Here is a 72,089-nt window from a genome sequence, read left to right as displayed (position 1 = left end):
TTTTCAACTGATTTTTATAGTTCGTTCTTATGTTGTACTGTTATACCACTGTCCCAAGTTAGGGGAGGGTTGGGATCCCACTAACATGTTTAACCCCGCCACATTATTTATGTATGTGCCTGTCCCAAGTCAGGAGCCTGTAATTCAGTGGTGGTCGTTTGTTTATGTGTTATATATTTGTTTTTCGTTCATTGTTTTACATAAATAAGGCCGTTAGTTTTCTCGTTGGAATTGTTTTACATTGTCTTCTTGGGGCCTTTTATAGCCGACTATGCGGTAGGGGCTTTGCTCATTGTTGAAGGCCGTACGGTGACCTATGGTTAATGTCTGTGTCATTTTGGTCTTTTGTTGATAGTTGTCTCATTGGCAATCATTCCACATCTTCTTTTTTATATTAAACGAACTTTATCAATCTTCAGAGCCCCAAAACGACCAACGAGCAATAACCATTGAAACGACACCGGAATGTTAACCTGAATGAAGATGTATTAAGTCTTATAATCATGGTTAGGATAGAATACAACGAACTCACAGATAAGAAAAAAAATAATTTCTAACGAAACTAAATGTTTAAAGAAAAAAAACATGTCAAAAAAAAATTCCACCATTACATAAAAGCATTTAATTCTTCTAGGTCGCCAATATATCGTTTAAGGTGGTATGGGTGTCTTCCTCCATCTTGGATTGTAAAAAACAGAGAATCAAAGGTACAGATTTTCCATCAAGTTAGTAAAATTTTGATGCAGGAATGCAGATATTTAATGTGAATTGTCATTTATAAGAACCAAATTATAAGAATATAACTTATTTTGCAAATGTTAATTAGTTTTGGTTGTTTTTAATTTTTTTTTTAAATTGGCATTTTAAGGGGAGGTAACTTTAAAACAGTGCATTTTCTGAAGGATTCTACATGGAATTTTCCTATTTTGTATTTTAGCCGAAAAAAACGTACGGTGACCCTATCTTTTCTTTTGATATTCTCAAAGCAGTGTCTGAAAGCTATCTTTTCTTGAAGTATTTAACAATTCTATCATTTTGTTTAGTATCTAATCACAAAATGGTGTTTTTTCCTGTATAATCCATACAAAATGTGTCTTTTTGTCCCGTCCTGTAGCTTGAGAAAATGCGCGGTGACCTATCATTTTTATTATATTTTTCAACATGTATCAATAGATACTACGCTTTGGCAAAGTATGAACAAATTCTATCATTTTTATTTTAGACTCCCATACCACCTTAAGTTAGGCGAAATTTAATTTGTTGAATAAAACGACATGCTTAATCAAAATTCTGTTAACACTCGTATCTGCTTTTGTGAACACATGGTGCATTTTATCAAAATAGGATATTTGTAAAATACGTTAAGTGATTATATTATTAATCCCAATACGTGTTCCGTAAACTAATTATGTAACCTTTGTTGTTAAGATAAAGTCATCTGCCGGGTTTTTCAAATAGATTTGATTGATGTTCCTCTCACCATGATTTTGTAATTAACTCAGTAGTCAATAAGAACTTGATAACCCTCTATCGGAGAAGAATGCCGAAAAACATTGACATTGTAGCCGAGACGCTGTCAGTTTGGTGTCTACTTGTGAGTTTAAAAAGTAAAAACAAAAAATACTGAACTCCAAGGAAAATTCAAAAAGGAAAGTCCCAAATCAAATGGCAAAATCAAAATTTCTAACACATCAAACGAAAATGTCTCTGTGGAATTATTCGCATCTCTTTTAACCATGCGATATTTGTTGTAAAGTAAGTATTGATATTTAATCCTGTAAAACGTGTGAAATGAGATTGTTCAATGTGTTCATCTTTTTTATAAGGATTTAATGCGTAATATCAGAAGTCCGACCTTAAATGTTAATCAAAAAAAGTTGTACAGTAGTTGTCATTTTCTACACGAAATTACTTTTTCATTTTACAGAGCTATCTGTTTTACCTTTCAAAAATAACTGTTAAAGAGAATGTGTGTACAAATAAAAGTAATATTAAATACATTTATCACTGATAAGGATGTTTCTTAATCAGATATATGTACTTTTTACCCGCCATATTTGAAGGTAATGTGTGCATTTATAAATGGATATAAGAGGTGTTCTATCATGCCAGATTACGTTTGTGTATTGCTGTTGACGAGTGTTGTATGCACCTCTGTGACCTCAGAATGTATATTGTATTTGCTTTATAACGACGTTAACTTAATAGACCTTGTGGGAATTATATATTTATTTACGATCATTTACGTTTATATTTTTTTTCAAGCATTTCTTTATGAAAATATGAAAATTATAATATAATTGTTCGTTATTGTGAGTTTTCTATTTTAATCTATTTATTTGCCGCCTCATGTCTGTATGATGTTGTTTCAAGGTAATTTTGGTACATTTAGTTTGTTGACAGAATTATCTATGAGGACTTAAGCGAGTGCATCCTTAAAATTCTCTATGGAGATTTGGTTTGATATATCAGGTAGCAGTTTATTCCTATCTTTAATTGTTCGCCTGAAGAATGAAATTTGAAACTGTTTTTTATACATCAGAACATTGAAGTTATATATATGTTTTTTGACGGGTATATCTTGTTTCAGACAGGCTTTTTATAAGTAGATATTGTGATGGTATTGCAAGATCATTGTTTATGACTTTGTGGAATAATTGGAGTCTGGTTTTTAACTGCGTTCTTGTAAGGTTAACCAGTTTTGATTTTCTAGCATTTCATTTATTTTGCTGGTATTGTGATATATGTTGAAAGTATATCGTGCAGCTCTTCTTTGAACTTGTGCCAACATTTTTCTAATATGTCTTTATATTCTGTTTTGTATTGGTACCAAATTCTGCAGCAATAGTCCAATTGTGGTCTTACTATAGTTAAATACTATTCAATTTAGTAATTTTGAGTAAATTTATATATTTCGTCTTATCAATGATACATATCCCTGATGATTTGTGTAATTAAGTAAGAAACTTGAAGAAAGTGTGTTACATTTGTTCCTTGATCATGTAGAAAATTTGCTGATTGTACTTGTTCTAAGATATGACCATAAGTTTTGTTATATAAATGTATTTGTTTGACACAAGGTTGCTGCAGTTGTCCGGATTGGATGACATGAGTCGGTCATTCGCCCATTTCATAACTGCTTCGATATCTTCTCGAAGCTTAATTCAATCGTATAAGCAGGTTATAGGCCATTATAATTATGTCGTCTTCAGAGAGTCTTTACGGCATGTGTGTAAGATAGTCATGTTAGTCGTTAATAAGTTTGAGAAGGAGTATTGGTCCTATTACAATATTCTGATGAAAGCTTTTAAAATTATTGTTGATGTTGTGTTTTTGTGAAGGACTGTTGGGTTATGTTGGAGAAGAACGATTCGATTTAATGATTTGTCTAATCTGTCATGCCTTTGTGGTTTCATTTGTAAAGTAGCGTGTGTGTGGCACTTTATCAAGTATTTTGACAAAATCTACGAATATTTGTTCAGTTTATATGTTTTTATCGTAGTTCTGAGCTGGTTTGCATACAAAAGAAAATACTTGAGACTCATCAGTTCTTTTAGCTCTGTATACGTGTTACGGTTCTTATGATATTTGATTTATTTCAAGATGTTTCATCATGTTTCAAGCTAGTATATCTTCAAATACTTTATATGAAATGCAGTTGAGTGATACTGGTTTGTAATTTCCAGGAAGTTTATTTGTCTCCTTTTTGTAAATACTGGTGTGACGTTAGCTTGGTTCCAGTCTGAAGTTAATCTGCATGTTTCTACAGATTTACCGAAGATGAATGTAAGAATAGCTGAGGTTATTTCGACGTGTTTCGTCAGTTTATTTACAAGTAATAAAATCTGGTCATGTAGCTTTGTTGGTGTTTATGCTTTTGTTACAATTGTATGCTCCTTATTGAATTATGTTCTTGTTGTGAACGTGGTTCTTTCGTTGGTATTTCATCTGTTTTCTGAGTTGAACGTATACATGTATTTCAATTACTTATTGGTGATCTTTGAAGTTCCAGATAAGTTTGTATATCAGGTACTTTCGATTATAAAAATACCAAACCGGTGTTTTCATTATTTTGTATACATGAGATTAGCATTTTGGGATGCTTGTATGTTTTTTTAGCAATTATTTATACAACAATTGCAGTCAAAATAATTTAAAAAAAAACCGCATACACACTAGTTATCACGGTACAAAACTTCTTAAAACATCAACTCACTGAGTTCTCTATTCTATTCGTAGGCATGGAGTGATTTACATAACGTAAATGCTACTTTCGGTTGCATGACAAAATAAAACACAGCTTTTTCAAAATAATGTGTTTCAGACAATTAATAATATATGAACTGCGGGATAGAGCACTTACTTCACTGTTTAACCTATTTTCTTATGAAATATATCATATTTCTTTTAATAATCCAAATGTTAAAGGAGAGTTTGTTTAACTACAATGCTATATGCCATTCGCAGATATATTCGTGCCCCAACTATCTGAACAATGAATTCAAAGATCAATCCAGATTTGAGTTATGATATTTCTTTTGAAAATCGTATAAACCGTACTTCATGGCGAAACAGAACATCAGAATATGTTTCTATCAGCAAAACATAAAAGATGTAAAAGCAACATATATATTTCCTTGTTTAAGTACACACAATTATAGATCACAAGTCAAAGAGATATATTCTTGTTGACGAAATAACGAGACGTTCAACTCATTAAGATTATTTCATATAAAGTAAACTATACGGTTTTATCAGATTATTACATAACATTTTTCATATCGCATTTCTTATCAGCCCGGGTTTTAATACAAGCCCAAGAGCCGCACAACGTTACGGAAAGGCATGTGATAATAATCGAAGCATGTGATAAATTTTTCATGTAAGCACAAATTCCAAATATTAATGATTTGACCTATCAATGCTAATATCCATGGCTTGGGAACAGTTGTGGATATATACATCGTTGGCAATCATACAACGTCTCCCTTTTTTCGATAAAGTATTGCTGTTGATTAAGAGTTTACATTGACTCAATATGTTTTTATTTTACCATTCAAAAATACCATTACAAAATTATAACTGCGACAAAATTACAACGTTGCAAAACGAATCAGTAAAGATGCACTAACGAAGACCAATTACGATGAGTAATTAAGGTATGATTGAATGACATTTGCAAAAGCAATTTAAAAGACATATACGGTTATAAATATCGTTTTTTTTTTATTAAACATGTGGAATGTTTGAAAAAAATGATTTAAAAAAATGAGGATTTGTATTTGCATTTCAATTTAAAAAAATGTGTCAACGATTTAATAGGGGATTGAAAGAAAAAACACCAACAAGTTGAGGGTTAGTGATTGCATTTTAATTTAGAAGAAGATAATGTCTAAACGGAACAAAAGGAGATGAAAAACCTTTGTATTAATTAAAAAACCTTTCATGGATGATAACTCGATATCTATGTAGGAACCTACCTGCAATGATTTTCCATTACCCACACCAAATATCATTTATAGAGAGTGAGACAAAAAAAAATACAAAATAACATGTATATTCAGTATACAAAAACGTAAGATAATTAACAATTTCAAACTGTGTTTGTAATAACATGACCAACACGGCGGGTGATCCGGCACATCTTAGTATACTATGTTACGACTTGAACACGCTAAATTACTTTAACCGTTAATATTTGAAAACAAGTTATTGTATGTTACAAATTGCGATAAGGTTTGATTTGGACAACAATACAGCAACGATTACTTCATAGAGGATTATTGGTCTTTTGTAGATAAAACGTTTGGCTAGCGTACACGAGTAATTGCCAGAATTCGCATCTTTGATAGGATTGGTACCGACTTATGACAGAAATCATGTTTTCCTGAGATTTGCTTTGTAAATTTCTTTAAGGATCCAGCAGTCAATCATTTGAATTTTTAAAAACGAAAGTACCTACAGTGTATACACATACTTGACAGAAGCAATAAAAGAGACAATCAACACACATACCGACAATATTCATGTTACGAGAAAAGATTTTTTATACTGTTCGGTAGTACAATTTACTAAGTAACTCGTTGAACTGCTCGTACATACAACGAGAACTTGAAACATAATTAGTCAATTAAATGAAATAATACACTACTTTTGTCAAGATTATCCTTGATGTTATTTGCAATCAAAAGTAGAGTAGTTTGAAAAAAATCATTTTAAGAGAATGTTTCTTGTCAGTTTTCATGTCGTCAATTTAACTTTGCATGAACCTTCTGTTTTTATTCAGTAAAAATAATAGTTTAAATTACTGTTATTTTCCTGCTTACACTTAAATAAAGTAGAAATGATACCAAACCTTTCCAGGACTCAGACAAATAGGTTTTAGCAAGTTGTTTACCTTCGGAATGAAATATATCGATGATTTATTTATAGTTTATTGTCACTTCATAACTAACATATAAGTGTGGACCAACAGCAGCTAAGTGAAATTGAATATAAGGTTGCTACAGACAGAAATATCTCTTTCATGTTCTGTCTGTGATTGTGACAAATGCAGACGACAAGCGACACATAATGCATACATACTTAGCATGACTCTGTTTGGATAAGAATATGAAGTAGAATTAATGATATCGACAAACCTTTTTGTCTCGGTCCTTGGAAGGTTTCGTATCATTTTTACTTTTTTTAAGAGTAAATAGAAAAAGTAAATTGATCAAGAAACAGTTTCTTGGTATGAAAATTTATTTCAAAATACTCTACGTTTGAGTGAAATTTTAGTCTTTTTACAAAGTTTAAGTAAAACACGAAGGTGATGAATAATTCACAAGAGACCAAATGACACAGAAATTAACAACTATAGGTCACTACACGGTCATTTAACTGTGAGCAAAGCCCCTACCGCATAGTCAGTTATAAAAAGGCCCCTTAATGACAAATGTAAAAAATTCAAACGATAAAATAAACGGCATAATTCATTTATAAGTAATTAAGGTGTAACATATTATATAAAGAGGTGCCAGATAAAACAATGAATAATTAATATGTATAGTTCATGCTTTGTTTTTAAAATTTACATGATATATCACCAGATGTCAATTTTATACCTTTATTGTAGTACATTGCACAATTTCCTCTTAAATCAGGAAAATCCCATCTTTGTAGGCATGTACACGGCTCCTTGCTCATGTTAATTTTTGAAATGTTTTCAAATAACTAATTATCAAATATTTGTGCTTTGCTGAAACATGTAATTTTCCATCAGCCGTTGTGTTAATGAATACATTAATAGATTTATTAAGCAGATGGGTTTTGTTGAATTTACTTCTTCAACCCAGTTTTTGTCTCACTTGCGATACATGATATATGGTGTAGGCAATGGAAATCATTGCATTTGGATTCCTTCATAAAAGAGGGACGAAAGATTTTCCAAAGGGACAGTCAAACTCATACATCAAAAATAAACTGACAACGCCATGGCTAAAAATGAAAAAAAGAAAGACAAACAGACAAAAAATAGTACACATGCCACAACATAGAAAACTAAGGAATAAACAACACGAACCCCACCAAAAACTAGGGGTGATCTCAGAAGCTCCGGAAGGGTAAGCAGATCCTGCTCCACATGTGGCACCCGTCGTATCGCTTACGTGATAACAAATCCGGTAAATAGTATAATTCGGTAGGTCACATTCATGAAAGAAAAGACCGGGATTATAATTACGACGTAAGGAAGATATCCGATATCATTTGTGAAAAGGTTATTTCATAACGGTTAACCAACTCGTTATGGCGTCCGTAAAATTTACGAAGGGATGATTTCCACTTCACCTTTGGAACTTATAATTACCGAGTTATCATTCCTTAAATGTTTCCTAATTGATAGAAAGGTTTTTCATCTTCTGTTATTCCTTTAAGATATTCTCTTCCTTTTATAAAATTGAAATGCAATTACTAACCCTCCTTTTGTAGGTTTTGTTTCAACTTTCTATTAAACCGTTCAAACAATTTCTCTTTTAAATTGAAATGCAAATACAAATCCTCATTTTGTTAGATATTTTCTCTCAAACATCCCACATGTTTAATGAAAACAAGATATTTATAATCGTATTGGTCTTATATAATGCTTTTGCAAATGTCATTCAATCATACCTTAATTACTCATCGTAGTTTGTCTTCGTTAGTGCATCTTTACTGATTCGTTTTGCAACGTTGCTATTTTGTAGCAATTACATTTTTGTAAAGCTATTTTGAATGGTAAAAAAACAACATATTAAGTCAATGTAAACTCATATGCAATACTTTATCGAAATATAGATACGGTGTATGATTGCCAGCGATGTATATATCCATCAATGTTAACAAGACAAAAATATACGCTATTATAGGTCAAATCATTACGGTAGCGTACGGCATATAACAATGGTAAAGACCCATGCCGTATAGTTGACATTGTATGAATTGATTTTAATGAGTTTAAAGTCTCGAATAAAAATGTATCAATTCGTGTTATTTCGTTGATAAAAATATGTCTCTTTGACTTCTGCCTTAATTTTTCCTAATCGATTAATGAGATTTAAATATCGATAAACTGTTGCTGATATTTAAAAAAAAAAGAATCTTCATCAACAAAAGACTTTTATCTTATTCGGATTCCAATAGTTTGCAAAACAATTCAACAACACACCTGTTAAGAACGATATCAAACCTCGTTATTCTCTATTTTATCACAAGCGATACTGATGAATTCAGCAAAATTTGTTTATATATTTATAGGCGTTAATTGTATGCTATTCATGTCAGTTTTTCGACCCTGACTATACAAAGAATGTTTAACCCCGCCACGTTTTTGCGCCTGTCCGAAGTCAGGATCGTCTGGCCTTTGTTAGTCTTGAATGATTTTTAGTTTTAGTTTTTGTGTATATTTCAGAGTTTAGTATGACTTATTATCACTGTACTAGTTTTCATTTTGTTTAGAGACCAGCAACGCCTCCGTGGGCGGGAGTTTCTCGCTGCATTGAGGACAAATTGGTGGCCTTCGGCTGTTGTCTTCCCTTTTGGTCGAATTATTGTCTCTTTGACACATTCCCCATTTCCATTCTCAATTTTGTTCTTTGTTGCTTTTAGAAAACCTTGCCTATCGAAAATCAAGAGCCTGTAACTCGGTGGTTTTGTTGGGTTATTGCAATCATTTTTGTTTTTTGTTCATTGTTTTGTTAAAAACAAGACCTTTACTTTAACTTTTTATTATTTATTATGTCGTAGTCTTTAATAACCGACTATACGGCATAGGGTTTTCCCATTCATGACGGCCGTACTGTTGCCTGTTATTGCTTGAATCCATAGGCAATTTGCTGTGACATCAGTTGACTATTAATAAAGTTGAAATTCGTATAACGATTCCGCATGTGAATCAGTATTTTCACAACGTGCTTTGTGGCTACACAAAGTTTTGGTGTTTGCAAATTTGGACAACAACACTAATGGCTCACCATGTGATTTTGGTTCGAAAATTGTGCAAAATGACAAGCTGGAGGCAGTTTTCTTTGAAGGACATATGGCATCAGGCATCCTACAAGATATTATTTGTTCGTATAAGAACAACAATCATGCTAGGAAGCATGTGTTTGCAAAGAACAGGGTCTCCTTTGTACTGAATTATGCTTTTGTCAAAATGTATGAGTTTCAACAATGGCCATGCCGTATCAGCCGACAAAGTTGATGACAGAGATAAATTATCATGAACATTGTTTTTAACTTTATTGTGATTTTTTCAACGTTTTATTTTGTACGGAAACGGTCATGTCTCACTTTTTATAGTTGTTATATATAACACGCTTTCACACATTGCAGTAAAGTCGACCAACCATTAAACTCGCATCATTGGATAAGTCATCATTTTTTTGAGACAGTTGACATTCATTTTCAGAAAACTCAGTGACATGACGAATCCTGGAAAACATAAACGAAAATAAACATGACTGCACATTTTGTCTGATATATCAACAAACCATTTCGATATTCTTTCAAACACTTATATTCTTAAGTTTTCCAAAAAATGCTATTTGTCGAGTTCAAATATCAAGGTATTATGTAAAAGTTTTGACGTCATTTGCAAATATCGACACATATCTAGTATGAACTGATGTTTTAATACATTATACTACTTATACATTTTTTTCATTTGTTATCAATGTTGTAAAATATCAATGTTTTTTTCCGCAAATGATAATAGGAGATTTTTAAATGATGACTTTTGACCTTGATTTTCAGCAAGATTGTTCCGGTTTTTATATTTACAACACATATTTTAAAAAAGGGCACAATTGCAGCTTTCAAATGAGCGATTAAAATGCCATGAGGTAGTTAGGTAATTTTGAGATCAAGTGTTTCGTTCACCATGACAAATGGTATGATATATCTGTGTATCAACTCTACACCGACACATTATCTTAGTCTTGGTATAGATATTAATAAACAAGAAGAGTCCTCATATTTGTGTATTTACTGATTTTGTCCTGCTTTCGTATTGTGACATTGGATGAAAAGAAAGAGAAAAAAAAACGTTATATAAAGTTTGTTTGTTTGTTTGAAGTACTTTTTGAATTTTGCCTTCACCATGAAAACTCAAATCGCCCTTTTTAAAATCAAGTACGTATAAAAACGATAAAAACGTGCGAGGAATGTAAATCCAGTCAAGGTCGTTAAATCCTTCCTTTATCAGCATCATACGATAAATGAATATGGATTCGCAAGGATAATGAAGCATATACTATGTAAGAAGCATCTGTGATCGATCTCCTTTGCATCCCAAAAGAAAAAGTCGGTTAAGTTAAATATAAGTGTGTGATATGAGCGTGATATATGTATTAATGAAAAAAAATACTAATTTCAATGAATGTTATCTATGTAATACTGGTAAATGTTTAATCAGTTTTTTTCGATGCCATAACAAGTCTTTACTTCATCATTTATAAGATTCCTGAGATTTCGTTTGCAAGTTAAGTTGTACATATAGGAAACTTATCTCATACGGAATAGCATATCCAATTGTCTCATGAATGATTTTTTCTCTACGGAAAAGTTCCATGTAAACCCATCAATCGTTGCAAGAGACTTATTCTACGAGGTCCTCAATTCGAAACTGTAATTAAATCCTTTTTTTCTGTTATACACATATGCAATACATGGACTTACAATATTTCGACACCTACTTTTTGGCACGTTCTTCTCTGACTGTTAATGACGTCTTAAAACTATATTCATTGGATGTTGAATATATACTGATTCATGTGACAGTCTTAGATACATGCTATTTTAAAGTAAGTTGTTCTTATCTTTGAACCAGCTATCAGTAACTAGAAGAATTGTAAGATCTGCAATAAGTGTAGTTTTGCTGAGGTATGGATGTATACGTTGCTACGTCCAATTTGCTAGATGTTCTGCTTTGTTTCTGCTGAATCCACTTTATTTAAAATTTGATAGTTATCCTTACAAACATCTTTAGATTCATATATTCTATTCGATGAGAAATTAGTCTGTACGACTCATTAGACCGGTTTGAAGTCTGGAGCTTTTAGTATAATGATATTTAGAATTAATTCAGAAGGTTTGACATAAAAATAATCAGTCGAATTGAAAATGGAAATGGGGAAAGTGTCAAGAAGACAACCTGACCAAAGAGCAGAAAACAGCGAGAGGATATATTTTGTTTTTTAATATTAAAATTGAGAATGGGAATTGGCAATGTGACAAAGAGATTGCAATCAAAGAGCACATACCAGATATCAAGCCACCTAAATGTTTCGAACGCAGCTAGAAAATCCCAAAAGCCCGGCGGCTTGCTTCAGCTGGCCCCTTAACACAAATGTGTAGTAGTTCAGTGAAAATGGACGTCATAATAAACATGATAAACTCAAAAACATATAAATGAACAACAATTAAACAGCACACACAGCTATGAAACGCCAATGGCTCCTGATTTGGGACAGACGCACAAGAATACGTACAGTTAAAATATATCCGAGTCCGATGTCAGAAAAGATCACAATTATCCACGTAAATTATATAATTTTATCGCTATTTTACGAAGTTTTCCTTTGATCTTGTTAACTGATAATTTCTTTTCTGAGCGAAGTCCCGTGATATGAAAAATTATCGCTAGAAGCTAAGGCGGCACGTGGCGTTGCTAATGTAATTGACCGTACCGGCTCCAGCGAAAAAATCCATCTTGTTTAGATAATCAACGATAATCTATAATTAACGCATGCAATCTCTTGATACTAAACAATTATACCACCACGAATTTAGATACCACAAACTTAAAAAAGCATTTACTAAATTCGGTAATAGGACATCTTTCGGAAATATTAACGTGCATCAACGTGCATCAACATCTTATACGTTCAGGTACTTCGCATCCGATCTTTTACCATTTGATAAGGGACTTTCCGTTTTGGATTTTCCTCGGAGCTCAGTATTTTTGTGATTTTACTTTTTATCATGCTGATGGAAATATTTTCAACAAATCATGAACATGCATTGTTGTAACGGTACCGTTATCAAGTCATTAAGGTAGATTACATTAATTAACTCAAAAGATCATTGCATATATGTAGACTTATTTGTAAATATTTGCTTGCTTCGTCGTTTTTAATCTCGACGATTCTTCATATATATCCAAGTGAGTCTCTGTTAATGGCAGACATTCCTTTTTTTAATATTTCAACCACTATAATTGTTATATCTTAAATAATGAAACAAATGGAATCTTTTATTCATCTGTTTTATTTGAGGACCTTGTCTTGCTGATTATTTACCTTGTTAATCGTGTATGCTATTACAAATTATCTCTATCTATAACATGTATAAATGCTATAATAATTTCAAAATTAGGTTAAAAGAAAAAAAAGAAAATACGTTTTTCCAATGCAATATGCAATATAATGCAAAAAGTGGTCTGAGATGTAAAGTGAAAATAAACAATAGGTGGATATAAGCATCGAAATTATTACGTTTTTTTTTTCTCAGTCAAACTGTATGTAACCCTTATTTTTTTTATCTTTAGCCATATCGGTCACATTGTTCGGCAGGCGAGATAATCCAAATTGCCAAGTCTAGTTTGACATCGTAGGTTTTTGAAAAAGTTGGCAGACGCAGACGGAAGCTTAATGACGGAAATAAGTCACTTAACTTTAAGCTTTGTCAGTTTGTTATCTCATAAGCAACACGACGGGTGCCACATGTGGAGCAGGATCTGCTAGCCCTTCCGGAGCACCAGAGATCACCCCTATTTTTTGGTGGGGTTCGTGTTGTTTATTCTTTAGTTTTCTATGTTGTGTTATGTGTATTATTGTTTGTCTGATTGTCCTTTTCAGTTTTAGTCAAGACGTTGTCAGTTTATTGTCAATTTATGAGTTTGACTGTCCCTTTCGTCCCTCTTTTTGAATTAGAATGAAAGAGTCACATATAAAGAAAATGCACAATTAGTCTTTTATAATTCTGTAAACAATAATCAGAGCCGGAGTATCTTTTCGATAGTTCTGTGTTTCTGTAATTTCTTCTTTCTTCAGCTGTTTCTTTTTTTCCAATGTTTCTAATAATGGCAATAATAATTCAAATGCTACTGTTCTTCCAACAAAACAAACAATACAACCTGAAATAGATTTCATCATGCATAAATCTACAAAATACATAAAAACGATATAACAATGTATAAAACCTTTGTAGATGTCATTCAACCTGAGGATGTTAATAATAAATTTGATGAGTCTTAACACTTGCATAGCATAAGGATTTGTTATAACATAAGCAACACAGGTGCCACATGTGGAGCAGGATCTGCTTACCCTTCCGGAGCACCTGATATCACCACTAGTTTTGGTGGGGTTTGTGTTGCTTATTCCTTATTTTTCTATGTTGTGTCATGTGTTCTATTGCTTGTCTGTTTGTCTTCTTTAATTGTTAGCCACGCGTTGTCGGTCTTTTTACGATTTAGGAGTTTGACTGTCCCTCTGGTATCCTTCGTCCCTTATTTGCATTAAGGATGTACACCATTGAGGAGCCAAAAATTTCTAGAATTAAACTTTTTTTCCTAACCTGATTTTTGGGTTTATAAGACTGTAACAAAATAATTGGTGAAGGAAAAACATATGGTGGTGCACTTCTTTTTTTGCTACAGTCCTTTGAAAATGCCCAATTTTGATGATTTTCCCATTTTTCATCGATTTTTACCTATTTTTGAGCTATTATCGTGAAAAAAATCACAGTTCCACAATTAAACTTTTTTTCATAATTTCTATAAAGATGAAGTGGACCAATCTGAATATATTTTACCTAAGAAAACTAAAGGTAGGTGTTAATATAAGAAAGTTTTATCATATTTTGACGTTTTTTTGTGTAAAATTTACCATGCTGTCAATTTTGTATTTTTGTGATTTCTCTCAGTTTTAAGAATACAATGCATATTATTTCAACTTTTTTTGTTATACATGATTGAAAAAATGCATATCTAAGAAATTTGACCAAAACGATAGGGGATGTACATGATTCTTGTAAAATCATGTTTTGTATCCCTCACCCATTTTTTCAAATTTTTGGCTAAAAATACTGACTTGACTGGTCTTAAAATTTGAAAACTGGATTTCTCAAAAACCATTCATTGTAAATACACAATTTTTTCACAGAGTTATGTTTGATTATGATATTTTTAAGATTCATTGATATTTTCCACTTGTATCACATGTTTTCAAAATTATTCTAGAACGAGATTTAAACGAGACTGAACGAGACTGAAAAGACAGAAGAATACATCCTTAAGGCATATGTGAATAAAGAAACTGAAATCATAGTTGATTACTTTGATAAATCCTACGTTTGTTTTGAACATTTACATTTTCTATGTGTATTTCACTCATTTAGGGTTGTGTAACTGTCCCTTTGACGTATGTCTAATTTGATATATTCAATAATGACATTCAATTTGCCTCCTTCAAACCCACTCTGATTTATATCACACTTTTAATTTCATTGTTCTTTGACTACGGTTTTGAGTGGCAAGGTTTTGCAATACACGAAATATAATGAATGTTAATGCAGTGATTTTTTTTCTGATTCAGTGGAAAACAGCTTCACATTTTAGGCACAGTGTATACTGTTCTGTGATATAGTGATACATTTTCAGCTTAATTGGTTTTCCATTTGATACTCTTGTAAAAATGTGGTATAATTGACAATAAGCCAATCCACCAGCTGATACCAAGTGATGAAAAAGTAAATCATTAAATGTCATCGTACGGTTCTCAACAATAGACAAAATGAATACTACATAGTAATCTTTAAAGGCTGGAAAGTACAAATGCAACATTATTCAATCTAGAAATTATCAGCATAGTTTCTGTACAAAACAATAACTGACAATCAAATACGATACATGTGTCCAAAAAAATGACAATCAATGAATTTCAGGCTTTTATTTAGAACAGGTTAATACAGATTATGACCGATTACTCGGTCTTATCCAATTAAAGGCTAAAACCAAAAAATAAGAAAAACATTGTTCTTTCTTTAAAATGTTCACCCGTTTTAGCCTGTCAAGAAAATAAACTTAAAAACGGGATAATAAATCCTGACAACTTTCAAATTTTTAACTTGAAAGAAAGAGAACCCTAGTTTGACAATGATGTCATGGATATGTAACATGTGTACTGCTTTAATCTCTGTTACGACACTAATAAAATTGAGGATGGTAGTTTATATTTTGGGAGTATATAAGATACATGTCGTTCATGCATTGTAGTATCCAACATTGTACATATCTTATTGAATTTCTTATCGACATAAAGCAAACACGTTCAGATTATAACGGTAATTTTTACACAGGCATGTAAGCAAGAAGTTAAGCTAGCCTTAAAACAAGGTTCAACCCACCATGTCGTCTAAACATGTCCTGTAGCAAGTAAGGAATATGGAAGTTTAACAAAACAGAGGCTGTGAGTTTAAGTAATATTTACAATCATTTTACCTGGTTTTCCAAGTCTTATCATTTCGTACACCGAGTCTTCCGGAATGTCACCTTTTCCAAAGGCACCAGATATACAAATGGCGTCATATGAACCTACAGAATAGAATAAGTAATGCTATATATCTTAAAATACAATCATTATTAGAAAATAAAAAAAAAATTGTAGCAAAACGTAATAATTTATATTTGTTCGAAGCACTTTTCTAGATTTACCTTCATCGGGGAGGTTAAAAGCCGAATAGTTTAAAGTCAAGGATGCATAAGAATCAAAACAATTGCACATGAGTTTTATAACTACGTAAACTGATTGAAACAGAACAATCTGAAATTTCCAAAGATAGCATGAAATCATGAAATTATCTGCTATACATGTTACTAAATACGATTAACATGATTAATTGGACGGTTCAATGTATTACGGTATAGGTTGAGCAAACTGTCTACGATAATCCATACTTCTTACTATGCTAATTCTGGAAATTTGTAGGACTGTTGGCAAAAAGAACACTTCACTAGTATTTAAATCATCTCTAGCTTCTGACGTATTCAAAGTTATCCTAATCAACAGTTTCTTCTATCCCTCTATTTCTTCACAAATATGTATAGTAATGTTAATAACTAGATAATAAAATTGCTCGTTACATTGACAAATAAGCCCTTAAATATAACTTTGTCTTCTAAAGTCTTTCCAGATAAATAAACTCATCATAGATATCGGGACTAAAAATTAACAATTACGCCAGACGTCTACAAACGACTCATCAGTGACACTCGAATTAAACATGTTTAAAAGGCTGAATAGAGTACGAAGCTGAAGAGCATTGCGGACCAAATTCAGCTAACGTTATCCATTCCTGATACACTTCTGACAATAATTTTAATTGTCAAGTTTACTAAATACCAGTGCTTAACTTGTTTCTTAAAAAATACAATCCTTACCTTCGTTAATTTTTGTAGGTTCTGATGTAAAGAATTGACAGTAAAGGCTGCGATATATCTGTTTTTGTTTTGCCAAGGTCAGCATGCCCTGTGACGGATCAATTCCATCAAAAATACGGAATCCAAGCTCATGCAGCTGTCAAAAATATATAATGATTTATTTCATTTTTTTTTCTTCTAAAATTGACAATAAATATAAATTATATGTTCTTTTATTAAATAATTCAAAATTTGGTGACTATGTTGAATGCGTCTATCACATCGAAAAAGAGATAAAGGATACTACATATACAGTTAAGTCGGCCTCGTATCATGACTTACATTTAAAAATTGACAATGACGGTCGGTTGAAAACAAAACTTTACGACAAAAGAGATGATTTCAGTTTTCCAATTGTTAACTTCCCATGTCTTAGTAGCAACATTTCAGCAGCACCTGCATACGGTGTATATATCTTCCAATTCATACGTAATTCCCGTGCTTGCATTTCCTATCATGATTTTCTTGATAGAGGGTTGCTGCTCACAAGGAAGCTATTTAACCAAGAGTTCAAAATGGTGAAGTTGAAATCATCACTTCGTTTATTTTACTGACGCAATCACAAGTTGGTTGACCGTTATGGAATAACCGTTTCACAAATGATATCGGATATGATCCTTACGTCGTAACTACAAAATTCCCTTTCATGAATGTGACCTAACGAATTAGACTATTTACCGGAGTGTTATCACATAAGCAACACGACGGGTGCCACATGTGGAACAAGTACTGCTTACCTTTCCGGAACCTGAGATCACCCCTAGTTTTTTGGTGGGGTTCGTGTTGTTTATTCTATGTTGTGTCATGTGTGCTAGTGTTTGTCTGTTTGTCTTTTTCATTTTTAGCCATGGTGTTGTCAGTTTTTTTTTTGTTTTCGATTTAAGAGTTTGACTGCCTCTCTGGTATCTTGCGTTCCACTTTTTATAATTATTATACATGTTGACAACATTATACCAGTTTATATATGGAACGTTACTTTTATCTATCATATATCAATTTGTGTCAATTGTCAAACTGTGATATAGAGATTTGGTTTTACAATACAACAAATTAACAAACACATCATGTTGCGGATAGCATAAGTTTTGAAACATGTTTATGTGTACGAAAACTGCAGTGGTATTATGTGGATACATGTATTCCAATCACTAGACATTTCGCTCGGACTCTTGTTATGTGAATCCATTGTCTTTTGAGTTTGTTTCAAATAATCTAAACATGAACTTAAGTACAAAACATTCCTTGTTAACAGTGTCATCAGAACAAAGTAAACACGCCTGGAAAAATGTTTAGTTTCTTGCATTTTACTTTTGATTTTTTAACCCTATATGCTAACATTGCCTATGTAAATTTTAACCTTGTTTGCATGCACATTGAACGACAAATTTATAAGACGTATAAAATTTTCTGACGTCAGACACACCAATCAATGAATGTTTTTGTAGATAGATGTTTTTGTGTTCCGTTATGTTGTCCCTTTTAAAATTGTTATACGATGATGACTGATGTACCCATATTTTGACTATTTATTCATTGTATAAAAAAGAAGATATATGATTGCCAATGAGACAACTATCCACAAAAGACCAAAATGACACAGATATTAACAACTATAGGTCACCGTACGGCCTTCAACAATGAACAAAGCCCATACCGCATAGTCAGCTATAAAAGGCCCCAACAAGACAATGATAAACAATTCAAACGAGAAAACTAACGGCCTTATTTATGTAAAAAAATGAACGAAAAACAAATATGTAACACATAAACAAACGACAACCACTAAATTACAGGCTCCTGACTTGGGACAGGTACTGTTACGGCCAGAAATCGCCTTTAAATTGTAGCCAACAAAAGACACAAATCAATAGTAAAATTTAACAATATTTATTATACAAAAGTTTACAAGAAGTATTACACAAATATTACTGTCAACTTAACTGTCAAAATATGAGTCCAATCTTCTATCTTTATCTGTATCCGGATATCTTTCGGAATCCAATCTGAATATTACGTTCACTACTAAGGTCACAATCCAGTATGATGTTGTTTGTAGAATAAAAGTGTCAATCCAAATGCTGTGAATGCTAATGTCTATCGATGTCTAAGTCCAAGTGTAAGTCCAAGAGTGAGAGATTAACTTTAGTGTCTATATATATATATATATATATATATATATATATATATATATATATATATATATATATAGTTTTCATGGAAGATTCTAGAACAGTCTATAATGGAATATCCTAGAAAGTTACAACAGAAGTTTCTAGTAAAATGTAGAAGTTTATATAACGCATCTTTTATTAGGATCATTCTGGAAAGTTCCAATCATTCTGTAATTGTTCCAGTGATTTCTAAACTGCACAATTCTAAAATTATTCTGTAAACAACTATCAGGCCACACAATACAAATCAGGCCAACATAAATAAATACAATAATTACAATATCATAACACCTCCCCCCTTAAAAGAAGTTTTAGTGTAACAAAAATTTATCATGAATAAAATGAACAAAAATACATAGTATATACAAAGTGTTTTAATAAGCTCTAGATAAAGCATCTGCTATTACATTATCTTTACCCTTAATATGTTTTACAATTACATCATATTCCTGTAACAATAAACTCCACCTAGTCAACCTCTGATTCTTGTTTCTCATTTTATGTATGAAGGTGAGAGGATTATGATCAGTACAAACAAGAATAGGATATACAGTGGGATTCAAATATACATCAAAATGTTGAAGTGCTGACAACATTGCAAAACACTCTTTTTCAATAGTTGAATAATTTTTCTGATGTTTATCTAATTTCTTGGAAAAATATGATATAGGTTTCTCAACATTATCATCTGTCTCTTGGTATAAAACAGCTCCAATTCCTACATCGCTTGCATCAACGGCAAGTTTAAATTGTTTTTCAAAGTCTGGAGTAATCAGAACTGGACTATTAATTAAAAGTGATTTGCTATTTTCAAAAGCGTTTTGACATTTTTCACTCCAGATAAATTTAGAATCTTTTCGTAAAAGATGAGTCAGTGGTTGAACCACAGTAGCAAAATTTGAACAAAATTTTCTGTAAAATCCAATCATGCCTAAATATCTCATAAGTTGTTTTCTATTTGTAGGAGGAGGAAATTTGGAAATGGCTTCTACTTTAGCCATAATAGGTTTCACTTGACCTTGGCCAACTGTATGCCCTAAATAATCAACAGTGGCCTGACAAAATTCAGTTTTACCAAGATTAACAGTCAAATTTGATTGTGACAATCTATCAAAAGTATCATACAAATGTGTTAAATGCTGTTCCCAGCTATCACTACATACAATTAGATCATCAATATAAGCATAACAACAGTTTAAATCTTTTATAACATTATTGATCATTCTTTGAAATGTAGCTGGTGCACTTTTCATGCCAAACAGCATTACAGTATATTGAAATAAACCATCTGGTGTAACAAAAGCTGATATTTCACGAGCTCTCTGTGTCAGTGGAACTTGCCAATAACCTTTCAACAAATCAAATTTGCTCACAAATTTTGCTTGACCAATGTTGTCAATACAATCGTCTATCCTTGGAATCGGATAGGAATCGGATTTTGAGACTGAATTCACTTTTCTGAAATCAGTCACGAAACGAAAGGTTTTATCTGGTTTTGGCACAAGGAGACAAGGAGAGCTCCATTCACTGTTACTCGGCTCAATATTATCATTGTCAAGCATATATTTAATTTCTTTTCTCATAGCTTCAAGTTTGAGTGGATTAAGCCGGTAAGGATGTTACTTAATTGGAGAAGAATCTCCTACATCAACATCATGACAAACAGCAGTGGTTTTGTTTGGCACATCTGGAAAAAGATTTTTAAAAGAAAATACCAAAGTTTTTATTTCTTCTCTGCGATCAAAAGACAGATGTGCAAGTTTTGAGTCTAAATTTGACAAAATTTCTGAATTTTTCAATCTAACCGTCTCTTCCATAGTTTTAGAACTAAAAGGTGGTTCAATTACATCTGGTTTGTCATGATTGTTCTCAAATTTAACCATGCCTAAAGTGGCAACTGGTTTACTCTCACATTCATTAGTACGCTCAAAGTATGGTTTTAACATATTAACATGACATACTCTATTTTGTTTACGCCGACCTGGAGTTTTTACAATATAATTCAAATCATTGATTTTACTCTCTATTGTATAAGGACCACAATATTTAGCCTGTAAAGGATGTCCAGGAACTGGCAAAAATACAAGTACCCTATCACCAGGCTCAAAAACTCTGTTCCTAGCATCTTTATCATACCATATTTTCATCTTGTTCTGTACATTTTTTAAGTTTTTCTGAGCAATTTGACAAGCAGTATACAATTTTTCTTTACATCTAGATGCATAGTCTTAGAGATTCAGGTCAGTATGTTCAGTTAGCCACTTTTCCTTAATCAATTTTAACGGTCCCCTTACAGTATGGCCAAATACCAACTCAAAGGGACTAAATCCAAGGGATTCTTGAACAGCCTCTCGGACTGCAAAAAGTAGAAAGTGAACTCCATCATCCCAGTCTCTGTCAAATTGAAGACAAAAAGTTCTAATCATGTTCTTCAATGTTTGATGAAAACGTTCTAAGGCACCTTGAGATTCTGGATGGTACGCCCTTGATCTATACTGAGCAATCCCTAACTGGTACATGACTTGCTGAAATAGACCTGACATGAAATTTGATCCCTGGTCGGACTGTATAGACTTAGGAAGTCCTACTAACGTGAAAAATTTGATAAGAGCTTTGACAATAGTAGGTGTCTTGATATTTCTTAGGGGAATAGCCTCAGGAAAGCGTGTGGATGTACACATGATTGTCAATAAATACGCATTTCTAGTTTTGGTCTTTGGTAAAGGTCCAACGCAGTCAATTAGAACTCTGCTGAAAGGTTCGTCAAAGGCTGGAATAGGCAGAAGTGGTACTGGTGGTATTTTCTGGTTAGGCTTACCAACAACCTGGCATATATGGCATGATTTGCAGTATTCTGCAACATCATTTCGAAGTCTGGGCCAGTAAAAATGCTGCAAGATCTTAAGGCAAGTCTTCCTTATACCTAAGTGTCCAGCCAAGGGGGTGTCATGGGCAAGACCAATAATTTCTTGCCTATACACTTTAGGCACCACCACTTGGTATACCACTCTCCATTCCTCCTCTGGGGTAGCATCAGGAGGCCTCCACTTCCTCATTAAAATGACGTCCTGATGGTAATAGCATTCGGCCACTTTGTCTGCTTCCTCCTGTGGTTGAGCCCGCTGGTTGAGCTGAAGAACCTCAGGGTCTATATGTTGTTCTTCGGATAAATTTTTTCGGTCTAATGAATGGCTGTTTACGTTTGGCCATGGCATAATAACATTCTTGTTAACACTAGGTGGTCTTATTATGGCCTTTCCTGAGCTACCAGGACCTTCAATGTCAGCTAGGAAAGTGTCAGAGAGGTCCATGTAATCAAACTGGTCTTCTTGCAAATTCTGATCTTGTTGTTTTCTAGCCATCGCTCTAGTAACAACACAAGCTGGATACAATTCAGCATCATCTTCAGGTGATTTAACATCCACCACTGGTTCACTGGTAACAATTGGTTCAGCAACCACTTTGTTCCTAGCTAAATCATTTCCTAGCAATAATGTAACACCCTCTACAGGGAGATTAGGACGAACACCTACAATAACTGGTCCAGTTATCAAATCTGACTTCAGATAAATACGATGGAGAGGAACATCTATACAACCTAACTCTACACCTTGTAACAAAACGGAGGCACCAACAGAAGTCTTCTCGGACAAAGGCAACACACCTTCTAACAATAAAGACTGAGAAGCTCCAGTGTCCCGTAAAATCTTAATAGGCTGAAGAGTGGTATTATCAACAATAGAAATAAACCCATCAGACATAAAGGGTTTATATTCCTCCATTTTATCACAAAAACTGGACTTAAAAGCCTGACTCGCAGGACATTCCAACGTACTGGTAATATAAGGTGTCGTACACGCACTGGACTTCGGCTTATTATCTCGTTCATTCTTCTTCTGGAGTCTAAAACAATCAACCATCAGGTGACCATTCTTCTTACAATAAGCACAAATCAGTGACTTCTTCTCAAAAGTATCAAATTTTGGACTAGACATATTAAAACTGGACTGACTCTTATTCTGTGCAATAGACTTACTATCAGTACGCTCAGTGCTTTGATTTTTGTAATTTCCACTTGAATTATTAACATTTTGACCCTTGAAACTTCTTTTATGTGAAAGGGTATAATTATCTGAAATTACAGCTGCATCATGTATTGTCCCAACAGTTTTGTCGTCTAAATGTGTTTTTAAGTCTAAATGAACACATTGTTTGAACTCTTCTAATAACATCAATTGTCTTAGGTTATCATAATTGTTATCTGTTTTCTTTGAAGTAAGCCATTTATCAAATAGATCTTCTTTTTCCCGAGCAAATTCCACATAGGTTTGCGAATCAAACTTTTTATAAGATCTAAATTTTTCTCTATATGCTTCTGGTACTAGCTCATAAGCTTTCAAAACTTCCTGTTTCACCGTGTCATAATCGGAACTTTTTTCTGATGGAAGTGCGGAGTATATTTCGGCGGCCTTACCCTCAAAAACACTTTGTAGCATTGTAGTCCAATATGGCTTTGGCCAATTCAAATTATGAGCAATTTTCTCAAACTGTGGAAAATATTTATCGACTGTTTTTTCACAAAATCTGGGAACCAAACGTATATTTTTTGCTGCATCAAAATATTCTGATTTTGGCTGGACTTTAGTGTTGCTTTCTTCTTTGACCATTTCAATTTTTAGTTTCTCCACCTCTAGTCTTTCCCTCATTTCAAGTTCTTTTAATTTAAATTCATCTTCTTTTTCCTTTTTATTCATTTCCAATCTTTCCTTCATTTCTAGTTCTGCCTGCTTTAACTTAAATTCATCTTGTTTTAATTTAAATTCATCTTCTTTTTCTTTTATTTTCTCCATCTCCAACCTTTCCTTCATTTCCAGTTCTTTTAATTTAAGTTCATTTTCTAATGCAAGCTGTTTTAATTTGATAGCGTCAACAGTTTCTACCTTAAGTTCAAGAGCCTCTTCACCTAAAATTTCTGAGTCAACTAATTTATCTATTACCAAATTTTTTATAATTTGTTTTCTCATAGATACTTTAAAATCTAGTTTCAGATGTTTAGCAAGCAACACTAATTCCTCTTTCTTTAAATTATCAAACCCCTCCAGGTCTGGCGTTTTCAAAAATTTACCGGCATCAAATGCCATTTTGTAGAATTTTGTTGGCTAATTATCAAAAAAATTACTAAACAAATTTTGAATAAGATATTTTCAGTCTCCCGGACGAGCCCCCAATTTCTGTTACGGCCAGAAATCGCCTTTAAATTGTAGCCAACAAAAGACACAAATCAATAGTAAAATTTAACAATATTTATTATACAAAAGTTTACAAGAAGTATTACACAAAAATTACTGTCAACTTAACTGTCAAAATATGAGTCCAATCTTTTATCTTTATCTGTATCCGGATACCTTTCGGAATCCAATCTGAATATTACGTTCACTACTAAGGTCATAATCCAGTATGATGTTGTTTGTAGAATAAAAGTGTCAATTCAAATGCTGTGAATGCTAATGTCTATCGATGTCTAAGTCCAAGTGTAAGTCCAAGAGTGAGAGATTAACTTTAGTGTCTATATATATATATATATATATATATAGTTTTCATGGAAGATTCTAGAACAGTCTATAATGGAACATCCTAGAAAGTTACAACAGAAGTTTCTAGTAAAATGTAGAAGTTTATATAACGCATCTTTTATTAGGATCATTCTGGAAAGATCCAATCATTCTGTAATTGTTCCAGTGATTTCTAAACTGCACAATTCTAAAATTATTCTGTAAACAACTATCAGGCCACACAATACAAATCAGGCGAACATAAATAGATACAATAATTACAATATCATAACAGTACATACATAAGTAATGTGGCGGGGTTAATCAATGTAGCGTGATCCAAACCCTTCCCATAACTTGGGACCGTGGTATAACAATACAACATAAGAACGAACTATAAAAATCAGTTGAAAAAGGCTTAACTCATCAGATGTGTCTGTTTAGTTAACGCATCAATGTAAATATAATGGAATTTGATAAGACTGTCATCAAAGTGAGAGGGTTAGCGCTATAAAACTAGGTTTAATCCACCATTTTCTACATTTGAAAATACCTGTACCAAGTCAGGAATATGACAGTTCTTGTCCATTCGTTTTTGATGCGTTAAAAATAGTATCCTTTTCAAGAAATCGAAAACGTGCATTTGTGAATTCAGACGTTGTTCGAATATTTAATCAATAATATCTAGATTAAAGTATGAGTTCTCCCTTGTATTCTATGTTTAGGTTAGAAGACTTGAATACAATTTACTTACGCGTTTTCCAACCAGACCAGTTCCAACTCCTAGATCAAGTATTTCAACTTTGTCTCGGTTGTCAGTTATATATGACCCTACTGTTTCTGCACAAACATACGGACTTTGCCAATCCTCCTCCTCAAATACCTAAAAGTAACAGAAAAATAATGGAGGATTGATATGATTTGGGTATGTATTACAATAATGCAACTGTGCATAAATACACACACTAAAAAATTACACGTTCTTGAATGGAGTGTCTTATACTAATAAAACTTAGTAAATGTATATCTATAACAATTCCAATTCCGTCATATTTGACCTGTGATTAACTTGGTTATTCCATTTAGATCCTAAATGATTGAATAGCCTCTTATGTTTTACGTGTGTATACTTGGCATTCCAAAAAAAAAAAACACTTCATGTAAATGTTCATGATTTGACCCCAAGAACAATCTTGTTACACAAAAATAAAATTTGTTAGAGTACTGAAGCAGTACTTTATATATTGTAGTCATTCAGCATTTGCCTTGAAGAGTAAATATCTAATTTACATCTGATTGTATGACAAGAATATCAATCTAACCTGTTCATATGTAGTACAGAAATTATCATATTCTTTAATCCTTTCCTCCTGTGTTGGATTACCGTCAGACAAATACCATACTCGCTGTTTTTTGGTGTCATCATCTTCCATTTCTTCTATGGGTTCAGTAGGATTGCAAAGTTTATTTCTATTAAGGGAAACGTGTATTTTTGTTAAAGGTAAACAAACTAAACATTGAATTGCCGGATACATTTGTATTTTGTGACTGTTTCCTTTGAATAAACGATTGTTGTATTTACCCAGTGAAAAAAGGAAAATGGTTGTACATGTTGCATTGCAACAAAAATTTAATTAAATTAAGTAATTACCGAACGGAAAGTTCATAATCAAATAGCAAAATCAAAAGCACAAACAAATTAAACAAGTGGATAACCACTGTCATATTCATGACTTGATACAGGCATTTTCTGATGTAAAAAACATTTTTGCAAAAACTCTTGCATGCATAACAATATATGCTTAATTTGTTTTATTGAAGAGTAATTGAAAAAGAGATTTTTGACAATTTTTATTATTTCAATGAATACACTCGATGACATTCCTTGTCTCTTTTTTGTCTCCTGGTCTTTTGGCACAAGTGTATATCCTTTTGCAATTACAAAATTTATAACATATATGACACTATATTTAACAGCAGAAAACAGCAATAGTTTCAAGTTTTGTTCTGTCTATATATATCTTTATTTCTCAACAAACCAAATTACATTGGTATTGAGATATATCAGCATATCACTTAATACTTCAATCAAACTACCTCAATGAGTTTTATTTAGTTTATGTAAATGACAACTGTTCCTATGTTATTTGTAAAACGAATTTAGATGTTGTAAATTACATGATATGTAATGATAATGACATGCCCAATAATAAATACAAATAAATATAAAACATACAAGCCAAACCTGATATGAAATTTATGGACTATATCAATTCCGTATTCGGACAACTGTACATTGTGTATCGAATTTATCCTCAATTTGCTACATTACAAATATTATATTAAATTAAATTGTTAGGACAATATCAACTAAATATATTAAGATATTTAATCACAAAGTGTAAATAATTAAAAAATAGGAATATAAAGCAACTATTAATTGTTTATTAGGTCAATTGTATAAGGTAGATAATTCCAATTGACGTAATAAAAAAAATGCACCGAAATTTATAAGGACAATATAAGCCAATCAATTTGCGAGAAATTAATCTATATTAGGATAAATAGCGAATATCATATGTTTTTGTTTTCAATATCGCATCCGTGTCAACCCGAGACACCAATATAATCCCAAGAGCTCTGCTCGAGGGATTATATTGGTTGAGGGATGACACGGTGTGTGATATTGAAAAAGCCATATCATATACACTTTATTATATGCATTTACCTCAAGTAGATGGGTTTTTTTATGTGACATGACGTCATACAGATAAGGAGTTTTGAAATGACGTCATACAGATTAGCATTTGAAAGCTTTGCAACAGTGCCTGCAATCTATGACGTGACGTCATACAGATTAAAGGTGTGATAAAGCTTTGCAACCGTGCTGATATCAATATCATCACGGATGGCTGATACAGCACGCTTGCCATTGATTGTATTACACATACAATTTATCTGTATGTACTACTAAGTATATAATAAATATGCTTACAACACTTTGCGTACTGTAAACAAAACTTATTTTCGAGAGCGATTTATTTCCGCGATTTTCGCGAGTAGAAAAATAACGCGAATATAAATCGTCGCGAATATGTTTAAAATTTGATCTTTCCTTATTAAACTTCATCAAGTAATCAGAAAATCGCGAAATTAAATAGCCGCGAAGTTGTCAAGAAAGGGTAAATCGCGAAATAAAGTATCCGCGAAAATAAGTTTTGTTTACAGTATACAGATTGATTGACCTATATCCCTAGTTTGAGTTTATGTTCAATAAACTCTTTTAATTAGACATGCATAGGCCGCTGGTCAAAACATTACTGTCATTGCATAGTTGTCTTTGAAATTCAGTTTTTTTAACTAAAATATGTACTTAAGACAGATACTTATAGTTTTGAACAATAATAAGATAATACCTTTTTGTCATTTATACTGATTCATAATACAACATAAAGGCAATAAGTCATTACAGATATGTCTACTGTATCATTATATATAATGCTACTCAATTAAGATCCTACTTACATATAAAACAATATGATTTAAGATAAAAACAAAGATAAATTATAAGAGATCAATTGTAAGAACAACAAAACAAAGATAAATTATAAGAGATCTATTGTATGAACACCATAAGATAAAACTGATTTGTATATCAATTTTTTCATAACACCGCCACATTTTAATACTTAAACGATAATATCTATCTCTTTAACGGAAAAGAATGTGACAAATAAAAATGATATACAAAATGTAAAGTTTTGACATCGAAATCATTCATATTTACCTGTAAATAAGACCAACACTGTGTTTATATCCAGCAGAGTTTATATTATGATTTCAAACAAGGAAGAAATATTAACACAATGAAAGTTATTTTTAATTATGTAATGGTAATTAAAGAACACGTTTCCGAATCGATACACGTAATACGTCATGGATAATAATAGATAATTTAATAACATTTAGCATATTTTTTTATATTTAAATATATTTCAGCAGAAAAAATTGTTTTCTTTAGCTTTTTATCTAATAGGAACCAAAACAAATTTTATGTTAAGATTTTGTTTAACAAAATGAGAATGTAATTAAGTAATGGTAATAAAAAAAGTACGTTTACTGGTTCATTACTAGCAATACGTCATAGATACTGATAGATTATTTTATAAAAAAGAGTATTTTTTAACATTTGAAATGAACAAAATCATAACAATTTTTTTCTTTGATTTTTATCTAATAGAAACCAACACAAATTTTAATATTTTTTTCAACAAATAAGAATGAGAAGTAAATAGTATAGTCTTCCTTTAATAACTTACGTGAATACTTTCCTATAGAAATGAGAATTTTTTGTGATTGTGTTATGCAAAAGGTATATATATATATATATATATATATATATATATATATATATATATATATATAGTTTGCCTAACAATGTAATTTTAACACACTATTTAGTATGTAAATATAAGAATGTTTAAAATATTTACAAAATGATGAAAATAAACGCAATATTTCGCTAGACCAACTAGCTTTATCAAGCGTGCATCTATCCAGGTGAAATAGGATGTAGATGATAAGAAACTTTTGCAGCTCAACGTCTGTGTTGCACTGAACTGCCTTCAAAATAAGAAAATTTTGCAGCTCAATGTATATGACCTCTTGCATTTAGCTGCTTTGAAAATAGGAAAATTTTGCAGCTCAATGTACATGACCTCTTGCATTTAGCTGCTTTGAAAATAAGAAAATTTTGCAGCTCAATGTACATGTTGCACTTGGATTTAGCTACCTTAAAAATACATAATTGGTAGTTGAAGTTAGCAACGTCCATTGGCCAATATTACGGGATAAAAAGGACGATGCTTTGTTTTAAATTATTCTTTATCTTTCCTGTATCTTTTTTCGTCTTTTTCGTTAAGACCATCAGGTTCTAAAGTGTGGAGTTGGTGGATCCAAAAGTTTTCTCTTCTCCTTCTCGCCGTGGTGTCCCATTCGGTGTTGACTTCTATAATTTGGAAAGTGACATTATCAAAAGGATGTTTCGTTGAACGAAGATGTCTTGTGAGAGGACAGTTTTTGTTGGTTTTGTACGATGAACGATGGTTATTGAGCCGAATATTAAATTTGTCCATTGTTTCTCCCACATACTGAATGCCACAAGTGTCACATGTTAATATATAAATTGAGTTCTCCGTTTTACAGTTGGAATTAGAGTAGATGGTATAATTTTGTTTAGTAACGGAGCTGATGAAAGAACTGCTTGTATTGGCAGCTTTACAACACAAACAATTCCTTCGACCACATTGTTTGTAGCAACCGGGCGATGGATTAGGCTGCTTGGTCAAAACAGATGTCACTAATTTGTCACGGATGTTTTTAGGTCTTCTGAAGGCCATGACTGGTGGTGAAGAAAATACTTTTTTTAGATTTAAATCATTTTCTATAATTTTCCAATGCTTCTGAACAATGGATGACACATTTTTTAAATCAGGATGGTAAGTGTGTAATTGAATTAATCTCTGTACTGATTAATCCACACTCCCATAGATTTGTATGTCATGTGCTGCTATTTATAGGCACTTATATATATATATATATATATATATATATATATAAAAATGTTCGAATTATAGTACATTTTTCAGAAGAACTTGACACTTTATACTTTAGTTACATAATTTATGTTTACATGAATGTTATAATAACCTTGTGCACTGTTATATTTATCTCACAGAATGTCCTTTGATTGTTACTATAAATACCCGATCTCAATTCATATTATATAACTCAAAGGTATACTGTTAATGGCAGTGACAATAGTGGTCATTCCCGTATTGACCTTCAAGTCTGATTTAGAATATAGCAAAATGCTCTCGGTCAATGAAATTGTAGAATTTGGTGTCTCTTAATTGTGAAGAATGAATGTAAATCATGTTCTTAAGAAAGAATTTTCTCATTGTACAGACCTACTAACAATTGAAAACGATTTTTTTATAAATGAGTTACAACTGCCCTGAAGCACACATGTACTAGATAGAAAGGATTTATCACAGTGATTGTATTTGCCTGAAAGTTGCATTGTGAAACAAATAGAAAATCAAAATTAGTAGAAGTTTATTGCTGCAGTAAAATTTGCACCCATTATGTTATGAAAATGAATAATTTTAACTAATTTACCTAAAAAATAAACTTTGACAAAAGAGAAGAAATATTTCCAATATTCCGATAAAACAAAACAAAATCATTTAAAAATTTTAAAGACATTTTATTAAAACATTTCCCAGTCATAATTAAATAGTTTTAATGACGTACTGACGTATTAGCTGAGGAACAAAATTTGTTGTAACTTAAATGTATTTATTAATTAAAACTGTAATTAAAAAAAGGATAGTTCCTCGATCAAATATTTAAAGATTTACATTCATACTCACCGTTAAGAAACATATGTATATTGTACTGCTGTGACAACTTAAACCTTGTCTATAACACATTATTTTCAATATTTCCCAAATCAAAACAAAGTCCTTACATCACTAAAACAATCACAAATGAAATACTGCAAAATGAAATCATGCATCAATTATAAACATTTAATTTACACCAACAATGAAACAAATTAATGAATACAACCAATCAAAAGAATAGTTTCGCTTCTAGCTCTTTACAATATTCTCAGTTTGTAAGAGAATGATAATCCCTTACTTCATGATAAGTACTTGCTATCGCTCGTACTTGATCATGAAAAAGGGATTTTTTCTTACATATACGAGATAAACGGGATAACAAAATACCTAATATTTAAAATCTTTAAAATCACTCTCAAAATTAATAGATTTTTTAACAGTTGGATATAGTAGGACAATCATTAAAAACAATGATAACGAGAGACTAATAGCTGTAAGATAGAGAGTTGACTTATCCGTGGAAAAATCACTTCAGATTGTTTAATTCGAACCCAAGCAATAATGAAAAGAACAAATCAATTTTTAGATGATAAAATAAGGAGCAATTAAGGATTTTATAGTCGATTAGACAGATGTTCAATTATTTTACGTTTTCTTTTAATGAAAAGTATATTAACAATTGAATCTTATGAGGAAAATATAGATATTTTACTTTTTCGACTTTCCTGAGTTTGACCTTTCGTATGATTATTGTATATCTTGTGATTACAAATAACATTAACGGTACCAATTTTTCTGCACCAGATGCGCATTTCGACAATACATGTCTCTTCGTGGCCACAATATGTAAAATCCAAAGCTTATAAAAAAGACGAAGAGCTATAATCCAAAAGTTCCAAAAAGTATAGCCAAATCCGTGAAATGAATCAGAGCTTTGCATGAGGGAGATACATTCCTTAATTTATAATAATTTATAACATTTTGTAACAGTAAATTTAATAACACAAAACATCCGTATTTTCATGCCAGTACTGAAGTACTGGCTACTGGGCTGGTGATAACCTCGGGGACTACAGTCCACAAGCAGAGGCATCGACCCAGTGGTAGTAATAACATTAACGGGACCAATTTTTCACAAAGTGATTATATAACAGTGTTCATCATTACTTGTATTTCTATTGATTGAGTATGATTGGATAGTTTACTTTTGTTAAATTACTGTTTTAAGAGGATAAAAAATAGGAAGTAAATATTATAGTCTCCCCTTAATAATTTATTTGTTTGCTTCCCTATAGAAATGACAATTTTTTTGTGATCATGTTGTGCAAAAGGTATATGTAAATGTTTGAACATTTAAGAGAACGAGTGACTTCCGGTTCCAAAATGGAAGTAAAAACTTGAAAATGTAATTTTTTTATAACTTCCTTCAACTTAACAAGTGATATCACTTTCTTTGTTAAGTTTAAATGCCTAGTTTGGTAGAAAGACAGATTTTCTTATAATCATTTGACAGTTGTCAATACAAAACCCGTTTAAGGAATGCCAGAACGGAATCATTCACAGTTACCAACACAGCTTGAATTTTTGCCTCCGCATTTCAAACGTTCCTGATACGAGGATGCAATGGCAGACAAAGATGTCCATTTTAGTTTCCAACTGCCATTGATTTGTCTTCTATCCAATCCTTGTGTTCATGACTCGGTACCTGTCAAATACACGAATCAGGCTCTTCCTTGATATGCCTCTCTTTTGATGTGCTCTGGAAAAGAACATCTTGTAGGCAGAATTGCACCATGATATTGCTTGCTAATATGTTCCCCTATGATAGGCTTTTACAAGTTAGCAATTTTATTTTTGCACGTGGAAAGATAGATAACCATAGTTCTAAAGTATATTGAATTGGATTTAACTATTGGTGACGACCTGAATCTAAAGTCTAACGTTAATTTTTTCTCTATTTGATCAAAATTCTCCTCAACTTTGAGACATTTGACAGTTGTGGCATCTAATTATCTCTGTCATGAGTTAACGTACATGAAATTATAACAAAAAATCAGAGATCTTACTATTTTTCACCTTTTTTAAGTCAAACTAGTTCTATTTTCATATGATAACAGTTTGTATATTTAGTGAATGCAAAGTGAAAATATAATTGTAAAACGAAGTAGCATTTTTTGTTACCGTTGCAACCAATTTATTTTATTTAAAAAAGAACGTAATAAGTGAGCTTTCATATTTTCATAGACATAAAAACTTATCTATAAACTTTATCAAAACTGAATAAGTTTGTTGATATGGATAATACGCTGAACCGGTCAGAAAATTAAAACGAAAAAAGAAAAACCTCAGACGAGATTTATTATAGTATCAATATTATTGTAATACGATAATTATTTGATAAAAACTTTGATAAGACGGAAACCACTGAAAAAGCATAATTTAGTTTGCATGCCAATAAATAAAGAAGTTATGGCATAATAAGTCGACATCTGTGAATGTGTTACATGCTTCTTTGGTTCTCTTGTTAGATTTCTCTTTGGGAATAATACCACATCTTCTCATTGTACAGATTTTAGAAATAACAAGCTTTATATTAACTCTTGACATCAAGGTAACAAAATACATATTATTTTTTAATAACACTTACAATGTATATCAACAATTACTTGAAACGATTTTGGAGCATATTTAGGAACGATGATGACGATTTGGAGAACAAATCAACAATTGTATTACTTACACAAAACAACTGAATTTAATGTATTCATTTGTATATTATTGTAAATTATGTCGGTATTCAGAAATACAAATTTGCGAGCAAATCTATGACTTACCAATTGTCATCGCCCATCAACAGAACAAAAACAAAATCAGAGTAAAGGACAAGCTCAATTGTTGCAAATAACGTCAACGATTTTGAATTCATAAGTATATCTATTTTTATTGATATTTTTAATTAACAATTTCACTTACAGTTACAGTTTACTTAAAGTAAAAGTTCCTGGCTGGTACGTCCAATAAAGAAACGAAACATACATACAAGGCATGCATTATTATGTGCAACACTTGAAGGGTAAGATTTGAAATTAAATCCGTTTGGTATGTTTTGTTGACAAAATTATTAGATACATTGTAGTCAATTGCGATAATTTTCATTTAGCCAAAAAAAATGTCACAGGCAAATTACTCGCTCTTCGAAAAGACATTTTCGTCTTCTCGTTTTTTTAAGTCATCTTTTAAAATACATTGTTTATATTTGAAATTAGAGGTTCAATCATAAGATCTCCCTTTCAAACTGTAACATGGACTATTAATCAAAATAATTAAGGAAGAGATAATTTATACAATAAGAAACGCATTTTGAAATACAAATTTGTTCCACACTTTTTTATGAGCAAATATGAATTATAATCACTTTAAATACATATAATTTATGATGCAATGGTAGGCAAAGACACACAAAAAATATTTACAAGCTAATGAATGTTAGGATGTACTTTACAAGTAACGAAGGTTATAGTCTCATTTTTTTTAAACTAACATGATTATATAGCTGTACTTTAAGATATATCAACAAGAATACATATAGATAAGTTGTACTTTAATATCTATTTACACACACATATATATCTGTTGTACTTGAAGATCTATAAAACAAGAATATATATACTGAGCCAAAAAAAGTTTAGCAACAAAAATGTGAAACTTTATTTTATTACAAAATCATAGCAACATATAATTTTAATAATAACAAAATGGAATTATGTCATTTCAGAAGCAACATGAATGTTTATCACTCACATTCATGAGGATTTTCTTTCTATGGAGCGCTGGAGGGTGCAAATGCGGAAATGAATATAGTGTTATTCAAAATCACACTCATTCCGGCATTAATAATTTCAAGAGCTTTCTGACGGTCTTTTTCGGGCAGGCCTGGTTGACGTCCCATGCATTTTTTCAAAGGTGTATGTGTTTTTCTTACCAATGGTGTGTGTATCTGAACGTTAGTGAAAAAGAAATTTTTAATATCGTTTTAAAAGTACAGATACATGTACAGAAGGTAAAACATCAATTACACGTGCAAAGCTGAAATGGCGCGAAATCAATCACGAGGAAAAAAGTACGACTGTTTTTAATTACAGGTAAAACTAAGGATTATATAAATGATGTTTAAATAAAAAAAAATTCTAGAAATTACAAACAAAGTTTTTTAAAAAAGTGTTGCTAAACTTTTTGACTCAGTATATATAATTATACAGATAACTTGTACTTTAAAAAGATAAAATTTGTGCGTATTAATATTCATTCTCTATAAACACTTAAACTTTTCCGGCACACATAGTCACCGATCTTTCTAAAAAGTAGCTGATATGTAGATCATATAAGCCTAGTGAGAAAAATGATGCCAAACGATATATTTTTGGTTGGTGACAGTGGTAACAGCGGAGAAAGTTGGGATTTTTGAGAAAATTGGTGTAGTGTTGCGAAATTTTGCGGCTACATTTATTTTAAACAAACACAAAAAAAGCATTCTACCTATAAATGTGTGAAATTAATTTTTTTTTAAATTACCATTGTGTAATATTCCTCACAATACGAATTAACTCCCCTTGATGGGTTACGCTAATATCTGAACCGAAAGAACAATGCTTATAGCGTTTTTATTTCTTAAAGGATTTATATCAAGTGTACTATGTTATAGGTTACCGGTTATAATTTTCATCACAAATATAAAGTTACACACAAAAGGTGTGAAGTCGGCCATAAAATCCATAAAAGTTGAAAAATCCAATACAGTTTTGTCTTTTTCATATTTTCATATAAAATAATAATTTCCATATACTACTTAAGGCATGACCGAGCCTTATCTTGATTGTTTTTATGTGAATTTATAAAAAAACAAATCAACATTTCGCAGACTACTTGATGTCTGCCCGAGCCTCTGCAAGCACGATATCTTGGTAGTTTAATATATTTTCATAAAATTTAAGTACATATTCGCGGACTTAACTTGATATATTCAAGAGCCTTGTTTTAGTATTGAATGTTCCTGAAAGTCGATATATTTATCGTTTGCTAATATGTTTGAAAAGCATTTTATATTTTCTTATTTGATTAAATTAATGGTTCAATGATCTAAGTGTTTCTATAAATTTGATGCAAAGCCTATTACATATACATAGGTTTAAAGTCAGTTTTCCTGCTCTATAGAACGGTCAGAATGTATACGTAGGACAGAAAGTCACAGACAAAAAGTTACATGTATGATATTTTATAAACATTGAGTCTTGTTTCAAAGTAAATTTGTTAAAGAAAGACAATTTTGAGAAAGATCTTTCTGTAATTGGCTTTCAGTGAAAATAGAATAACATGTACCTGTATATAATTCATTGAAAGTTTCCCTTTGTAAAGAGTTATCACATTGTCAATATTTTTATAATTTGCTGCTAAAAATTCAATAACTTAATAAGATATTGTTATTTTCTCAAATTTCAATTATCCAATGCCTATAACTAACGTTAAGATAGGGCTACCATTGGCGGATCAAGGGGGCACTAAGCGCCGTTCCCCTCCTTTCCTATGAAACATTTCTTTAATAAAAGATGGAATTACTGACGCATGAGTGTAGCGGGCAATCTCTTATGGTAGTCAGTTGGAACCCTTATGGAATAATTGTCTAGATGGTATATTCTCCCCCTGCTGCTCGTTGTAAGACCCGTTGCCACCTGCTGGCCGATTTTCCGCGGCTCCTCGTAGGGACACAAAACTGTTTGGAAAATCTCGAAAATACCTCCTATATCAAAACGGCAATCAAGAAATGTGCCAGTTGGATAGCAGGGGCCATCAGGACGACGGCCAATCGTACACATTCTTGCTGGTTTGGCCCTTTGTTTGCTAAAGAACCATTGTATTAATTATTTTAGGGGCTCCCTAGTTGACCTATTTTTAAAGTTTCTGTCCTTGTCCAAAGGATCCCTATTTTCAGTGATATTTCAAATTGTCACCTTCTACCCTAATGACAGGACCTTATTGAAATTGTCTTTATTTCACCTTCACCTGAAAAATGATCTTCATGTAAATACTCATCATCCAATAATACAATAGTAGTCAAAATGTATACCTATACATGCTTTGCCATTCCAACATTAATTTTAAAAATGAATAAGAAACATAAACAACTTATAATATAGGTATTTTTTCGCTTGTAGAAAGAAAGGTCAGATGGTAACTTATCTTTTTAAGAGGATCAACGTCTGACTCTTTTTTTTTTTTTTTTTTTATTGTGTTGAACTATATCAAATGATTACCTTTATAAACTTTTCAACAAAACCTACAATGTTCCTATAAAACTGATTGATTGTGTTCTCTTCAGAAATATGCCTGAAATGTTTGACACTGGACATAAAGCAAACCACAACTAAAAATCATTTATTTTATACAAAATATTAATATTGATTATTTGCATTTGTTATAATTCATAACTTCCGTGCCCAACACAAACAGTTTTAAGCTTGGCCTTTCTTGAACTGTCAATTTTCTGATTGTATCTTCTCAATATTATGTATAAATGGGAGCTAGTAACTATTTTCCAAACTGTCAACACAAAGTGTCACTATGATCTTCAATGTTCGCTACAGCATTTGGATAATAGTTACTGGACTGATTTGTAATAACCATAATTCTTTAACACTGCATTAAATTGAAAGCTTGCAGAAGAGAGCTATTGTATGAGTGATCTAGTCTCTTTTAAAACATTTTCCAAGTTTATACATATAATTTGTTGCTTCTATGGCAACACTATTACTAACAATGCCTGGAATATTATTAACATTTCTCAAATACAAGAAAACCAGCATTATTTAAGAAAAATGTATACCTTCATTGGTATATGAATCGAAGTTTATTAAAACTAATTTGCAAAAATTAATTATTTTTGCAAATGGATTGCTTATTTCCATGACAACACATCCAATGCCAAATATTGCTCCATTAAATATACAATTCTTCTAAAGTTTTTCTTGTATATGTTTGACAATCATAAAAACAAACTTAGAGTTCTTCATAATCATCAAGATAAGAGAAATTGTGTTTGTTTCCTTCAAGTAGTAACACCATAATCGCTTTAATATACTAACAAAATTATGTAAATATACACAAGTGTGTATAAAGTGAAACGTAATCAGTGTTTCCTACTTTTGTGGTCATTTAAGAAACTTTTTTTCAAATTTGTTTTAAACGTGTGTATAATCATGACAATGTTTCAATAGCAACACAATTAAAACTATGATACCGTTAGATATGATTGTGTTTAAATTTTGATGATTACGATAATTTCTACATTCTGAATATTGATTTATTTTTTTATGACTTTAAAAACATTTTTCTGAAAAATGAAAACAAAGCAATTTGCATCTATGGTAACAAAATAATGATATTTAATTCCGCATTAATTTTTCGCATCATTGATAAGGTTAGACTGTGGTATTTATGAATTATTGGTTGACTTTAACTCAGATGTCCGCAAACAATAATGGTGAGCATTCAACAATGACATCAACAGGATATGTTTTACCTTATGCAAACCACATAAAAAGGGGTTATATGTGATTATGATTTAAAATCGATATGAAAATATTTGTTATTAAAATCGATTAATAAAATGCACATATTTGATAAAATCATTAACAATTATTCTTTCTATTTATTTTTTATAACGAAACATTATGTTGAAAAAAGCCTTTTTCTGCTAAAAATCATAGATATTCAAAAGAGGTAAAACTGGTCAATGGCTATGACAACCGATTTGCTTAGCACCAAATATTTGCCATTTTTAGTTTGTTTCAACAAGACTAGTAAGCGTTTGAAGTTTCAAGAAAATCTATGACCACGCGTGCCACACACTCTATGTAAAAGGTTAAATAGTTACAGAGGACAACTTTCACGTAATGTACGTATGTCGTATTTTGCTCTTGTGAAAGGTTATATAACAGCAATAACGTACTCTGATGATAGTTCTAACCAGAAAGTCCCTATATCAAGTTGTTAGGGGGATTAACTAAGTCTAGCATAAAAACATACGTCCTTGACAAATTAAGAATAAAATCACATTAAACAGATGACTTATTAGCGGATTGTTATAAATCATTTAGTTTCATACTAAAGACTTTTTTACATTGATGGTATGACCTAATTGAGATGACCGTATGCATACACAATGGGATAATTTCTAAGTGTTTTATTCATTAACGCCACATATATATTAACACTCAGATGTACTGTAATATATTTCTACCTTTTCGTTTAAGGTTCAATTAAGGTGAACCTCTCCATACTTTAGGACACAAACGTCTCTTATCAAGAACTTAGTTACTGACCTCGCATCGGATTAAGGTATTATACAGTATGCGTCTTTGGTTTCGACCATAATTGTTGATCTCGTTTGCAATTGTGAAAAGTGTTTTGTCGAAATAGTTATTACATAGAAGACCTATATACCGAAGGTTTGAGATTCTTATGAGATGTTCAACATTCTTTAAAAGATGTTTTCTCAAAAAGTTAAATCACGTTCGATCATCTTGATTTTCCCAACAAATACACAAGTTAAAACTCACTTTCCAGAGGACTGCTTTATCCTCTTTTTTTAAGTTTTGTTTTGTAAACAACACGTATTCCATTTATTTAATTAGAAAATACACTGTTTATAATTTAGATTCGAGGTTACTTCTTTGTAACTTTAATATGAAATAATATTATTGAAGGCAGAGGTATTTTATACAATGTGTACGCAGTTTGTAATGCAAATTTGATTCTCTCTGTTTCAATAGCACAGTGGTAATATAATCAATTTAACAACAAAATAAATTAATATTTCATATGCAATGTTAGGCATAGATAGTCAGATCTTAAGGTTGAACTACAACTGTATCCTGCAAGTGGTGTTTAAAAAAACACGAACTATTTACTGTGAAGATGTACCTTAATAGTAAATCAAGTAATAGTGTCATTTTTGTTTGATCTAACATGACAAATTTAATCGTACTTTGAGATATATGAACAAGAAGATGTCTAGATAAGTTGTACTTTAAGATATATTTGCACAAAATATAGATCTGTTATGACTTATGACTTTAACGTGGCTGGTATGAATTAATTGAGATGACCGCATGCATATACAGTGGGATAATTTCTAAATGTTAGATTCATTGGAGTAATATAAATATTTACACTCAGATGAATTTTAGAATATTTCTACCTTTTCGTTTAAGGTTTAATTAAGGTGAATTTTAAGGACATAGACGTTTCTTATCAAGAACATATTTATTGACCTCGCATTTTATAAAGTGTTTCTGATATCAAGCATATTTGTTGACCTCGTTTCTAAACACTATTTTACATGAATTTCGTAGACTGTTCTGATATCAGTCAAAAAAATAAGTTTTACGGTCACATGGTACATCTAGTAACCCAATTACAGTCATAAAAGTCAGACATGTCAAAGTCGAATTGCTCCGGGAACATGTTTATAAAACCTGACAGTGATTCTTGTCTTAAAGCAGCATTAGAGTGCAATGTGTACTCGTGAATTTAAATTGATTTTTTAGGGTAGCCAAAAACACGCATATATAGCAATCTGACAACCATTTATTTTCATCAATGAGAAGCTTGATTTCTCGTAAATAACAGTAAGTTACTAAAACGTTCATTTGAGTATTATATAGTAGACTCCCTATATGTTCTTTGTCCCTATTCACTATGAAAACGAACAATTGAAACTGAGATTTTCTAGTTGAACTTTGTTGGACATACACGGAAAGGTGACCGGGTCACCTCAAATACCGATCGTAAAAATAAATGCATTATAAGACTTATATACCGTCACCAAGTGTGATCCCCGGTAAATATTTGCTAAAAATAGTATCCAAATGTACCGAAAACATTAAACATTTATTAGGGGCGTATAACTACGCACAACGTCAAATTATAAGGTAACGGACAACTCAGTTTGCTATGTATGCACGTTATTTATCATTGTAAAATTGCCAGATTTATAATGAAATGTAACTATATTTGCGTTTAAAGATGCAGAATAAATGAATGAAATATTTTCTTAAGAATTTTGTTTATCTTAGTTTATAAAAAGGTGGATGTTTTTTTTTTTTTTATTTTTATTTTATTTCTTCTCTCTCAATATTCATTATATAAATTTAGCATTGTTTAAGTTCCATGGTTTATGTTCAAATTATTATTAAATTTTTTTTATCTAAAAACATACATCGAAACGAATAAATCAATGCTAGAATTTGACCACGTTGGTGAGGATTGAATAAAATGTCCATGTTCTCGTACATGTAGCTGTTACAGTTGAAACTTTTTTAAAACCTGGTGTTAGTATAAGCTGACTCATAAAACGGATACACATCATTTTTTTAAATTTTTATTCATCTACCCTTTAACGAGTCGATATGATTGGACAAAATAATAGAAGTTTTCATCAATGGTTTACATTTTGTATATATTTAACTTCATTTTTTCAATCTCGCAAAAAAATACGTGAACAGTTTTGTTATATGGCTGATAATTATTTTCGAAATACTATCCAATTTACCATGTTTATTTCGATAAATGGACATATGACTCTGTGTTATTACTACTGTACATATATCTTACCTTTAAAAAGCACCTGTTCGGTAGACCAATGTGAAAAGAAAAATGGTTAATTGGTTTATCACCTTGTCTTATATAAAGGATACATTATCAAAACTGAATTCATCTGGTAATCGTACAACACGTGACAACTTCGTCGCGCTTTGAAATGTGAGAAGTTCAAGGATTTAGGATCAACAAACGCACTTGAAAATTTTCCCGTGAGTTATCCATTTAGAGATTGATATCAATTACCTAGTAAATAACAGTAAGAGTAGTAATTTATATGTTTCATAAGTTAAAAACAAAAATACATATATATGTACATTATAAGGTCATGTATGAGTTTTCAAGTATGAGCAAAAGACACTGCAGGGACAGTCAAACTATATATCGAAAAAAAAAACTGACAACTGCTTGACTTAGAAAGAAAAACACAAACAGAAAACAAATGCATATAGCCCACAAGCTACAACTAGAAAACTAAAGACTAAGTAACACTAACTCCAAAAACTGAGGGTAGATCTCAGATAATCTGGAAGGGGACGCAGATCATGTTTCACATTTTGTGACCGCCGTGTTGATCATGTAAGTACGAACACGGAATAGTCTAATATCGGTAGATCTCATTCGGGAAAAGGGAATAAAGTTGTAGTTTTCAAATGTACAACTATTTTTTTAATTCAAGGATATCATGATAGGAAAAACAAGCCCGCGAATATCGTATCAATTAGATTATGTGTACTCCGTATGCGGGCACTGCTTGGATGTTGCTACAAAGACATAGAAAATTGAAATCAACTATCATTGTCCGTTTTCTAGATGTAAGTCAAGATATGAGGCTGACTTAACTGTATCTGTAGTATCCCTTCTTGATTTCACATACGCCATTGCTGATAATGTTGACATAAATATTGAATTATTACTTTTTTGAAACAGATTATTTTCATATGATATGAATATTGCTATTTTTAAATCTGTTCAGAAATATATCAGTGATACTCACCGTTTTGTTTGAAACTTTGTTTTTTCATTTAGTTTTATCTTTTTTTATTTTTGTCTCCTTCACTTTAAAATTAATTCATTTTTTAATCTTTTCAGAAATATATCAGTGACCCTCAACGTTTTGCTTGAAACTTATTTATTTTTTGTTTGATTTACTTTTATTTTTTATTTTTTGTCTCTTCCACTTCAACATTAATTTTTTTCAAGCCACATTTATATATATTTTTTAATGACTTTTTGCGTGTTTCAAAGTTCTTGAATAAATTATGAGTAATTGTCTATATACTTTTTTGCATTCAGCAAGTAACACTGTAAACAAATATTTGCTCGTGTGTGCTCATAAGTAGCATGCATGTTCCACTATATTGCAATATTTTAAATACAGTTGTTATAATTGAATTATACCTTGTACATGTAATATGGAGAGAGCTGTTTTAAGCTGTGCCTGTTGCTCAATCCTTTTTATATCTTAATGAATAAGATATGTTTAAAATCTAAAAAAAATTTAAGGTATATAATACAGTAATGGAAGCTTCAGGTATTTGTCTTTGGTTGAAAGTACAAAGGAACACAGAATAGATCTATGATTATCTACAATTTCCTCTTTATTGTATGTCATGGGAGTAAATGTTGAGTTTCCAAATGAAATGATGTATAACAGAACCTCATGAATCGTACAGCTAGAAAAGAAACATATGGCCAAGGTTATAAATTAAGGTAAACATTGTTTCCACATGCGTGCCACTTAGACAAACCATTAATTTTCTCCTTTCAATTGTTGACATTGTTATTTCGAGACCTTTTACAGCTGACTATGCGATATGGGCTTTGTTCATTGTTGAAGGTCCTATGGTGACCTACAGTTGTTAATTTCTGAGTTATACTGGTCTCTCGTGGAGAGTTGTCTCATTGGCGATCACACCACATCTTCGTTTATTTTATTATAACTAATGTCTAAGATTTGCGTAGTTAGTTAAGATAACATTCATTCTACAGCGATCTGATGACAGTTAAAAGAAGTTCTTAGTCCTGAAACGTCTAAATTTGCACAGAATAGGATGACTAATGACCTTGAACAAATATTAACCGTATATGACCTTCTGTCAACTAGAAGTAGCAATTGTTTATTGTTTCACTTTTCAAGGGAACAAAATAACGTAAGTAAGTACGCACACAGTAACCAAGTGTTATATCGACACTGAAAATAAACTCTTCATAGATACCAGGACTAAATTTTGTATATACGCCAGCCGCGCGTTTGCGTCTACAAAAGACTCATCAGTGACGCTCGAATCCAAAAAAAGTTAAAAAGGCCAAATGAAGTACGAAGTTGAAGAGCGTTAAGGACCAAAATTCCTAAAAGTTATGCCAAACACAGCTAAGGTAATCTATGCCTGAGGTAGAAAAGCCTTAGTAAAATGATCATTTTTGTAAACTGGAAGTAGCTAATTATCACTTATTTGAAAAGATCAGTACATAGAAATCTTATTTTGTTGTATAGTGAAAGGTAAACTATTTTTGGAAACGGATGTGCACTGGTATAATCATTCTCATTTCGATTGAACATAGAAACCATATTTTTAAGGAATCTTATCTCTAATGATACCAATGGTGACACTATATAATCAGAAAAAGCCAACTTTGTCTCTTATATCATGTAAAGTCCTTAGAAACCATATAAATTGTGGAATCAGTATGAATATAACTATTGGGGACGATTCAAAAACTTTCAATTATTCGGTGAGCAATTTGTTTTTGATTCAGGCCTGTGATTCCGTTGGTTCTTCCGATTCAAATCAGATTTTTGTTTAAGAAAGGATAAGGCTTTGTGTAGAAGTAGTTTTTAATTTACAGCAATCTAATAGTTTGTACATATTAGGTAGTAAACTATAGTAGGCCACATATTGGTAATTCCACGGTTTACTGAATATGGAAATGTGATAGTGCTAGCAAGACATTAAGTGACCTAAATACACGTATCCTATGTTCTTTCAGTATGCCTATACCGTTGTACTGGTACTGACAGTCCGCCAACAATTATCAGCGAAGTTAGTTTTTATTTGGAATTTAGAAATAATCCGGGTATTCCATATTGCATTTAATTGATAAATTCACAGTGTTTATATTTCACAGCTCGTATGCCATGTCCGTGTCTGTTGTGACGTTTTTTTTATTTTAACGAACGCAATCTATGTATTACTGGTAAGTTATTAAACCAGGGATATCGTTACCATAAATTACTTAAAACCTTTACTTAATTTTTCAATAGATATCAAGATTTGGTTTTGAAGTTTGGTTGTACCTGTAGAAAATTTATTGCAAACGGGATAGCACTTCCTCGTTTTCATGGAAATGTTTTTAACCGTGCCCGGAAATTTAGAAACGATCTTTGTAAACTTATCGCTCCTTCAAATAAACTTATTCTAAAAGGTTGCAAATTCAACACTGTAATAAGATCCTTGAATATTTTTTTTATTGGTATAAATATTGATTTTGTTATCTTTAAATTATCCGGGTATTCCATATTGCATTTAATTGATAAATTCACAGTGTTTATATTTCACAGCTCGTATGCTATGTCCGTGTCTGTTGTGACGTTTTTTTATTTTAACGAACGCAATCTATGTATTACTGGTAAGTTATTAAACCAGGGATATCGTTACCATAAATTACTTAAAACCTTTACTTAATTTTTCAATAGATATCAAGATTTGGTTTTGAAGTTTGGTTGTACCTGTAGAAAATTTATTGCAAACAGGATAGCACTTCCTCGTTTTCATGGAAATGTTTTTAACCGTGCTCGGAAATTTAGAAACGATCTTTGTAAACTTATCGCTCCTTCAACTAAACTTATTCTAAAAGGTTGCAAATTCAACACTGTAATAAGATTCTTGAATATTTTTTTATTGGTATAAATATTGATTTTGTTATCTTTAAATTAAAAGCAAACTAAATATTACTAGTATGTTATATACATATATACATTCATGGATCTAAAATCTGTCGATACCTGTAACTTTGCATTAATTGCACAAGATCGTGTTTTTTCTCTGACTGTTTATGACGTTTTTACACTAGATTCTTTGGATGTTGCATGTGTACGGATTGATTGTTTATTCTTAGATGCATGATTTGTTTTTTGTATTCGTTGTTAGTGGCTTTGAACTAGCTGTCAGATAACAGCGAGTACTCTCAGATCTGTTCTTAGCGTCTTTTTTGTTGTCGGGATGTACAAGAACCCGGCCACGTCCACATGCATTTTTGTCTATCTGATGAGTTAAGCCTTTTTCAACTGATTTTTATAGTTCGTTCTTGTGTTGTACTATTATACCACTTTACCAGGCTAGGGGGGTGTTGGGATCCCGCTTACATCTTTAACCCAGCCATATTATTTATGTATGTGCCTGTCCCAAGTCATGAGCTTGTAATTCAGTGCTTGTCGTTTGTTTATGTGATACATATTTGTTTTTCGTTCAATTTTTTTAATATACTTAAGGCCGTTTGTTTTCTCGTTTGAATTGTTTTACAATTGTCATATCGGGGCTTTTTATAGCTGACTATGCGATATGGCCTCTGATCATTGTTGAAGGCCGTACTGTGACCTATAGTTGTTAATGACTGTGTCATTTTTGTCTCTTGTGGACAGTTGTCTCATTTGCAATCATACCACATCTTCTTTTTTATATTGCTGATGAGTTTATTTATAAAAATGCAAGGGCAAAAATTATCTTACGTTTTCATGGCCCATTTTCTTTTATTGTTACTTTTTACTAGTTTTGGCCTTTTGTGTCAAGCCTTACCATCAACTCACGTCTCGTTGTTTGTTGATGTATGTCAGTTCAACTATGCGTTTATTGCCTTGCACATAAACAGGCAATAGTTTCTCATTGGAATTGTTCTACATTTGTCAGTTTATTTATAACTTACTGCACAGTATTGGTTTTGTTCATTGTTGACGGCAACACGAGAATTCCTAATTGTGAAATTCTATGTCATTCGGTCTCTTGTTAAGTGTTGTATTGATGGCAGTCTAACGTCATCTTATCTTCACAAAAGTGTTAATTTTAATTGCATATAATGGCTCACTGATTCCAATTACAAAAAAGCAGATATGTCTGGTTTGAGAAACAGGAAAACATACCCTTCTACATGAATTTCATACTTAAAACTAAACATTTAATATATTAATAAATCAACAACAACGCATATATATGTTGTAATTTCTACTAAAAAAATCTGTCCTAGTTACTTTCTTCAAACAGAGGGTACAGTTGTCCAATCGTCAACACGATAAGGGTTCAAACAGGTGCATTTATATATATATATATTATATAAACCATACATATGTGGTATTACAGAGCAATAATGGTTGTTGTATAACGAATCTGAAATTGTTACTCAACTAGTTAAAGCAATAAAATTAAAAATTATATTCTTTTAAAAAAAGCATTTCCTATAGGCTTAAGCTTAAAAGGCAATTTTAGCCAAACCATTTAAATCCTATATTAAAAAAAAACACGAATATAATCTACAGTATTAACGTCAATGTGAGATTTGTCTTTAGTTCACGAAACTTTACAAAAGCAAACATATCTATCAATTCATGTTGTTCTCTCATGTATATATATCTTGATGTTCTTGATAATCGCATGAAAATACTGTTCACCATTCAAAACAAAAGATGACTTCTGTTTAAAATGTTTGCTGTGTTTTATGACGCGCTTGGTTCTGTTGATGACCTACAGAGCAATGCCTTCAAACTATCTCGGAACTGCTTTGACATTCCCACATATACCAATATATTTAGCAAAAAGGAAATAACAAGTACAAAATTTGCAAAATGTATCCCATCTTCTGTTGAAAACCAGTTTGGTACCGCAGGTAAAAACGAATCAAGAAAAATGCCAAATGTTGTCGGAAATTCTCCAAGGACAAATATAAGCATTACTAGGACCAGCATTACCGTTGTTTTCTTTTTGCTTCGCTGGTCAGATGACCTTCCAGAAACCATATTTCTTCTGTTTACAGTCAGTACACATGCAATCATAGAAAAAGTCACAACAAATGCTGGTATAAGATGAAGTGTAAATAGCCGAATTAACCATATTATGTCTGGAATGTCATCCATAATATCTTTGTTGATGATATGAGGGGCTTTGCAATACAAGACCGAGCTGTTGTCATCAGACCTTTTCATCTCACCTTCTATACTACGAACTAAAAGAGAAGGCATCTTCATGCTTGTGATCAATATAAACGATACAACTGAAAATACTACCGTGGTTTTCTGTCCGCATATACGTGGTCCTGAAAACGGGAAAAGGCAAATCACACATCTTTGAGAGGCAAGGTACGTTGTTGTAAGAATCGATGAAGAATGAAAAATAAAAGCTAAAGAACCGGCTATATGGTTAATATAGCAACCACTTACACTTAGAAGATGTCCTGCTACGTAAGTTGAAATGGTGTATATTGTGCTGAACAATATTGTAGATGTATCATAGAATGCAATGACAGAAAGAATAATTGAAACGGGTGATCTGTTTTTTGGCGACAACCAGGCTACTACTACAATAATGTTTGTGCTTAAAACTGCAACTAACAGCACAAGTTTTATGATAAGAACATAGAGTGGCTGTCCAATTAACGGATACATTTCTGCTTTTTCAAGCCTGAAAGTAAAACATAAGTAACTTTAGAACAACTTAAAATCTATAGAACTATTATTAACACTACTATGATATCTTTAATAATTGTTGCGTTTGTTGTTTGTTTTTTTTTTTTTTTTTGTTTTTTTTTGTTTTTTTTTTGTCCTATAAATTACAAACTTTGATTGCAGTTTAAGACATGTAACGCGAAACACAACACAGATAAATTATTTATTTTGGCAGTTAGAAGGCTGCATTTAATACGAAATTGTAGACCATTTGAACTTAAATTATTGAACAGTTTGGCCAAATATCTTTCTTATTAGCATTTATGTTTTTTTTTCAAAAAAACTGACTTCATTGTCAGATAATTAGCTTGGTAAGGAGAAACATAAATGTTATAAGAGTAATTGTTCTCTTATTAGTTTAAAATGTTGTACTTAATTATAATCTTGGTACCTTTGATAACTATTTACACCACTGGGTCGATGCCACTGCTGGTGGACGTTTAGTCCACGAGGGTATCACCAGCCCAGTAGTCAACACTTCGGGGTTGACATGAATATTAATAATGTGGTCTTTTTTTATAAATTTTCTGTTTACAAATCTCCAAATTTTTGGAAAAACTAAGGATTTTTTTATCCCAGGCATAGATTATCTTAGCCGTATTTGGCATAACTTTTTGGAATTTTGAATCTTCAATGCTCTTCAACTTTGTACTTGTTTGGCTTTATAAATATTTTGATATGAGCTTCACTGATGAGTCTTAAGAAGACGAAACGCGCGTCTGACATACTTAATTATAATCCTGGTACCTTTGATAACTATTGACAGCATATCGAGATTTTACAGATATAGTAGATAACTATATGTGTATACATTTTGATCATTTAGGAAAAAACCTGTATAGATGAAAAACGACTCATTTGTTGAATAGATAGGTGTTAAAAGTAATAATATTTGACCCAAAGTATTTCATGAAATTTGAAAATATAAACTCAGAATTTTATCACTGATTAGAAAATTATCAACATTTCGAGTACAGGTTATAGATATGGATTATTTGAAAATCATTAACATAATTTAGATTATGATAACATTGACAGATTTAAAAATAATAGTAGCTTTATCTGAACAACATTTGCATTTCGACACGGTATGTTTCACCGTTTTGTATTCGAGGAAATTTAAAAGACCTCATGATTTGTTTTAAAAACTTTGAAAATTGGTATCCCAGGAAAAATAATAAATCGACAGTTTGCTACACTACTAACCATTGATTTGATATTTTTTGCGGTTTGTCATCATTTACTCTACCAAAATTCATGAAATTTAAAAACCACTTACCTTAATACCTAAAAAAGCTTGGTGTTCAACCGTTTCAAATCAGTTGCTGAAGACTTTTATACCAATCTGGTCTGAGGTTGAAAGCATTGAAATGCAAATAAATACTATAGTGTTGATTGTAAATCTGTCGATGAAAAGCTGATTGTTCATAACGTTTTATGTTCAACAAAGGCATGAAATCAACAAATTTACAAAGTAAAATATCTTTGATATATTTTGATGGTAATATTTTTCTCTGTAATTAGTAAAAATTAGAATTACATTTTTTTTAATAACTCCACAATTTTTCTAATGAATGTACTTTTATAGGACATTGTTATAAATTATACTGAACACCAAAGTATACATTTTAGATCTTAAAGTATTGTCATGTTTATTTCTTTGTCCGTGATTACTGAGTGTAAAAATTCCTTCTTTTCTAATTTCACAATGATTATCGCAAAATCTGCATATTATCTTTATATAAATAGGTCATATCCAAAAAGAACTGTAACATTGATGGATCACATTACATTCTTTTATATTTAAGCAATTCGGATTTTTTTTTTTTTTTTTTTTTTTTTTTTTTTTCATTTTATTATTTGTGTACTCTGTAGATGAAAGTTAAGTATGCTTTCAGCTTAAATTTTGAAAAACCAAAACAAGCGGTATTATGTCAAAAAAAGAAAGGCAACGGTGCTTTTGAAGATATTAATTACCACCAATGAATAAAAGTACAATACAAATTTTGATTAAATAATTGATATTATTTATAACTTAACCTTCACGATACAATTGTTTTGAATTCTAATAAAATTTTAACAATATTAGAAGAAATAAACTAAAGTAAAATTCATTTGCCATCAAGTATGATATATTTAAATGATTAAATCACGAAGAGCAGACTTAATTTTAGCCATGGCGTTGGTAGTTTGTTTTAGATTTATGAGTTTGACTGTCCCTTTGGTACCTTTCGTCCCTCTTTTAAATTAACTACTTTATCAAGTTTGTGACATGAAAGACTTTGCATTTACTAATTCTTAAAGTTGTACATTGTTATAAGACAAGAATACGTGCTTCGGTATTGATATTATTTTATACAAACAAATGTTCAATTCTCGTTTAAGAAATCAAGGGACACTAATGATAAATAGTGCGTTATATCTCCGAAGAAATTTGATCTTAGACGAGTTTGGTAAAACCTGTTTTTATTTTTTTTATTCAAATCTTCAAATTTGCCGCCTTTTCAGTTACCTTCAAAAGTCGGGCACTTTGTGATTTTTTTATTGTATTTACCCAGTTTTGTTTGTTTAAATGAGAACTTTTTACTTTTTAACTTCATCAGAAATTATGTTTCTAACGAAAATACCATGTTACATGATCAAACCGACATAGTTTTTTGCATCTTTTAGGACTGTCTGAGAGACAACACATCATTATATAAAACACCTCTATCATGTACATTGTGAGTTTAACCAGCATGGATTATGTATATAAAACTGCGGAAAACAACAGCTCATTTTAGGTGGGGGGGAGTTGAAGTCAGCCACAGTTCTTGATTTTGGATGTTTTTTTTTTTTTTTTAATTAAACCCAAAACATCAGCCCAAAAGAAAAGCGAGGTCGCCAGCTATTTAAAAAAAAAAGATACAAAAAGACAACTATAGAATACCGGTGTTCAAATGTCATGCATCAATAGAAAGAAAACAAATCCAGGTTACAAACTAGAAATGAGGTAAACACATAACACTTTAAGAAAGAAAAGGGAATAACCGAAAACTGAACTGCAACAATAACAAACGTCAGTATACATAGAAACGAACTATTTGATAACAACTTCCATAAAAGTGACATGGCACAGGAAAATTAAGAAAAAGACATATGCTGCCGACATCTCGACAGGAACAAAGGTTAAGGGCAAAGCTGTTTTGTTTCTAAAAGATTATTGTTTAAATTTCATCCAGAGATACATTTCAAAATATTGATCGGAGAACAGAAAATTGTTGCTACGTCTTCGAATTCTCTCGTTTACTAGTCATATAATATATTGTGCTGTTGTTTAAGATCGACAAAGATTTTCAATTTAAGCGAGTTGCATAAATCAACATGTGAAAAGAAACCTTGCAGGGGGTTAAGTCATATTGTTCAACATTTTACTTCAAACAGCTCTCGGAATTTAAATGTGGTTTGCTGACGACTTACCAATATTTGGCGCTGTCAGATAAAATTAAGATAAAATCAATCGGGGTTATCATATACCAACGTATATGACCGTCTTTAAGGCAGTTATATAAACTACTTTGATATATTAATGACATTCGTTTCTGTATTGTATGTCGACAAACAAAACTCGGTCTACCAGCACCAGGTATAACTTCCACATAAATATAAAATGTTTTCCACGTTGAAAAAAACCAATACAGAGGATCGATGATAGATTCTTATATAGATATAAGAAGAGTTTGTATGAGAGACAACTCTCCATCAAATTCACAATTTGTGTCATAATAGGTCAAAGTCTCCAATACCATACCCATCTCATCAACCCCAGTTTATTGTTGGATTCTTGTTTCTTAGTCTTTATTTTCTATGTTGTGTTTTGTACATTATAGTTTGTCTGTATGTATTTTATTGTTTAGCCATATACATTATACATCATCATTTATCTGAAGTTATTGTAACCTCCTTCAATTCATCACAGGAAAAAAAATTCACGTAAAACACTGCACGTAGTACACGAAGTGTAATAAAAAATATGACACAAAAAAAATCGTTCATTGATTGGCTTATCTAGTCTAATGAAACGATATTGTTACATTTTAATTGGTTGTTCTTTAGGTCATTGGTGATGTTCAAAGTTAAGAACAATAAACGTTTCTTCCATGTTAAAAGATATCTGTGATTTCTCTGATAATATACAAAAGAGTATTGTTCACCAGGAAATCATATATATGTCATACTGAGCATATTGTGCCTACTGAAGCGTACAGAATAAAAGTTAAATATTTATATCGTACTAGAATATGCACAAAGATTATATAAACTATCCGATGACATTTGTTTTTATCAAACTCTTTATTAAGTTTAAACAGTAAGAACCCATGCTCGTTTATTATCAAAATATAAAAAAAATATTAATTCTAGTTGAAATCATAAGATATCCAAACTGTGCTCGCTATGGAACCTACATGTATCAATAGATATTCCACAGCATTAGTTTAATTCCCTGAAAAATAAATGGTATGTCGGTATTATTGTATATCTATGGTTTAAAAGCTAATTCTTTATAAATCTGATAAAATTATTTTTTCTAAAGAATTTGAACATTGATGAATCACATAGTATCGTATAATATTCTATTGTCTTCGTTGTTGTATTGTTTTGATCTAGATGAAAAGTCACTATGCTTTAATCTAAATTTGGAGTCGAAATCAGCCATAACAATGTCAAGACAAAATTAAAAGATGTCTTTTTCTACATTTCAATTACGACCTACTAAAACCAAAATTAAAAACGTTTCTGTAAGCTTGATTAATTTAACAACTTATCTTTGTTATTAATGAAGCTAATAAAACTCTTCAATATCAGAAAGATCAACTAATGAAAAAAGCATTTTCCAAGAGTGTGATGTATTGACATAGTTCTCAACACAAATAACGCATAAATGTCATTTTAAACAATGCAACTACTTTATGAAGAACCAGCATTCTTAAAGGTCATTAGTGAGTACATGCTCATAAGAATCATTTGAAATATATCTAAAAGGTCACCCCAGTAGAGCTTCGGTCACTAGACAGTCCATGTACGAGGGGAGAACGTGAATTCAGAATTCAGAATTCAGAACTGAATAAAACATAATGTGTCTGAAACATGTGATATTTCTTTAATAAATGAAAAAAAAACTGCGTTAAGACCTATTTTAGTATGTATGCATGCATTGGTATACATATTGAAAATTGCTGTTGGAGCTTTTATTCAAAATTTAACATATAAAATTTACGTGTCCATATTTTTTTCTATGAATTTAGTGGTCACATATTCTGAAAGAATCGAGTTTGATTCTGAGAATTAGACTAAGTTACTGATAAATATTATTTTGTAATACTAAAATTGTTATCTGTAAATGACCATTGCAAAACATGACAATTCATTCATGGTATCTTGTGTTTATAAATTTAGTGGTTATTAATTAGTTTTTATAATCCCTTTGTTAAACAATCAAAATGTTCCTATACATGTTCATGTTGTAAGCCTGATTGCAAGATCACTCCAATGCATGAGATCCCGCCACAATAGTAAGTAGTAACGTTACAGGTCCAATAAGACCATAACGTACACTCTACATTTTTTTTTCTGATCTGAAGCTTTTGAAAAAGCGGAAACGATCTTGAAAATTTATTTTGTTGTTAGTCACCGATCATAATTTAGACAGAGATATATAAATGTATGGATTTATCAATACTCAAACCATGCATAGGCGGATCCAGGGGTCTGGGGATACCCCTCCCTTCATGGGAAAACATTGGTTGATTATAAAGGGAATCACTGAAGCATGACTGGACGCCCCAAACTTAGATAAGTCAGTGGGCCCCCCTTACGAAAAGCTCTGGATCCACCACTGCCATGTACAGTGTATGTCCTTTGTATTGCCTCCTTCAACGAATCCTCAAATGCATCTCAATTATAGAATCGTGTTTTGAATTTTTGGAAAACAATTAAAATGAAGATAACTTATCCAGGATCAATCCTACTATAACAACTGTCTTTTTTTTTATATGCTTAGGTATCGGGCTTTCTCCTTGCATTACATATTCTCCTGTAACTAGTATTTACCATGTGCGTTCAAGACAAACGGTTTATGTTGTATTATGTAGATTTGAAGTTGTAAAATGATAATATCATCGAAAATTTATCTCAAATGTATATGTTTATATTTGATATTGTATTGAATTACAAAGAACAGAATATATTTAAAGGACAGATAAAAGACAAATTATTGGAAATTTTGTGAAATTAATTACATGAAAAAAGTTTTGAGTCTTATGTTACTTTACTGAAAATAATACCTAAGATGCCCTCAGCAATAATATCTGTTGGGTTATATTTTTTACTTTATTGTATATTTGAATCTGAACGATTAAATCCCTTTGGCAGAAGAAAAGCACTGAAAACTTACTTTTTAGATTATATACGCATTATTCTAAAATCGCATCTGAAACCTGTGTTTATTTTGCTGTCGAGATATTAAAATTATTATAGAAAATTTAGAAATGGAACTGTCACGTTTGTTGCTCTTGTGTGTAATTTTGCTAGTCATGGGTAAGTAGTCAATTTATTTTTCAGTGTGATTTTTCTCTATCTATTTTCTTCCTATGTACAAATTTTTGAAAACTTCTACAAAAACGAAAATCACTCCATCATTTAAAGCATAGTTAAAGAGAATCTTTTACATATTTTAATAACACTATAAACTTTCATTGATTAATATATTATTATATTTTGATACCCAGAAAGGTGGATATATGACCAATTCGACCAGAGGTTCTCTTTTCATCAAGCAATTAGCAAAACCGTTATATCAAACATAACACAAATTTCAGTGAGACAGTATGATAGCACTAAGATTGTTTTTTTTTAAACATTAAGATATTGGTAAATTCGATATATAACTAAAGATATTGAAATAGTTTCTATATCGTTAGGAATAATTCGTAAGGCAAAAAATAGACAATTTCGAAGATTTGACCAAAAAGAGCTCTAACGTCACACATTGATGTACATTACATACACGATACTTATCAAAATCTCCTTAAATAGTTTTAAATATTTTTGTTAAAACAGATTTGGCACGTACCGCTACATTATTGTAACTTTTTTGATAACCTTTCTTAAAATATCAATAATCCAGATAAATTCTTCATACATATCAAAGCCGGAATACAACTGCGCAAAGAATGAAAGACCTTAAAACGACTGTTGTTGCTACTTTCTAAAGACAATATTGGAACTGATTTTAAAACCAACAATTCTAAAGCTGTGACATATTCACAGAAAAGAAAATAGAAACCAATTTTTTGTAGAAAAAGCTATTCAAATTGGCCGTCCTAAAATATAAACATTAGTTTTTGTTATTTTACTTGATATATTTAAAGTGAGACTGACAGGATTTTGGAACAAAGTTGCAATGCATATATTCGTAGTCCTCTTTTTGAACGATCCTACGCAGTGTTTAAACCAGAAGTTCAGCAAACGTTTTAGTAAAGAGATACTCTATTCTTTGTAAATTGAATATTTTGGTATTTGAAACGCCAACATTTCATCAAATCTGTAGAATGGCTCTACTTTGTAAATAATTTATATTTACTGAGGACGTTCCTTTAAATTATGATTAATAGATAAGGGCTGATGACAAAGTTTGTATCCCTGTCATGCAGATATGGAAATGTGATAAAAGGTGCAAAAAATCATTAAATTGAGTGAAATTCTATAAATGATTCCTATAATGCAACCAGTCAAATAAATGAATAACATAAGAAAATATAGACAAACAAACAAGCAAACAAAATAACAGACTGTTAGTCACTATAAAACAACCAATTTAGAAAGCTTTGATAAAATCAGGAGATGGGGCCTGTTTACCAATAAACTCATCATAGATACCAAGATCAAAATTTTATATTTACGCCAGACGCCAATATGACGATGGTAACTAAATACTAAAAACCAAAGCAAATTGGTTTGGAAAGACACTAGATCATGGTATCGTGTACATCTTTGAAACAATAACCTTAGTAGGAATATAAATAAACATTGAGAATCGTTAATTCGAAAATGTTTTCAGCTATAAGTTGCTATGTATTATATGCTACTACCTAAGCAATAATCCATTGGATATGATAGCAGCAAGAATATGCTTCATATACTATCCGACCAACTAGGAGATGGTCGACCAGATAAGGAGGATCCATTTTATTCCACTGTTTATATATATTGATAGTTTAATCAATATTTGATTGGTTGGGACTATCCCACGTGTCAATGAAGAATTCTTTTTAATTCAATTTGAGTATCATATTCTCCTCTGAAATGTTCGGACTACATCGAGCGACGATACCAGCGGTTGATAAACATAACGTTTTGAACTTAATTTTGGTTTTGGGAGCGAATGCAAAAATCATCATCGTGTTCAGACGTTAAAACAGAAAGACTTAAATAAAATTTGATCTGTACTGTTATCAATTTGTGTGTTGTGTTTAGCAAGGAGAGCAAGCGGGTGAGAAATAAATATATGCAATCTTATAGTTTATATTATGGTAGTAAACAAAGCTTAGGCAGTGGTATAAAACATGCATTTCACTTGGCTTCAGAAGATATGAAGATTTGCTTACCCTCGGAAAATAATATTTTCTTCAGGTAAAACTTTAGTATTCTTGATTAAACAAATCTTCACATCTCACTTAGGAACAGGACGTAAATGATATATAATAAAGGCTAAAATATATTCCATGGACTATGCTTACATATGAGTCCAGCTAGAAAATGCTCAAAAGGAGATGTTTAAAAGCAACTATGCTATGTTCAATGGAATATGCTACCTGATAAACATTCTTTCTATGATATATGCTCAATTTGGTATTCTACCTACTAGCAAAGCTTTATATAATTTTGCTTCCGGCTTCAACATTGAACGAAACCTATACCGTGTATAGCAAAACTTAAAAATTGCCTCATTGATAATCATTGATAATCAGCTTAGTGATAATTAATTAAATGCTATCAATTAAAAGATAATCAACCTCTTATCGGGGCCTTTTATAGCTCACTATGCGGTATGGGCTTTGCTCATTGTTGAAGGCCGTACGGTGACCTATAGTTGTTAATGTATGTGTCATTTTGGTCTTTTGTGGATAGTTGTCTCATTGGCAATCATACCACATCTTCTTTTTTATATTAAACATCAATAGTTTCCAATGACTAAGCATATACATGCATTTCTTTGCTGTAGTTTTTCATTCAAATAGATAGTAGAACATGTAGAAATTGTTCAAATTTATATATCTATCGAAACAGAAATAGTAATACTACTTATTTCCAACATTCAAAATTGGTATATCTTTTTGGCTGTGGATAATAGATAGTATGACCCATTGTATATGTATTATAGTTTCCTACGTTCTAGGAGTGGATATCTTTCTTTTTATAAAAAGAGATACGTAGAAATATTCAAAACTTGTTTATCGCTTTTTTTGTGCATTTTTCCTTTGATGTTTTATGTGATAATTTTTCATATCATGCTACTCGCTTTTGCGTTGCTAATGAAATTGACATGAAATTGACAACGTCCATAGGTAAAATATCGATAAACAGATTATCATTGGTCATCTCAACATAATTGCTTTGCCGTACCGGCTCAAGCGAGAAAATCAATTTCGTTGAGATGATCAACGATCATTTATAAATATCGTAATTTTAAGATATAGATATTTATTATATTTCAATACTTGGTTATTGTTTTTTTTTTTTTTTTTTGTTAGATGATGTGATAGTAAACACACATTCAGGAGTTGATGCAAATGATGTGATTGATCTTTACATCAATGGAAGCTATCCTGCCATTAGTGCTGGTGTTTTTACATATGATTTAGGTCGGTATGAAACACATTACAGAGCAGTTCCTTTACACAAGATCAAAACACAGATTATGCGTCCATGCTTTGATTGCGTAAGGCCTATGTTATAATCAGTTCACAAAACAAAAGACAAATGACAAACAACAGTACGCAAACACAAACTAGAAAACTAAAGACTGAGCAACAAAAACAAACAAACCCCTAAAATAGATACCAAAACAAAATATTGTCATTCGAGGATTGTTTTCAAACGATGGGCAACTCATACGAAAAGAAAGAAAGATATTGTTTCAACGTCAGTGACGCATATGGAGTCGTTATTACTTATTATAAATAAAACACTAAATGGCGCACATACTTTTTTATATTAGTCAACACCTATACAATCTTTAGTGTAGAGATCAAGGCAGACCACATCCTTTGGATGAGAGTTGTTCTGTACTTTATGATAACAAGATTTTTAATAGGTCATTATAATTGCTTGATAGTATAAAAAAGGAGGAACAAAAATGTTTTAGAAAATTAATGGTCCGCGTGCATGTTTTTGAGATATTGGCCATTAAAGATTTTGCAGGAAATGATTCATTTTTGTTGTTCATACATTAAACTGTGATAGCTCTTTGTGATAGGTTGTACTATCGTACATATAGACAATGTAATTTCTAACTGGAACTACTTTTGAGCCTTTTATCCTATGAAGTTTCGTAAAAGGTTTGATATGCATTACTTAAGTAATCAAAAGTTAAAACATAGAGTTGTGCGACATATTTTCAACATTTATATACCCTGAACTTTTAAAACTTCAAACTTATTTCAAAATGTTGTACTACCCCTACTTTCAACTTTTGTCTACCTAAGAATTCTTTTTTACCGGTACCATGTGCTTTTATGGTAACATTCACATGTTATTACTCTATGAGACTAAACATATATAGCATATCTGGGAACCATTACATCAACAAAAATTACTATCTATGAAAAGTATATATCTCCCCAAAAGATTCGTGTCTAGTAAAACAACTGTATTTACAAAGTGCAATCCATAAACACTTTTGAAAATAAGAATTTTTTATTATATTTTCGATAGTGGGTTTCGTGTTGCTTAGTCTTTAGTTATGTTGTGTCGGGTGAACTATTTTTTGTTTGAATGTCTCTCTGGTATATATTTTGTCCTTCTTTTTTCTTAAATGAACGTCTTGTGTTTTTAAAACAACTTAAAAAAACAATACTATTACTAAATTGCACAATTTTAATTAACAGTATATGATCTTACAATATAAATCATTCATCGAAAGTTTGCATACATGTATCTGAAAATGCGTCTTACTACTGTCTCTTTCAAAGACCTTTCAAGTTCTTCTTAAGATATATACACACATCCAGGCTAAACTTTCATTAAATGATGTAATATTTTCCAGCCTAGAACGTACTCGTAAACAGGAGTGTTGACATATTAATGTGTGCAAACCTTGGACACATGACCTATATTATTTTTTTTTTCAGTTTCCTGTCCAAATGTACTAGAGCCGTTTATCTGTAGAGAAGGTCGATGCTTTCGGAAACTTGAGTTCTGCTTTAACAATTTTGATTGCAGAAGATTGGAAAATGAGATGCATGCATGTGAGATTTTACATTTGATAAGAAAAAAATATAAACATCTTAATCAGAATACAACAATTCATAAATTTCAAAAAACCTGAAATGCCTCTGTCTCTTAATTTCAATGATGTAGTCATCAAATCTAACTAGTTTTTTGTTTGTTTCTTTTTTTTTTCTAGCAGTAAATCATAGTTGTAAAACAGGCAATATATACAAAGTCTTCATGTATGTTATTTCGTTCAACGATAGCAAACATTTTGTCGATGTATTGATTGTATAAATAAGACAACAGTAGTATATCGTTGTTCAGAAGTCATAAATCGATTGAGAGAAAACACATCCGGTTTACAAACTAAAATGAGGTAAACACATAAACCATAAGTGAAAAACAATGAAACAATAGAAACACTGAAGTGCAACAAAAAACCAAAACATTCATTTTGACCAATGTCAATTGTCATATTTCTGTTTTCTATTATAATTAATATTCTGTATTGGAGAAAAATCTTTGTTTTCATTAAAATAAAGTAAAATGCAAGGCTTAGTTCTTTATATAAAGAATAGTTTTCTCTTGTTTTTTTTTAAGTATTCTAGCGATATGGTACTCTTTTCATTATTCTTGACTGGAATCAGAAATTTCCATATTGGAACGGAGAAGCGAAGCTGACCCCATATATATCGTATAAGATCAATAGCACATTATATATGGGGTCAGTAAATTCCCTAATAAAAGTAAAAGCGCCGAAGAAACAAAGTTGCAATGCAACAATCAAAAATAAAATTCCAAATAAAACAGGCTAAAAAGCATGTGGTTACTCTGTCAATGAAAACTTTAACTGACAATGAATATTTGCTGCTTTCAAAAGGGTTGAAATTCATACCTGCTCCCGCATTGAAAGGGGCAAAAAATGATTTAATGAGAGACTTTAATGAATTTGCTAGAAAATTAAGATGTAAATTTCTATCTTATTCAAAGAATGAAAATATACACCCATTCAGGGAGAATAGCAAATATGAACCCCACTATAGCTGTGATGCACTTGAAAATTATATTTTCCAAACAAAACATGAGTTGTCGTCAATGCAGCCTCGGAGATTTAGAGACAATCTGAAACCTGATGAGAGGTCAAGCATATTTTCACTTTTGCGAGACAAATCAATTCTTATTAAGAAAGCTGATAAAAGCAACAATGTTGTTGTTCTTGATAAGAGTATTTACTTATCCGAAGCTTATCGGCAATTACAATCGCATCACTACACAAGTCTTGACGGTTTTGACTTCAAGGTTCTCAGAAATAATATCAATGATTATGTCACTAGAATGCACATTCATAATGAAATTGACGAAATTTCATTCAAATACATGATAAATGGCAATCAGAAAAATTACGGACCGGGACAAATGCATATATTACCAAAAATACATAAAATAAATTTTGTAGATTATGACAATGTCATGAGTATAGGATTTAATATTGAATTAATAGTTCCTCCAGGGAGACCTATCATTTCCCAGATTGGTACGATCACTGAATACATTGGTCGTTATGTTGATTATTTTCTTGTGCCAATAGTTAAGAAACACCATACTTTCATCGGAGATTCATCTGATTTTATACAAAAAATAGAAACAATCAAACCATTAGACAATTGCCTATTATGTAGTTTTGACATAAGTCAGATGTTTACCAACTGTCCAATTGAAGAAATTCTTTTAGCAGTAAGAGCAGCATATGATGCATTTGATAAATCGCATTACACTATAAAATATCCCTCTACAGATGATTTAGTTTCCCTCTTGGGATATGTTCTGCAACATAATATCTTTGAATTTAATGATCAATTATATCAACAATGTCTAGGTTCTGCAATTGGGGCCTGCTGTGCACCAGAGTGTTGTAATATTTTATTATATCAAATAATGAAAGAAATTATTTCGTCATTTCCTTACAAGACAAACATATTTTATTATGCCAGATACATGGATGATGGAATAATAATACACCACGGTAAAAGACATGAACTTGAAGGATTTTTTAAATTGGCTAATAGCCATTACAAATTTCTCAAATTCACATATGAAATTTCAGAATCTGACACAACATTTCTAGACGTTCATTTATTCAAGGGCAGAAGATTTCTAGCAGATAATATATTAGACATGAAAACCCATTTCAAACCTACGAATTATTTTCTACATTTGCACAGAAATAGCTCTCATAAGGAGCACGTGTTTAAAGCATTTATCCGGGGAGAAGAAATTCGTTACAGAAGATCAACAAACAATGATAATGACCTTAGAGAAATTCTCTTAAAGTTCAAACAGAATTTGATAAATAGGGGTTACACTGACACTGAAATCATGTCTAGCTTCAATGAAGCCTTAACCAAAGAGAGAAAACATTTGTTTTCAACTAAGGAAGGGAAACGTAAAGAGGAAATTCCTCTTGTAATGGCTACTAAATATAATCCTTGCATAAGCAAATTACGAAAACACCTTTTAAAACATTGGCATCTCATAAGAGATAATGTGGTTTGCAATGAAGTTTTTACAAAAACACCGATAATTGCTTATAAAAGGCACAGAAATTTATCAGATATTCTGACATCGACCATAGTAAAGAAACCATATTTTTTGAAATATATAGGACAATCCCTGATGATGGCGGACCTATATAACAATATTTTGTTTATCATAAAAAAATACCGCCGAAACGCTATATTAGTGTAGGATTGATTGCAAACATATAAAATTTATAAATAGCATATATAATACAAACTTGATAATTTCTTATCAGAAGGAATCTATCTCTTTATAAACATAATTATAGATTATGTGATTGCAGGACATTAGTAAAACCAATATATTTCGATATGGTTCCGAACATGAACCTTGCAATGTTCTATGAAAACAATGATAGTAATTGTGTGAAGATGAAGAGGGAAGCCGTGGACGTTGGGTTTCGCTTTATCTTACTTGGATAAGAGCAAAGGCCTAATCACACTGATATATTGTATTAGGTCAATATTACATTATGTAACGAATTTATCTTACCTGATATGATATTAGTTTCATTGATCTATACAAAAACAAATGCCACCAATAAGAACTTTAAATGTGTTTTGTGTACGTATTTTCATCAGTAATCATCATAGGTAAACTTAAAGGTTAACTTTGCCTTCACTTTAAAATTAAGAAACATATAGTTCGGATATAACTGTATAGTATTTCAAGCATCGTTTAGTGGTTTGATGGTCGCAAATAAGTTTACTGGCGCCGGGTATTCAGACATGCAGATGCGGTCGGGGATTAGATCAGAGACGGATTTAGGGGGAGGCCCAGGGTATCCGCCCCCACCCCTTTTTGGGGGAAATTTTGTTGCTTATATAGGGAATCACTGAAGAATGACCAGAGCGGGCCCCTCTTAGCTAGTCAGTGGGCCCTCATTTATGAAAATTTCTGGATCTGCCACTGTAAATTACAATATTGATATCTGCATTCTCTAATTCGTACTAACAGAAAAGAACGTCAAATCATATATCCAACATATGTCATACATTTTCTATGGTTGCGCTTACATTTTCGTAGCATCAATTATGAATTGATGCCATGAAAATCAGTAACAATATCCAATCAACATGAAAAATGCAAATGATTTTGCATTATACCTTGGATCATCTTCTTGGTTTATTTTTGAACATTATTTGATTTTAGGACAAATAGCCATATATCCTGCTCACTCCGTGTAAATCAAATTTAATTTACTGAATATTGAAAAGAAGAGTTTTTCTGGAAAGTTGGTATTTCAATGCGGAAAATGAAAAAAAATTGTATTTTATTTTTGCTATGCAATTGCCTTAATCTTTACACAGGTGAATTAATCCAATGTTATGATATCAATTGATTTCCATGTAACTCCATCACGCTGTTCTGATTGTTCTGAGCCCTTATGAAACCTGCTGTAAGTTGACAATGTTTATACCGTATAGCGAGCTATGTTCGCGGGTGAAAAAATTTCGAGATTTTTTTTAATAAGGTATACAAAATATTTTGGCGGTCATAATTTTGATTTTTATCAATACCTCTGCATGTGCGATTTTAAAATGCCGTCATTTATTTTGACGATTTTGTTCTATCCGCAAATATAATCGAAAATTTACACCCCGCGAAAATAACACCCTATACGATATGTTCATGCAGACAATGGTGTACTTATCCCAACACTGTTTATATATTTCTGACGTTATCAAAGGATATTTGTATAAAATCAAGAATCGGACACGGTAAAACGGACTAGCCAGTAATTGAAGTAATATAGCATTTCTTTTTACCAAAAAGGTGATTGCTCAGAAGACTTCCAATGTTCCGAGATTTGCATGGATATGGATATTGGAGAGCCCTGTTATCGAAATGAACATTGTACCGACGCATCCCGTTTTCCTGACTGTAAGTGAAGTATTAACGTATGATTTGCGTCAGATATAAATCTAAATTATGTAAGCTAACATTTTAATAAACATTTATAAGACTTTGTTTGATTATGGCACATATGAATATCCAAATATAAATTGGTATTTTATACAATATTTTTACAAACTCGAAATAGGTTAACAAAATAATTGATAACCATTTTCCTAAGGTAGTAGCTCTTATCATTAGTTTCACGGATCATTATTCATGAGTTTTTTAATTGCTATTGGTCAAAAAAAATACAAAACGCTGAGGACAATTCAAAACGGAAAGTTCCTAATTTGTGTAATTGTCAAGCATTCGATGTTTGCTGTCTTAGTCACTCGTGGGACAAAAGTGAGTCTCCACTCAACAAATGTCCTATCATTTCATCTAAAAACGATATTTTTCGAAAAATTATTACCAAGTAACTGTATGAGTTATTTTTAGGAAAAAGACATCAAAAGATGTAGAAATGTCTGAAGTTTGATTATAAAATTTGACCATAATTTTTGTTAACTTCGTTTTCATCATCTGATGGGTTAATAACAAATGAAAATGTTTACGATTTTAATTTGGTACATATCAAACTTTTCAAGAAAGTACCTCTGCCTCAATATAATCTTTGAATAGTATAATTCTAAAGCTGTATTATGTAATACATTTAAAAAAGGAATTATTTTTACTCTTCGTTTCAAATTAATTATTCAGGTGAATAACACATATTGTATTTTATTGTCAAAGAGTTATCAAAGAAGGTACCAGTTTTATGATTTAATACACAGAGGTGCGTTTCGTCTACACAATACTCATCAGTGACGTTCATATCAAAACAGTTAAAAAACCAAACAAGTACAAAATTAAAGATCATTGGGGACCCAAACTTCCAACAAGCGAAATCCGGCTAAGACAATCTACTCCAGGGATAAAAAAAATTCTTAGTTTTTTCGAAAAATTCAAAATTAGTATAATCTAATGGTGAATTGATAAACTTATATTTTCAGGCAATCCTTGCGAGTATCCACAGTTTTCATGTGTCAATAATACGTGCAAACGCTATAATCCACAAGTTTGTCAGCCAGGCCATTGTTCATATGAAGGCATAAGAAGCTGTAAGAATAAATTAATAAGATAGCAACGACGAGACAACCTGCCCCTATAAACATTTTGTCGGGTGATATTTTATCAAAGTTCTGAAATATCAACATTCAAAATTTATAGTTTGTGTGAAATTTTCAAAATTTCACTGAATTATTAAAATTCAGATATTTAAGATTTTTTTTTCAAATTTAATAGTTTAGATATTTATTTAAACTTTAGAAATATAAAATTAAACGTACAGTTTTGATTATTTAATTTTTTTAAATTTTTTTTAAGAAGAAAACAGAAACAGAACAGAAAACGGACGCAATAGCTAAACGGAAAAAACAAATCAAACAAGCAAAAACGTAATTTACCAAAACGAATCGACACGAAACAAAATGAAAATAGAATATATAATTGAGAATGGAAATTGGGAATGTGTTAAAGAAACAATAACCTGACCATAGAACAGACAACAGCAGAATGTCACTAATAGGTTTTCAATGCAGCGAGAAATTCTTGCATCCGGAGTCATCCTTCAGCTGGCCCCTACACAAATATATATAAACCATATATTTATATATAGTTCAGTGATAATGGACGTCATACTAAACTACAAATTAAACACAAGTATCTTAAATTAAAAATAATACAAGACTAATAAAGGCCAGACGCATGGATGAATATTTTAACGGTAATCATCCATATGTCCTCTGAATATAATGGAAAAAAATAGGCTGTTAAGGATGTCATTAATCATGTTATTACCTAAGACAGTATTGTATTAGTATTCCATATTGTCGATAAAGGATCTAAATTGTCTTTTTTCAAATTATTTTAAAGCCTGAGAAGCTGTTCATGGATTAATATTTTAATGGGGGTCTTCCTAATATCCTCTAAATATAATGAAAAAATTATTTTGGCTTTTAAGGATAACATTAATTATGTCATTACCTATAGGTTGCACTTTGTAAATACAGTTGTTTCTCAAAACACGCCTCTTTTGCGGAGATCTTAAATATTCATAGAAAATTAAGTTTGTTTACATACTGGTTCCTAGTTATGCTCTCTGCGTTCCATCTCACAGAGACATAATTTGGGAATGTTACCAGTAAATAAACATGTGCATTTGTTTATATTGAAATCTGTGGTAACCTTTCATTCGAGGTAGGGGTAGTTAAGAAAATTAGTGTTAGTTTAAACTATGAGAAGTTCAGGGCATATAAACGTTGAAAATATGCCACACAGCCCTATATTTGACCTTTGAAAAAAATTGCGGTACATATGAACTTTCAATTCTAGGATAAGATTTTTGGCAAAACTTCATAGTAAAAGAGGTACAGTTTTAGCCGTAAAAGGAGTTTCTATGGGAAATTGCTTTTTCAATATTTACAGAAATTCAACCTATAAAAGTATTTTATTAATATTCCATATTGTCGATAATACATCCATATTGTCTTTTTCAAATTATTCTTGCTCATTTAAAACGTCATAGATCGATCAATAATGATAATGAAACAAAATGTAAAGTGTTTTCTTAAAACAGAAGATCATACACTAGCTCGTTTGTATTTATTTACATACAAATCTCCAAAAAAGTAGTCACAAAATTAAAAACAGAATTAATGATGATGAATATCATCAAATGAATTAGTACTTAAACCTGCATAAGGGATAAAAAGGGAAACTAAAATAATACAAAATACCGAGGAAATGTCAAATCGGTAAATTCATTATCAAATGGCAAATCAGAAGCTCAAAACATCAAATAAAATTCTTAACCTGATAGAAGGATATGTTATTAAATAGTTTGATTTGTAAAACTACATGAACATGATGAATAAGTATATACGAAATAAAGAAGTAATTCAAAATGGTACAATAAGTATAAGATGAATTTATGAATGAATTTGAAACCAAATATGTTTTGAAAGAGGGACGAAAGATACAAGAGATACTGTCAAACTCATAGATCGAAAATATACTGACAACGCCATGGCTAAAAAAGAATAAGACAAACACAGATATAAATGTACACAAGACCACTGTGTATCATCGCCACCGGAAATTGGGTACTAACGAAGCGGAGAGAAATAGAAAAAAGAGTAAACAAGTTAAGAATTCATTCAATTTAAAGCATTTCCACTCATTTGATGAAGGTGCCGCTTTAGAATTGATTTTCGGATATATAATTCTTTAAATTATTAGGCCGATAAGTACAAAATTAAGACAAGATTTTGTGTTATACTCCAAAACTTGCCACTTAGTACCGGAAAATTTTGAGGTTTATCGTCCTCTGTCGTCCCATTCTCAACATATTGAACTGTTTTTCATTATTTCTCCAGACACGTGTTTAGATAACTATAGTGTGGCATCATATTTTCTGAAATTTGTTGTCAAAAAGATGTTTTTTAAAGAATATGGACAAAAACATTGTTTGTTTATTGTACGGCGAATTGCAGGACGTTGTACGGCGAATTGCAAAATAATAACTTTTGTCAGTACGGCGTCTTGCAATATATTATAATTTTAAGAGGAAATTAATCACTGTTTAGATAATATCAAGTGACGATATTTTGTTGATGTCAAAGCTTTACAGGCTTACAAATATACACAATGACTTACTTATTAAATATTATTAAATATAATGCCGTTAATTTCCGTTCAGAAGTTCGTTTCGTACCGCTATTCGACTTTGTACTAAAAGGATTTTTCAACCATAATATCCTAAATACATTCATATATCGTTATACTACTAACGACTGTTGTCTTATTTGTTGTTAGGGTGAAATTTTGTAAGTTCAATAAAATAAACCGTCCATTCATCTTTTGTTGGTGCTAGGTTTTTTTATAGATAAAAACAGTGGAGATGTGGTATGATAGCAAATAAGATAACTATCAATCAGGATCAAATAAAGTGTATGTAAGCAATTATATGATATCGTACGGCCTTCAACAACGAAAACTCGTATACCTTATAGTCGGCTATAAAAAGCACCGACCGAAAAATGTGGAAGGATTCAACAAGAAAACTAACTCATAACAAAACAATTTATGAAAAACAACAAATATGATAGTGATGAACCAACGACAACCACCGAACCACCGAGGATCGAGAATTCGGACAGACACATTAAGTATGTGCTGGGTTAAATACATTGTTTAATTATTTAATTTCTGAAGTGATTCATGTGTAAAAAGAAAAGTTAAGAAAATACTTTGTCTTCATCGAAAGTAAGGAGAAATAAATCGTGAATTGCAGTTTCTTTTTTAAAATATAGAATGTGTATACATCTTAAATGCTGTCAAGCGAATGGTATTTCTATCTAATGCATTTTATCTAATGCGGGGTTCACACATTGCCGATTATTGCTCCCGTTTGAGATCAGACAGCGATACGACACGAAAAGGGAAAAAGTCGGATTAGTATTCTCAATTATCTTGAATGTCCTATTATTGTCTGAACGCAGTCGTTTTAGTTCGTAACAGATTCCTACTGGGCGGGAAGGGTCCGAATAGTTCGGCGTCCCGTAACATTCGGGGAAGCTCAGCCGATTTTGTCTAGTCGGATTACAATCGTGCCTATGTCGTGACAGATTCTGCTGTATCGGATCGAATTCCTAACAATATTCTGTGTATTCGGGACGGTGTCCTGTGGAACGGGAATGATCTGGTGAAATTTTTCATTGCTGTTTTTCTGCCGATTGAGTCCAGATTACATCCAGATCTTGTCGATTGCGAACCGTTTTTACCGAAACCGTTCCGAAACAGTCCCGTTATTAATTCTAAAATCGTCAATGATACCCACGCCAGAGTCACGACAATTACAGAATACAATACGACTGAGACCAGACAAAGCCGTTTGCATTGCGATAGAGCGGACCGTGATAGGATTACGTTCCGACAGTACCTGATCATCCCGAGTATGCCGACAGTTTTCGAACGGATAACTTCCGTCAGCGTCGGTTCACTGTCTTGTCACTATCTGATCTTTGTCGGATTACATTCGGTAGAATCGGGACACAGTCGTGACAGACTCGGTCGAATTTTACCTGGCGAAAGATACAAATCGGATTAGAAGCAGATTTAGAACGGGATTATCGGGATAAATTCGCTTGGAAACGGTTGAATATCGACGCTTCCCGAACAATGTTTGATTGCTGTCGTGATTAAATTATTTTTTTTACAAATTTTGATTAAAGTTTGAATTTCCATCCACGATTCATAGGATCTTGATCAGACTTTTAATAAATTTTAATCGGGAATGGTCTTGTCAAGGACGGCAGTATAAATCGTGAATGTGTGACCCCAGCTTAATGTATAATTAGATGGGGGGAAGAGGGTGTCCGTTAACATGTTAACAACACCTCGATTTTGGCAAAAACAGTTAACAACAAATTCAAAATGCTGATAACAGTTAACAGCAACTTTAATTTACCCTTTTTCCAAACGAACCCATACGCAATGAAAAGGGGAAGTGCATATCTTCAATGTATTCAAAAGTTTGAAAACCACTGTACAAAGTCGCATAAATACCAAGCTCTATAAAAAATCTTTTATAAAGCTGACTAATTTTCAGAATACACACGCAAGTACCATATTTTTTTTTATTGACATATGGAAAGACAATTAAACGGATGGAAAAGCAGACGGGGTGATTGACTAAAAAAAAAGACTAGGTCATGAAAAATGCTTCAAACAGCAAAATGGAGGCTTCTTCTGCCAGTTCTGGTTATGTGTACTGTTGAGTAAATGTTTTATTTCAATCAGTCGTATCAAACTTGGGTTATTGTCATGACGTAGGAAAGTGTAAGACACAGATAGAATGAGTGAATACTATAGTGCGCGAACATTATTTTGTTTATGGCGGGTGCTCTGATAAATTATGGTTACATCTCAGGGTATTCATACGACTCATTGATTACATGATTTAATTAAAAGGAATTACAAAAGTTTACTGATTTTTATTTTAAATCATCAAAACCAGTGTATAAATTAGAAAGTAACATGTAAGGTGTCACAAGTTGAAGCACTCTTTCATCTCCAAGTCCCAATTTAGAACTCTGAACTGATATAAAAAAAAAGCCTCCATCTTAACATTTCTGAAGTCTTTAAATAGACTAGTAGATTTGACATCAATTTGAAAACCATGTCCTCATTTTTCGGCCTCTGCTACCAGGTCACACGGATCAGTTATTTTACGAATTGCAAATTGAAAAGGTACTTTATTTTTCACAATTCCATTCAGGTACTCTGGGTCAATGTAACTTATCAAAAATTCCATATACATCTGAATTATTTTCATCATAGGACTATCCAGGGTTTCAGCTGGGTAAGAAGTGGCCCTCCTTTTTAACGTTTTGGATACATTGCAAATAGAAGCCAGAAATAACTACATTGGTTAGACGTACAAAGGGGGGCTTGCGATACCCCTAAACATGTTTAACACTGCTGCATTTGTTGCACCTGACCCAACTTAAGTCCGTAACCTTTGCAATATAGTCTTGTATTTATTTCATTTTTTAAATTTTGGTTCATTTATATGTTTCAGGAAACAAACTGAACTTCTACCCCCTTTTTTTAGTTAAATGATTGCTCACTTAGGAGACAGCTTGAGGTATACCAATACGCAGTTACAAGTTTAGTTTCGCATTATGGCCGTGGTGAATTTTCTAAATATGAAAGTTTTTGTACAATTAAATTGATTTTTAGAATTTTCCTATCAGTACCGCCATAGATTTAGAAATTTTGTATTGTTTTTCAACAAAGATTTGACGCTCAATCTTTTCAATTCAATTTTATAGAAAAACCAGCAGTAATGCATATGATTTTGTGTTTATCTCTCGATAGATATATGTCTATGGTTTCTGGAAAGGTATCACTATAATTGATTGAAATTTTCCTTTGGACCAAATTTTTTAGACCTTTGTGACATGTTCTACTCCCTATTTTGCAATATTTGGTATCAAATAAATGCTGATTGTTGCCATGGTTACCAAAAAAAAGAAGAGATTATATTTCAACATTATAACTATTGGAAATCATATCTATGGGCGATTTTCTTTCCATAAATATACACATCCATAACTCAAATATTAAGCCTTATTTGTTAGGAAGGAAGGGAAAGAGGGTGTTTTAAAAATTATGAGTGTCAATTTTAAGTTTTTTCCTATCTGTGTATTGCCACCCAACCCTAGTGCACAATTTTCTCGCTGCGTCGGGTTGTTTTCTTCTGTTTGGTCGGGCTTCTGTTTCTTTGACATTTTCCTCATTTCCCTCCTGTATTTTATCAAGGATTTCTATACTCTAAGATTTTTAAAGACAGTTACATATATGCTGTTTATATCACTCCTTTGCGGAAGCAACGTCAAGAAAGATATGGACAGCAAATTTTATTGTGATTCTTGTAAATAACAGTTAAGATCAGTTAACAGAGAAAATGATGTCAAAAACAGTGAACACTTTAAGTATTAAGTAACAGATAACAGGAATCCCAATTTCAAATGAACAACATTTTAACAGAACAGATTACAGACAGTGGCTCGAAAACAGTTAACAGTTTTAAAAAAAAACATT

The 72,089-nt window shown here is 31.6% G+C and overlaps 1 protein-coding gene across 3 annotated transcripts; it reads right to left on the bottom strand.

Annotated features, from left to right (window-relative positions):
• Positions 1-13,468: 13,468 nt before the first annotated feature.
• On the bottom strand, positions 13,469-41,913 carry LOC143059784 (methyltransferase-like protein 27). Of its 3 annotated transcripts, none has more exons than XM_076233347.1 (6): positions 41,798-41,913; positions 26,045-26,192; positions 25,477-25,605; positions 16,961-17,096; positions 16,022-16,114; positions 13,469-13,654 (listed from the first exon to the last, which is right to left on the bottom strand). In XM_076233347.1, exons 2-6 carry the CDS (start codon positions 26,153-26,155, stop codon positions 13,485-13,487), a joined length of 639 nt encoding a protein of 212 aa, XP_076089462.1. In that variant the 5' UTR covers positions 26,156-26,192; positions 41,798-41,913; the 3' UTR covers positions 13,469-13,484. The 3 variants fall into 3 exon arrangements, with proteins under 3 accessions (XP_076089462.1, XP_076089461.1, XP_076089463.1); XM_076233346.1 differs by lacking the exon at positions 41,798-41,913 and adding an exon at positions 29,042-29,114; XM_076233348.1 differs by lacking the exon at positions 41,798-41,913 and adding an exon at positions 28,510-28,628.
• Between the last annotated feature and the right edge of the window lie 30,176 nt (positions 41,914-72,089).

This window comes from Mytilus galloprovincialis, chromosome 14, assembly GCF_965363235.1.
Source record: "Mytilus galloprovincialis chromosome 14, xbMytGall1.hap1.1, whole genome shotgun sequence".
NCBI classification, from domain to species: Eukaryota; Metazoa; Mollusca; class Bivalvia; order Mytilida; family Mytilidae; genus Mytilus; species Mytilus galloprovincialis.
Note: the sequence above shows the minus strand (reverse complement) of the source record. Positions and strands in the feature narration are given on the sequence as shown.

What these genes read in the sequence shown, in the direction of transcription:
- LOC143059784 (XM_076233347.1), bottom strand. Translation starts at nt 26,155, where the DNA reads ATGGAAGATGATGACACCAAAAAACAGCGAGTATGGTATTTGTCTGAC. An exon ending in TCTGTACTACATATGAACAG is followed by an intron (nt 25,606 to 26,044) that starts GTTAGATTGATA and finishes TGTTACTTTTAG; the next exon opens with GTATTTGAGGAGGAGGATTG. An exon ending in CTGGTCTGGTTGGAAAACGC is followed by an intron (nt 17,097 to 25,476) that starts GTAAGTAAATTG and finishes TATTTTTGACAG; the next exon opens with CTGCATGAGCTTGGATTCCG.